Consider the following 65264-nt stretch of genomic DNA (forward strand, 5'->3'; position numbering starts at 1 on the left):
GTGAGTCCTTCGAGTTCTCAGATGAATTATGTTCTACGACCTTCGCCTTCATACTGGGGTGTTTCTTCGGATTATGCTATCATGTGTTCATCCATTCCAAACTCTTCACTTGTTGTGAATAAGGAACAACCCATCGATGGAGTTGGTGTTGCACAACCAACATGCGTTGTCATTCATGAAGAGGATTAGTGGGAGCTTGAGCATCAACACTTAACGAAGGATGACTCCCTTCCATTCGAGCCCCATTCGTTCTTTCTAACTTCTTTAATGAACCTGCCATCCATGATTTCACATGTGTGTCTTCATCCACAGATGCACCCATTATTGATCACTCGCAAGACTCTCCGGATGTTCTCCCATCATTTGACAACGGAGACAATAAGATATTCATTTAAAATAAACTTGATCTTTTATCTGTCTTTTCCAGAAACATAGAGGATTTTTTTGTTCGCTTCTCATCTACCCCTCTATTTGATTCATCTGATCATGAGGATGCCGATGAATTCATTGATTTTTCTGATCATGGTAGTCGTGATCCATTTGTTTCCATATTTGATCACGATCATGACTATATCAAAGTTTATCTTTCGAATCCATCATTTATGATGATCTACCTAATGATGAAGTTGAAACACCCAAGATTGTCAAGGCACTTCATCCCAAGTTTATGGTTATGTCAGGTCCTCGCTCTCTTGGGGTTATTCTCACTCCCAATCAGGAAACTGTTCAATCACATAAAGCTCCTCAACACTCATTTGTACGCATTGAAGATCCATCTCACACACATATCACATCTCCTCCACTCAAATTGCACGATCCCTTCACTCATGCATTAGAGGAATCTTACATTGCAAGAACATGTGTATGATGCAAGTTATCTTTGTTTCTTTTGTTTGCTTGCATGTATCAGTCAAGAGTGTGCTTATACTTCGAAGTTGCACGCAGTGTCACACAACACTATGATAAGTCCACAAACTACTCGTCATGCATTTGCACTCACTTATGTCCTGTGGGGAATGTCAAACACGAATTGTGGTTGTCTTCATTGTTATAGCTCTCTTGCTTGTTGGTTTGCACAACTGGGTTGCTCGCGAATCAAGTCTTCACCAACATGGGTCTACCAATGCGTCGGTGGCTGCATTAGAAATATCACTTCACGTGATTAGACCCATGCACCGTTAGTGTAGGCATAGGAGTAGTGTTTGCTTTCAGTCAGTTTTCTTGCATGCTTGTTTGCCTATTAACTTTCTTTGCTTGTTTGTCTTCTTGATTGTTTGCTTACTTGCTTTGCTTTCACTTTTTCTTCTGCTTTTTCTTTTCTCTGATGTTTGTTAGTTCATTTGTTTCATTCGTAGGTTAGTTTTGCATGAAACCATGTATGACTCTTGAAACGAGCTAGGTGAAGTACAAGAGGGCTTGTACAACTATCACTACCTGGCTATCTGTCATCTTGCCTCTGTACGAAGAAATTGTTACTTTCATTCCATGATACGTCAAAGGAAAATATGTATTGTTCGAAGTGAACCTTGGTGAAAGCACAATTCTTGCACACTAACTAGTGTCACCTTCTCTAGTCAATTGTTTTTGGGTTAAACCTTGTCATCTCAATCAAGTAGAGTAAGGTGAGGGTGAAAAACATAATAGGCATGTCAGAGATATAATAAACTGCTTCTCTATTAGAACAACCTCTTATGTTCTAATAAGTCAGGATCCCTCTTTCAACTCTGAAATGAATAAGTATCATGCATAGTTACAAAAATGAAAAAAAAAAATGAAAAAGTTTGAAAAACTAAAAAATGAATAAGGTGAAAGAAGAGAAAGGCTTCCTATGCAAAGAGGTGATGCAAGTAACTCTGCTGGGGTACTAACCAGGCTCGCTAGCAGCAGAGCCATGCTTGTGTTCCTATGTGACTCCGCCATGGTATTGTCTAGGCTTGCTAGAGTGGAGCAACATCAGAGATGAAATTAAGACTCTGATGACTATACTTCTTGTGCACTCATATACCCCTCAACACAAATCGAAACAACTATGTTGCCTTGGCTTGGAATGTGTGTCAATCGACCAAGATTTTGGCAGATGCTACATCATTCAATCAAGCTAGTGTGAAACCAAGATGATATGAGAACTCAACAATACTTCTGGAGGTGTTAGAATTGGTTTTCACAAACAAGGTCCATTCAGAGAGCTAGAGTTCTACCAGTGTGTCGCCAAGTGTTGTAGCGGCTACAACCACCCTCCAAATTTTTTCCTTAGATTTGTTTCGGAGACTCCCTACCAAATTTTCACAGCAGGTTGTCTTGCTTCATCAAGTTCACAAGCTTCAGTGTTTAGCTTGCACAAAGGTAGCCTATCGATCACAGCTTGATGCATTCCCCTCACAAGCTGATCACCCAGACTTGGTCTAGCTGCAAGCTGAGCAGCTCCCCCAAGAAATTGTGTAATTCTGGAGGGAAACCAGCCTTCCCTCCAAAAATTGCACAATCTTGTCAGGAAGTCTGTTGGGCTCCAGAATTGTGCAATTCTGCCAGTCAACCCTCAGAGAGAAAATTGTGCAATTGTCCCCAGCAAGGCTGCTCAACCCAAAATTTAAGCAAATCTGGGCAGCAGTCGGCTTCTCTGCCCAGAAATTGTGCGAATATCCTCAGCAATTAGCCCAGCTCCCAGGCGAGATGTGCATTTCCTTTAAGCAGTCAAACAGCCTCTTGCAAGTGCAACTGATTTGACCAGTTCCCTCCAAGACCGAGCAAAACAGACTTGCATGCATGGGTTGTGTTGGGTGTGGAGCCTAATTATCTTCTTTATTTAGAGGTATCGCCACATTGGACCCTAGTTCGTAATGTGGCGACAACACCACCTATAAAATGGACACTACCAGGGGGTCCGGGGGTGGCAACGGTGATTATTTGGAGCCCCCCCTAGAGGGGGATTTGGGGCAGCTCCCCCAAAGCTAAAAACAGATGTAAAATTTCCTTGTAAAATGATGTAATTTCATAGAAAATCTGGGTTGTTCATTAGGCAGAGATCTGATAGTAGAAGTTATGTTTAATTTATGTTTTTTTTTTTTCCGTAGAAGGCAACCCCTCACTATATATAAGGGAATTGTATTGCGTTTATGTAGATTAGTATTCTGAGCGAGAAAGAGAGAGGAGATTGTGTAAGAGTGAAGAGGAAATTACAGTGGATCTGTTGTAGGTTGTATTTCTTCATTTTTCTAGATAATATAAAAGGACTGGCTGTTTCTCCGTGGACATAGCCCAAATTGGGTGAACCACGTATATCTATGTCTCTCTTGTTTTATGCATTTTTTGTGTTTATATTTCTGCAATATATTTTATGTGTTCCATTTCTCTGTAATATATAATTTTCTAACAGGCTTCTTCTCTTGAGACAACATGCAAAGGCATCCCTTGTTTCAGGGATCTATGTTTAGTAGTTGGAGGTTACATGAAAGAATCATTTCATAAACCTCCCACCGAGTGTCACTTTCCCTAGATTTGTGGCATGTGCATCACAACCTTGATGTTATCAAAACTCATCAACCAGACATTGTAGAGCTCATTCCTCACATCAACCTTGTAGTTGTGACATCCCTCATCACATCCAGGAGTAGTTGGAACATTCAGCTCAGTTTTTTTTGGGCAAGCCCTCTTCCCATGCCTTGTGTTGCATTTCTATCTCTTTTCGTGATTTCGCCTATGTGAGTACCGTTTTCTTGATTTCTGTGAGCACCTATTGTTGTTTACATGTATACTAGCTTTTCCTAACACTATTTCAGTTTTTGTTGCTATCTCACTGTTTTCGCATGCACAAACCTATTTTGCACAAACGGTCATCGATTCAGCAAATCGCCTCACCCACATGCATGTTCATATGTTTACTGAATCTTTCATTCATGTTTGCATGCACTGTCAATCACTTCTGCTATCACTTAGTGTCACCATGCATTCAATGTCACATATGCTTTCAATTTCCCATCGACGAGTTTGGGCAGCCTTGGCCCAGACTCTGCCTCACCAAGAGCCTAACCAAGACAGCCTTACGTAATCCTGAGAGGGAAGGCTCTGTCTTCCTCTCATGAAATCCACCATTCTGCCAAGTGACTATCCTCCAAGATTGTTTTGTGTATTTCTAAGGGACAGTGGTTGCTGGCCCAAAAAGTTGCGCAATGTAGTCACTAAGCCTACAACGATTGGCAGCTAAAATTTCACATTGCACAATTCCAGTAGTCAACAACCATAATGGACTGTGCATTGGATAGTTCTAGAAGTCAATCAGTCTCCCAATAGCCCATACTATGCCTTGCGTAGTCTTGGCAGTCAGTCTCTTGACCTCTTGGATGAAATTGCGCAACCTTCATGATCAGTCACAAAGGTATGTTGAAATTCAATTCTCAAGTTCATTTTGGTTTTCGACTGACATATTGCTTTCCATGAGTGTTGCCATGTCTCTAGGTATTGTAGGTGTTCATCTGCCTCTCGACAGTGTAGGTACAATGGTTTCCAAGAGAGCAGAGTCGAAGACACGGTTCAAAGCACACCTGGAGATGCAGTCGATCAAATTTCTATGAGCTTGCCTATTCACGAAGATATCAAGTTGTTTGTAGACAGGGACATCAAGATATGACAACAAAAACATCACAGTGAGCAACATCATGAATAGTAGCTGAAGGAAGCATACTCAATGCAACAAATGCGACAAATGCAACAAACTCAATGAATGCAACGAACGCAACGAACTCAATAAATGCAAGAAACACAACAAATGCAATGAATGAAATGAATGCAACGAACGCAAGAGGAAGGTTATTAACAACATAGAGGTGGAACAAAGTTGCAAGTTCAAATAGATCCACTAATGATGAAAGCAACTTTGAGACTCAAGCTATCAGGTGATGGTGTGACATGAAGATCGCATGAAGATAGAGAATGGAACAAAGAAGAAGTTGCATGTGCTTAAGTAACAACTCAATGAAGAACATGAAGCTGCACAGACAGACGAATGAGTTGCAGCAGGAACAACAGTGGGCGCAACATGCACTCACGGATGAAACTGCGCCTGTACAAGTTAAAAATCCATCTCAGCAGCTGGCATGGAGAAGACATGGTAAGCAATGTTGTTGATTGCATGCAAGGGTTTCAACAGTCATGTATGTCATTGCACGCATGCATGCAATCCAACCCATTCAACACGCTCACCAAGGCGAAGACAAGAACAAAGTCCAACTGGAGCTGAACATGTACTTCGGTAAGTAGATGCACATGACCACCAACACACGCTTGAAGATCAACATAGAAACTATGCATTAGTGTGTTTTCGGTTTAGCTGCACCTAAGAAAGCCATGTGCATGTTATTATATGAGTTGGATGAAGGAGTCAAACCAATGCACCAGTTGCAATGGAGGCAAGAGTGTTACACTAAAAAATGTCACCATGACTATTTACAGTTAGTATGACTCAATCAACAGTCATGCTACCCTCTTAGGCAAGTCTTATGCCTCTGCTTGTCATGTCAAACTCCAAAATGAGAGAAAGTCTTTGTAAATGCATGTTTAGAGAAGGATTGCTCTTGTTTGTCTTGTTTGTCACTAGAGAGTCTTAGGCTCCTAGGGAGGTTGATTTGTGTCCGCACTATCGACTCTTTCCGCCTGACAAATTGGCGACTATAGTTCCTTGTCTTGTGTCAAGCTCGTTAAAAAATGAATCAAGGTTTTTAGAATAAAGTTTTTGTTAGGTAGATTGTAGAGAGTAGTTATGAGCATAGTTCCTTATCTTGTGTCAAGCTCGTTTAAAAAATGAAACAAGGGTTTTGAGGATAGTTCTTTTCCTGTGTCAACCTCACTAAAAAATGAAACATCTCCCACAAGTCTTTCCAAGATCTTGAAAGTAAAGCTTCATTCCATCCACCTCATTGAATGCAATGAAGCTTGGGGGGCATGTACCTCGTTTTGCGTCATTATGCTGGGGGCATGTGAACTTATAACAAGCATAGTTTTTCGTTTCAAGCTTGTGTAAACATGAAACCGAATCTGAGCATAGTTCTTTTCCTGTGTCAAGCTCGTTAAAAAATGAAACAAATCCTCCTCTAAATTGAGTCGAGAGTTTGACTAGACCTCATAGATGTTAAGTTGTATATTTAGGTTAGTTATTTTAGTTTTTGCATAATTTTCTTACAGTTTTAGGTCGAGTCTTTCAAATGATCTCGTACTTGAACCTTCATTTCATCCACCTTAGTTGAATGAAATGAAGCTGGGGGGCATGCGCTCTAGCAGTTATGCTTAGGGGGCATCAAGCACAGTTTTCTCTCTGTTTCAAGCTTGTGCAAAAATGAAACTGCTTTGAAGCACAGTTTTTATCTGTTTCAAGCTTTTGTAAAAATGAAACCTATCTCGAGTCAATTTCAGTTATTTTCAAGACTCATTAAACTCATGAAAATATCGAGATTATTTTGCTATCTTTCATTCTCGTAAAACAAATGAAAATGCCGAGTTCTTTCCGTCTTTTCCTGCTCGTAAATTAAATTGAAAGTCGGCCATATGAGTACATTTTTATCATTTTTTTCAAACTCATTAAAATTTACGAAAAAGTGAAACCTCAGAGTCATCTTTTAAGCCCTTTTCTGACTCCTAAAACATGAAAAGATTGTCGAGCATTTCTTTTACACTCGTTAAAACGGAATTAAAAGACGGTCCCCTTATAGCTCTTTTCTGACCGTAAAATCAGGAAAAGATTGCCGGGTTTTTGTCGTTTCAAACTCGATACGGAAATAAAACGACGTGTCCTTGATCGCTTTTTATTTTTCAGGTCAGTGGCACTAATTATGAAAGTACTCCTTGGTCGCAAGATCAAGCGGTTCCCCCAGGTATTATTTTATACTTTTTCGGGCTTGAGGGACACAAATCTACGAAAAAGTTCAACTTGGAGTCTTCTTAAGTTTTTCAGACTCTCTAAAATTGAAAAACACCGAGTTTCTCCTATACTGGGCTCGTTAAACATTTCACAGTAAAGGACCTGTTCCATTACAAACAGGAACGAACCACTCCTTCCTAGGGTTCGAATCAAAACTAGGTTGGACTCATCCGAAGGATGAGCTTATAATCAAGCATATGTTATCCTCCTCAAGCTTGTTAAAAATAAAGAGGTACTTGCCAGAAATGGTGGGGGAAAAGAGAGAAGAATGAACCTGTTTGTTACCTTTTGTCTCAAAAGAAACTTTATTACCACTCTTGAACACGACACTTTTCATTCACCTGGGTTGGGAAATCTTTTACCTCACAGTTGATCAAACCACTTTGAAAGTCTTTAACCGGGTTCCGGGGATTAACTTTGAGTTATTCGTCACCAAGCCATCTGTCGTGTCGTTATGTGTTCAAGAGGTCTGCAAGCAAAACTTTCATCTACAAAATACTTGTCATCCATTTGACCATCCCTGAGTCAGTCCTTACAGCAACATTTCTTCAAATTGAACAATGATTTCGTGTTGCGGGCTTGCCTGCAACGGGTCGCTTTCTATCGACATCAGCACATTATCTAGAGAGATGACTTAGAAATCGTCAGTACCTTGAAGTCTGCATGCATCAATGGCATGTTTCTCGCCTTTGACGTCAGTTTACATCATTGACTTTCGATCGAAGGATTCCGTGAAATGTTCGACATCAACTCATTCATTCACATCTCATGGATTGTACTGGGTACTTTGAGAACCATTGACATTACTGGTGGTCTCTCTCACACTTGTTAACAGTTTACATCATCGACTAGTAATCAAGTGGTTTCTACCATGTTCGACATCAACCCATTTATTCGCATGGCTAGAATCGTACCAATTCGGGAAGCAGAAATGAAGACCCTGGATCTAGTTTCCACCATCCAGGCTGTGAGGAGTTTTGTATTCATTATCTAAGTAGACTAATCATAAACAGATGGCTGCGCCCATACTGTGTCTACAAAAGTCTATGATTGTGATGTACTGCAAGATCATTCCTGTATCAGAGTAGTTAGTCTGTTAGTTAAAGTTTTGATCTGAGTATGGGAATGCCTACCTCAGTGATGATATAATCTTATACATGTATTTTGTGTTGAAAATTGCAGGTTCTGACCAGGCTCTCCACGGGATAATCCTTGAAATGATAAAGCGCTTCACCCTTCTTAGATATTACAAACCCTAATCTATTCCAGGCTTCGCACTTTAGGGGGCAATCTGTTACACTAAAAAATGTCACCATGACTATTTACAGTTAGTATGACTCAATCAACAGTCATGCTACCCTCTTAGGCAAGTCTTATGCCTCTGCTTGTCATGTCAAACTCCAAAATGAGAGAAAGTATTTGTAAATGCATGTTTAGAGAAGGATTGCTCTTGTTTGTCTTGTTTGTCACTAGAGAGTCTTAGGCTCCTAGGGAGGTTGATTTGTGTCCGCACTATCGACTCTTTCCGCCTGACAAAGAGTTCGCTTCAACAAGATGTCACCATGAGGTGCATGCACACCATCACAAACAACCAAGCTTGGCATCATCTCACAACCTTCACCATCACAAGCATGCCAAAGAGTTGGTCTCATCACAACTTACCAAGTGTCAGTGATGTCTTGCATGGCTTGCTCAAGCCATGTTGTCTCACGTTAGCACATGTGCATTGTAATGTAATGTCATGTCAAGTGTCAATAGTTGGATGTAACAGTCATAGAGTAGATGAAGAGTCATGAGGGTACATGAACTATCACATAGGGGAATATTAAGGGTCACCCCACTCTTTGCTATAATTAGTCCCTCATAACTCATTGTATGGCCTTTTGGTAAGCCAAGCTTCTAATAAGACTATCTTGAAGAAAACTTGGACAGTATTGTAATGTACCTTGGGTTCTCCACTACATGGAGCTAGTACATCTCTTTGGAGGAGCAGACGATTATGGTTGTAACGCTTCACTGTTGGGGCTAGTAGGTTTACATGGATGTATTGTATGGTTGGACTTACACTTATTTATATAATAAGAGCTAGCACATTTTCATGCATATGTTGTTATTGTAGTTGGACAGCTTCGATTGCTTGGCAATATATGTTGTTTAACTTATGTATTTGTGTATGAACTGCATTGTATGCAATTATGTGAATCTTGTTGCAGATTTGTTGTTGGTTTAACCATCACTTTGGATTGTCAACGAATCTACTTTCCATCTTTTGATGCATCTTTTCTCGTTTGTTCCCTTCTCAGCTGAGTATTGTTGTAGGTTTCCAAGGGGCACACTTATCTCACCCCCTATGTGTTAGAACCTCTCATTCACCTTCCTTGAATAACTGCAGTGGTCACACCCTTGCTACTAATAGAGTTATCTTACTTGCCTCTGTGTGACATCGTGGTCAAGACATTACGTTACGACCCACTGCTAGGACACCTACACCAAATGGTCTGAGGTCTAATTGGGGCTTTTTACTGGGGAGATCCCCTTGACATGTTGGCGGGTCCAACACCGTCGACATTTCTGGTGCTAGAAGGAGGGACGGATGACAAGTGATGTCCTCTCATCTAGTTTTGAACCTCTACATACCTTTCATGGATTCTTGCACTCCTCTTCCCCCACGATCTTTTTCGAATCATGAAGATCTCTCCATCACAGGGGAGTTTTTTTATCTCTTTTCCACTTTCAATATGATGGTAAAGGTGAAGTGGCCTAGGCTCACTACTTACATGACTTTCTTTCCATGCTTCATGAGGAAGATGGGTGTTCTGATGAATAGGCCAGCTTGTTGCTTGCACACACACTTCGGGAGACTCCATGTAGATGGTTGCTTAACCTATTCACTAACAGCGTGCACTCACATGAGCACTTCTGTGATCTCATTGAAGACACTTTCTATCATTTTGATCCAGACCATCTTGAGTGAAAACTATTACAGCAATGGAAGGGTCTGCATGAATTAGTTATTGATTTTTGGCAGTGATTCCGTGACTTGCAGTTTCAAGCTCCAAGGAGCCAGATGAAATTTGCTTCTCTTTGGGACTAGTTCGAGTATTGCCTTAAGATATCTACCTGTCCTAAGAAGAAGCTTGAGATCAAGCCTCACTCAACATTCTTCATTGATGGAGTTGTGCAATCTCATGTGGATGTAGGAACTGTCTCAACTGACTATCCGCCTCCCTCTCATTCAACAACTCCACCACTGCTTAGTGAGGTTGAATATCATGCTCACACAAGTGTTCAGTTTTCACATTCTGCCAACACCACTTCACTCAATTTTCACGTAGATTTGGTTTTGTGTCCTTCAATTTCTCATATGCATTATGTTCTACAACCTTCGTCTTCATACTTGGGTGTTCCTCTGGATGATGTTGTCTTGTGCTCGTCCATTTCAGACTCTTCACTTGTTGTGAATGAGGAACAACCCATCGACAGAATTGGTGTTGCACAACCAACATGCATTGTCATTCATGAAGAGTATGAGTGGGAGCTTGAGCATCAACACTCGGTCAAGGATGACTCCCTTCCGTCTGAGCCCCTTCCATTCTTTCCTAACATCTTTGATGAACTTACCATCCATGACTTTACATGTGTGTCTTCATCCATGGATGCACCCATTGTTGATCACTTGCAAGACTCGCCGGATGTTCGCCCATCATTCAACAATGGAGAGGATAAGCTATTCATTGAAAATACGCTTGATCTTTCATTTGTCTTTTCTGGAAACATAGAGGATGAGTTTGTTCGCTTCTCATCTACCCCTCTGTTTAACTCATTTAATCATGAGGATGCTAATGAATTCATTGATTTTCTGATCGTGGTGGGCATGATCCATTTGTTTCCATATTTGATCATGATCATGACTCTATCACGATTGATCTTTCGAAGCCACCAATTTATGATGATCTACCTAATGATGAAGTTGAAACACCCAAGACTGTTGAGGCACTTCAGCCCAAGTTGATGGTTATGTCAGGTCCTCGCTCTCTTGGGGTTAGTCTTACTCCTGATCAAGAAACTATTCAATCACCCAAGACTCCTCATTACTCATCTATATGCATTGAAGATCCATCTCACACACAGATCACATCTTCTCCATTGAAACTACACGATCCCATCGCTCATGCATTGGAGGAATCATACATTGCAAGCACATGTGTACGATGCAAGTTATCTTTGTTTCTTTAATTCTCTTGCATGTCTCTATCAAGAGTATGCTTGTGCTTCAAAGTTGTACGCATTGTCACACATCACTATGATATGTCCACGAACTGCTCATCATGCACTTGCACTCACTTATGTCCTGTGGGCACTGTCAAACACGAAGTGTGGTTGTCTTCATTATTATATCTTTCTTTCTTGCTGGTTCGCACAACTGGGTTGCTCGCGGATGAGGTCTTCACCAACATGTGTCTACCAATGCATTGGTGGCTGCATTGGAAATATCACTTCACATGATCAGGCCCATGCACCGGTAGTGTAGGAGTAGGAGTAGTATTTTCTTTCAGTTAGTTTGCTTGCATGCTTATTTGCCTATTCGCTTTGTTTGCTTCTTTGTCTACTTTCTTGTTTTCTTACCTACTTTTCCTTCACTTTCTCTTCTTCTTTTGCTTTGTTTTGATGTTTGTTAGTTCATTTGTTTCGTTCGTAGGTTAGTTTTGCATGAAACCATGTATGAATCTTGAAACGAGCTGGGTGAAGTACAAGAGGGCTTGTACAACTATCACTACTTAGTTATCTGTCATATTGCCTCTATATGAATAACTTGTTACATTCAATGCACGATATGGTACTGTTCGAAGTGAACCTTGGTGAAAGCACAATGCTTGCACACTAACTAGTGTCACCTTCTCTAGTCGGTTGTTTTTGGGTTAACACTTGTCAGCTCAATCAAGTAGAGTAAGGTGAGGGGGAAAACCTTAACATGCACGTCAGAGATATAAAAAACTACTTCTCTACTGGAACAACCTCTTCTGCTCTCAATAGTTCAGGATCCCTCTTCCACCTCTAAAATGAATAAGTGCTATGCAAAGTTACAAAAATGAAAAAAATGAAAAAGTTTGAAAAAATGAAAAATGAATAAGGTGAAAGAAGAGAAAGGCTTCTTGCATAGAGAGGTGATGCAAGTAACTTCATTGGGGTACTAACCAGGCTTGCTAGCAGTGAAGCCATGCTTGTTTTCATATGTGACTCTGTCGGGGTATTGTCCAGGCCTGCTGGTAGTGGATCAACACCAGAGATGAAACTAAGACTCTGATGACTATACTGCTTGTGGACCCATATACCCCTCAACCCAAATCGAAACAACTGTGTTTCCTTAGCTTGGAATGTGTGTCAATTGACCAAGAGTTTGGCAGATGCTACATATTTCAATCAAACTAGTATGCAACCAAGATGTTCTGAGAACTGAACAATACTTCCAGAGGTGTTAGACTTTATTTTCATGAACAAGGTCCATTCAGAGAGTTGGAGTTCTACCATTGTGTCGCCAAGTGTTGTAGTTGCTACAACCACCGTCCAAAATTTTTCCTTAGCTTCATTTTGGAGCCTCCCTACAAATTTTTCACAACAGGTTGTCTTGCTTCGTCAAGTTCACAAGCTTCATTGTTTTGCTTGCACAAAGGCAGCCTGTTGATCACATCTCGATGAATTCCCCTCACAGGATGATCACCGAGACTTGGTCCAACTACAGGCTAAGTAGCTCCCCCAAGAAATTGCACAATTCTGGAGGGCACCCAGCCTTCCCTCCAGAAATTGCACAATCCTGTCTGGCAACCTAGTGGGCTCCAGAATTGTGCAATTCTGCTAGTCAACCCTCAGAGAGAAAATTTTGCAATTTTCCCCAGCAAGGCTGCTCAGCCCAAAATTTGCACAAATATGGGCAACAATGAGCTGTTCTGCCCATAAATTGTGCAAATCTCTTGGGCAGTCAGCCCACCTCCCAGCTTAAAATGCGCATTTACTTCAAGCATTTGAACAACCTCTTGAATGTGCAACTGAGTTAACTGGTTCCCTACAGGACCAAGCAAAACAAACTTGCATGCATGGGCTACTTCTCCCAAGGCAACATGCAAAGGCATCTCTTGTTTCAGGGATCTATGTTTAGCAGTTGGAGGTTACATGCAAGGATCATTTCAGAAACCTCCCACCAAGTGTCACTTTCCCTAGATTTGTGGCATGTGCGTCACAACCTTGATGTTATCAAAACTCATCAACTGGACATCGTAGATCTCATTCCTCACATCAATATTTCATCTCTGACATCCCACATCACATCTAGGAGTAGTCAGCACATTCAGCTTAGTTGTTTTTGGGTAAGCCCTCTTCCCATGCCTTGTGTTGCATTTCTATCACTTTTTGTGTTTTCTCTTGTGTGAGTATTGTTTGCTTGATTTTATTGAGCGCTTATTGGCATTTACATGTGTACTAGATTGTCCTAGCACTATTTCAGTTTTCGTTGTTATCTCACTGTTGTCACATGCATGAAATTGTTATGCACGAATGCTCACTGATTCGGTGAATTACTTCATCCACATGCATGTTGATTTGTTTACTGAATCTTTCATTCATGTTTGCATGCACTGTCAATCACTTCTTCTATCACTTAATGTTGCCATGCATTCACTGTTACATCTACTTTCAATTTCCCGCCGGCGAGTCTAGACAGCCTTGGCCTAGACTCTGCCTCACGAAGATAGTCTTGCGCAATCCTGAGAGGGAAGTCTCTGTCTTCCTCTCAGGAAACACACATTTATGCCCAATGACTATCCTTTGAGACTGTTTTGCATATTTCTGACGGACAGTCACTGCTGGCCCAAAAAATTGTGCAATGCAGTCACTGAGCGTATAGCTATTGCCAGCTGAGATTGCGCATTGCGCAATTCCACTAGTTGACAGCCAGACTGGACTATGCATTGTACAATTCCAACAGCTAGTCAGTCTCCCAGCAGCCTAGATTGTGCCTTGCGCAGTCTTGGTAGTCAGTCTCCCAACCTCCCGACCAAAATTTTACAAACTTCATGATCAGTCACACAAGTATGTTGCAAGTCAGTTCTCAAGTACATTTTGGTTTTCACCGGACAAATTTCTTTCCATGAGTGTTTCCATGTCTCTAGGTATTGCAGGTGTTCATCTGCCTCTCAGGAGTGCAGGTACAATGGTTTCCAAGGGAGAAAGGTTGAAGACACCGTTCAAAGCACACCTGGAGATGCAGTCAATCAAATGTCTATGAGCTTGCCTACTCACAAAGATATCAAGTTGTTCATAGACAAGGACATCAAGATATGATAGCAGTAGCTTCATAGCGAGCAACATCATGAACAACAACTAAAGGTAGCATATCAAATGCAACGAATGCAGCAAATGCAACAAATGCAATGAATGCAATGAATGCAAGAGGAAGGTTGTTGACAACACAGAGGTAGAACAAAGTTGTAGGTTCAAATAGATCAATTAATGATGAAAGCAACTTTAGAGACTCAAGCTATAAGGTGATAGTGTGACATGAAGATCGCGCAAAGACAGAGAATGGAACAAAGAAGTAGTTGCATGGGCTGAAGTAGCAACTCAATGAAGAACATGAAGTTGAACAGATAGATGAATGAGTTGCAGCAGCAACAGCAGCAACAGTGGGCGCAACATGCACTCACCAAAAAACTGTGCCCATACAAGTTAAAGATCCATCCCAGCAGCTGGCATGGAGCAGACATGGTGAGCAGTATTTTTGATCATGTGTGAGGGATTCAACAACATGCATGTTGTTTTGCGAATGCATGCAATCCAACCCATTCAGCACACTCATCAAGGCGAAGACAAGAAGTAAGTCCATCTAGAGCTGAACATGTACTTCAACAAGTTGATGGGCATGACCACCATCACACACTTGAAGATCAACATGAATACTATGTGTTAGTGTGTTGTCAGTTTAGCCATAGCTAAGAATACCATGCACATGTTACAAGAGTTGGATGAAGGAGCCGAACCAATGCACCAATTACAACAAAGGAAAGAGCTCACTTCAACAAGCTATCACCATGAGGTGCATACACACCATCACGGATGACCAAGCTTGGCATCAGCTCACCACCTTCACCATCGCAAGCATGCCAAAGAGTTGGTCTCATCACAATGGACCAAGTGTCAGTGATGTCTTGCATGGCTTTCTCAAGCCATGTTGTCTCACATGAGTACATGTGCATTGTAATGTAACGTCATGTCAAGTGTAAGTCAAGTGTCAATAGTTGGATGTAACAGTCATAGAGTAGATGAAGAGTCATGAGGGTAGATGAATTGTCACAAAGGGAAATGTCAAGGGTCATCCCACCATTTGCTATAAATAGTCCCTCATAACTCATTGTATGGGCTTTTGGTTAGCCAAGCTTCTGATAAGACTATCTTGAAGAAAGCTTGGACAATATTGTAATGCACCTTGGTTTCCCCACCGCATGGAGCTAGTACATCTCTTTGGAGAAGCAGGTAGATGTGGTTGTAACACTTCGCCATTGGGGCTAGCAGGTTTATATGGTGTATTGAATGATTGGTACTTACACTTCTTTATATAATAAGAGCCAACATGTTTTCATGCATATGTTTTTATTATAGTTGGACTGCTATAATAAGAGCCAACACGTTTTCATTGGCTCTTATTGTTCACGTTTTCACAAGTTACTGGAAGAAAGGATGAAAGAAAAAGAAAAATTCGCACTCCATCGGAACTATATTAAGACATGGTTCGACAAGAAGTCTGCAGGGAATGTAACTTTGATGTGAGTGACTTGGTCTTGAAATGGGACAATCGCTATGAAGACAAAGGCAAGCATACAACATTCCAGTCCCTGTGGATTGGTTTGTATAATGTGCAAGAGAAGCTTGGCCCACACATGTATCATCTGCAATCACTTGACGGGAGAATTGACAACCTTCCTGTCTATAGCCATGATCTCAAACACTACTTTTAGTAAGTTAGGGTTGTGCCCTGCACCATGTACATAGTCTATTTACTTCTTGTTTCCTTTTTGCTTTGATTTACTAGTTTTGTTTTGCTTTGTTTTGTTTGTTTCGTATCATGCTATTTTTGGTTTTGGTCAATAAGTGTTGCCCTCTACTGAGTTCTGGATTTTGAATGAGTATGTGGCTGAGATCTAAAGAGTCTTGTGACACTGCAGCACTTGGTCAGTCCTGTGTTTGTCTTCTATGTGCTTGGTTATAACTTTAGTTCAATGAAGTCTTGCTGGAAAATATGAGCCGTATGCAAGGGGAGGTCTGGTCAAACCATGAACCTGTGTCCACACTAGTAAACCCCATGCCTATACTCATCCTTCTGCTTTGTGTGTTCAAGCTCGTCCAACTACTAGAAATAGAGAAGGGGAAAATCTAAATGAGAAAAGATATGTGAGATGTCTTACATGATTTTCTAAAGGAACAACCTCTTCTGCTCTCTATAAGTTGGGATCTCTCTTCCACCCCAAAAATAAATAAGTGTCTATTCACAATTCTCTTTTAAAAAATATAAAGGCGAAAGAAGAGAAAGGTTTCTTGTGGAAAGAGGTGAAGCATGCAACTCCACCAAGGTATTAACCAGGCTCGTTGGCAGTGGAGCAATGTTTGTGTTCCTGTGTAACTCCATCGGCGTATTGTCCAGGACTTTTGGCAGCGAAGAAACAACAAGGATGAAAACTTATACTTTGGAAATTTTAAAATCGCGAGCCAAACTACCCTTCCCAATTTTGAAACACTGTGATCAAGCTACAACTTGTTGTTATGTTTGACTGAGTTGGAAAAAGGTGAACCATGTCTGTCCATGGGGTAAGTGGGAAGCTAAAGTAACCCGCACAACAATTCAATAATCTTTGGTAGACCAAGGCCTTGTGTTGTCAATGGACCAAAAAAGAGAAGCTGGTATGTTGTCTTCTTGGTTCAAGGAGTCTTGTCATCGAGTCATGTTGAGTGTGTGTTTGCAAGGTCATGCATGCACGAGTTCACTCATTCACACACTTAGTCATTTTTTCTGAAGATCTGTTGACCAACCCACCCTCCATCAATCGAACCTCCATTGAGCTCCACTGCACAGTCTCAGCCCTCAGCGATCATGTACTGTTTCCTAGAATTGTGCAGAGCTTGAGGCTACCTCCGAGACAGCCTGCACTACACAATCCTGGAATCGACCTGATTGACTGTCGCCCAAAACAGTGTAAAAGTTTCCCAAGAAGCCATCTCAATCTACATCATCCACAAGCCAATCTATCAAGCCTCCTACTACACAACCAGAAAGTTTGACCAGGAAATGACCTTAGGCTTCACTCCCCCAAAAACATTGCACAGAAGTTGTCAACATGCCCGCCTCTGCTAACTAAAGAAATTTCCTAAACATGAGGGATAGGTAGCCACTGCCTGTGACTACAGTGTCCCTGAAAATCACGTAGTTCTGTCAACCAGTCCCTCTGTCAGTCAGCCTGCTACTCCTCTTGAAAACTACATAGTTCTCCTGGGATGTCCTCCAGGTACCTGACACCTCGCTCAGTCTAGACACTGCGCATACATGCCTTACAAGTCAGCCTCCCAGTTATGCGTAGTTTTGGCTAGCAAGCTCCCATAACCCACTGCCAGCCTTCCTGGAGAATTTTTGCAATTTTTACTGCTAGTGTCCACCTTGCTGCCCACACTGCCTCCCTAGAAAAATTGTGCAGTTATGCCTCCCAACTGAGCCAGATCCCGCAGAAGGTCACTTCTGTTTCGGACTGCTCATCCCAGCTTCCGAGTGACCTTTGCGCAATTCTCCTTAACAATGCCCCAAAGCGCGCATCTCGGCCTAAAATGTTTTCTGCGCAATTACAGAGCCTTGTCCTCTCTCCTGGTCACCTGCACCTGAAAATGAAAGATTTATGGATTTGATGTCATCCCGTCATTAGTGATTGCAGATACAGGTACATGGATGAGACATGGTGCAACGGTGAATGGGATGAACAAGGAATGCATGCTAGGAGACGTGTTCATGAACGGATGAATAAATGAAGCATGCTAAGTAGCAGTGAAGGGGATACATGCACCTACAACATCAAGAGAAGACCAAGACCATTGAAGACTCCGCACACCTTGCCATGCAGAGGTGAAGTTATGATATAAAAGAGCACAGTCATCACTTAGCAACACTACAACTCAACATGGAAACCACCATCAGCGTGAACATACTAGCACTTTCGTGTTGATTCATGTCATGAGTCATCTCGGCCACATCACTATTGTGGGCCATACTGTTGTAATCAATGTAATGTAACATGGAAGTCCAAGAAACCCACACGTAAAGTTGAAGAGTCATGTAAGTCAAACAATCATGAGGGAAGTCGAATAGTTACAAGGGTTAGTTTCACCCTTGGCTATATATACCCCTCATTTGTACATGCAAATGTCATTTTCACCTTGGATACTCCCACATAGCCTTAAGAATCTGTAGCCTTTTCTTTGAGGAGCGAGCAGTGGCTCCAACGCCCGCTATCGGGGTTAGTGATGTATGGTGTACCGATGTGTCTTGGAACTTTTTCTTAATTCAGAAGCCTATTAACAAGCCATCATGTTTTCATACATGTATTGTATTCATTTGTAAGACTACTCTTTGGACGCTTGTAATGCATGTTTCTTTAACTTGTATTAAGACGGTTGAACTATTTTGGTTGTTTTAGTACATATGATATTGGAAATCTGTTGTATCAATTTTTAACGTTGTGTTGTCGTGTGGATTATTCCACCAAACACTCGACATAATCATTCTCGTAAACTTGTTATAACGAACATCGCACTCGTGTGAACTATTCTGCTGGGTGTTGTACGTGCTATCTATTCACCCAGTGTTTATGACTACTGCATCCATGTGGACTACTCCGCCAGAAGCTATGCAAGTCCTGTTGTGTTGTGTGTCTCTAATAGAGTTGGAACTATTCCCTTCCGACTTGAAACTCACTCTCACCCTCTCCCTCTACAGTGAAATAACCTTGACACTAGTAACACTAAGCACTCACCAAGAATGCAAACCTCGTTGTTCGAAGACAAAGTAAACCTCTCATGTGCTGACAAGCAAGAGCTAAGGAAAATCTTTAAGATAATGGCAACTGGACCATCATACCGGATGGGACTCCTACACCAAATGTTGTGAGGTCTAGTTGGGATTTCATACTGGGGAGATCCCCTGAATGTTGGTGGGTCTAGCACTGTAAAAACAGAAAGGCATTGCATGTGATAGATATTAGATAATTTAGTCGTGTTATCTATCCACCTTCTGGTAGATATTTAAGTAGGGTCTATGGGATAATAATCCCTTTGCCATTGAGTAAAATTCGAAAAATCACTTCCTAAAATTGTTTCAAACTCCATTGAAAAGTTGGCATAAAAATGTTATGTCTTAGATAAGTTATTGGGGAGTAAAGAATGGAAACACTATACAAAATGAACAATCATATCAAAAACATTATTACATTTAGATGTAATAAGAAATTGTGGTGGTATAAAGAATAAGAAGGTAGAAGACAAATAAATTATTATAATGAGGTAATCATCCATAATCTAGAATATCAAAAGTATCTTGGTGTTTACCGCTGCTAAAATAAGAACAAACTTTAGTGAGATGCATAGTGAAAGAGGCCATTGAACACTAAAATACCACGGGTTGAAAGAAGTTCTCATCTTTGTGAAACTTAGAAGGTGTTAAACATGAAACCTCTTTCTCTAAGATTATTGTATACACATATCAAATAATAATTTTAAAATATTTATTACAATACCTACATTTGGTTTAAAAGCTAAAATTTATTTTTTTAAATTACATATTTTTAATTATTAAATACGCTCAATATGTGTATCTCTGTGTTTTATTAATCATTAAGTCTTGGCCAAATTATTAGGGAATAATTGAAAAGATTATTATACTAAAGGAGCAACCATAGTAAAAATATTATTACTTTTAAATTTAATATGAAATTGTGGTGGTATAAAGAATTAGCAATGTAATACAAATAATATATTATGATGAGGTGATCAACCATAATCTAGAGCATCAAAAGTATGTTGGGTTTCCAACATTATTAAAATACTAACAAATTGTAATGAGCTACATAGTTAGAGAGATCATTGGAACATTAAAATCTCATGGGTTGAAAACACTCATCTAAAAAACTATTAAATATTGAACTTTCAACCAATCATTATGACACTAAAAAACTATTAAATATTAAATTTTCAACCCATCATTATGACACTAAAAAACTATTAAATATTAAACTTTTAACCCATAATTATGACACTGAAAAACTATTAAATATTAAACTCTTTCTCTAAAATTAGTGTATATAATGGCATCACATCATAATTTAAAAAAAATATTATAATATCTACCTTGTAATTTAATTAATAAAATTTATAAAAAAAAATTATTCTTAATCATTAAATACCCTCAATAAATATATATATATATATATATATTTCTCGAAAAAGAAAGATAATACAGTTAATGAATTTTATAACCCTGAAAAAATATATATATATAACCATGGATCATAATAAATTGCTATCTGTTTGCTTAATTTGGAAATAAATCATAACCAAGGTGGTGCTAATAGTTAAAATTGAAACATTGATAAAAGGAATATATTGTAAGAGCAATAATGATGATAAAAGGAATATATATTAAAGAGGTTACTCGGGAGTGAATGTCAAACTCTCTGTACGGTAAGTGGAAAACCATTGATAATGATGAAGAATCAGTCCATCTCGTCCGGACGACATATGGTCCTCATTCATTCGTGATTGTTTATTTGCTCCTTGCCATCTGGTTAAAGGTATTCATTGCGGTTCCCAATTCTGCTTCCCTTTATTCCCTTCAACAAGTATTACGTGTTCCAGTGGTAAAGTATATACCCGTGAGATTCATATTCGGACCAGGTTATGTCTCAGTATTTTTCACATTCCTTTTCACTTTTTCGAAATCTTATCTGAAATTTTAGTTGTTTTGTTAGTGTTTACGCTAACTTAAAGTGGAATAAAACTTTTAATTGATCTTATCTATTAAGAGAAATAGCTTTTTCAATTTAGATCAGATTTGATTTTTTATTTATGTTATGATTTATGACCTAAAAAATTATTAATTATTGAACTTTCAACGCATCAGTATGACACTAAAAAACTATTAAATATTAAATTTTCAACTCATCATTATAACACTAAAAAACTATTAAATATTAAACTTTCAACTCATCATTATGACTTTTTTAAATGTTGAACTTTCATCCCATCATTATGACACTAAAAAACTATTAAATATTAAACTTTCAACTCATCATTATAACACTAAAAAAACTATTAAATATTAAACTTTCAACCAATCATTATGACACTGAAAAACTATTAAATATTAAACTCTTTCTCTAAAATTAGTGTATATAATCGCATCACATCATAATTTTAAAAAAATTATTATCTTTTCTGAAATCTTATCTGAAATTTTAATTTTTTTGTTAGTGTTTACGCTAAGTGGAGTAAATCTTTTAATTGATCTTATCTATTAACAGAAATAGCTTTTTCAATTTAGATCAGATTTTTTATTTATGTTATAAAGATGAACTATAGTAGTTGGATTTATCGATCCCAAAAAAATATTGATGTAATTGATCTGAAAAAGTTATTTCTCTAAACATTATGAATAGCAAGATAAATTTAATATTTTTGGAAAAATAAACTGAAAGACATCTAAACATAATTTATCTTCACACAATTTTAGTAATAAAATCCTATTAGTAAGCAAATCTTTCTTGCATCCCACACTAACCTGAACTAACTTTCACCTCTAACCTAAACTAAACTGTATGTATTCAATCTGGCTCCCAAAACTGGAAAAGAAAATAACCCATTCGTTCGTTCTCGCATATTGCCTACCATTTTCTCTTTCCACTTTGTGTGGACGAAATCCCAAACGAGCAAAATGAAAATAATAATAACTCAACTACAACAGTCCAACATGATATGTAGGCAGTCAAATCGTCCAACGATAAGACGGGATAGTGACGCTAATCCCCCATTAAAATCGGCAACTCTTATTTCAAAGATCATAGAAAAATAAATGCTGTCTGACATGTAAGGCAGATAGCTTTTGCCTTCTCAGTGACAGCACGCGAATTGAGATAACAGCCTGGAAAGAGAGGGCGAAAGCTATCTGCCTTGCATATCAGGGAACATTTACTTTTCTATAGTGTGTGAAATAGGAGTTATTTTCAAAGACACGGAAGACAATGCCATTTGTCATTAAAATCAGCGGGACCCGGGCATAACTGATGACTCATGAGGTAGTCTTATCACAAGAGGAACCGACACACATTTGAACTTAGGATCCTACAGGGTGTGTATACAGGAAGTCAAGTCTTTGAACTGCAGGTCTCCTAGTACGATTAGGGTTTGGTATATTTGTATACAGTGCAAACTAGCTGATATCCTACTGCGAGAACTATGTATAAGTTGCCATTCATTTGGTTTTGTTCATGGTTGTCACTGGTCCTCTGGAAGCTTCATGAGTGCCTATGTACTGAACCGTTTCTACGTTAATCATCCCTTCTGGCAAAGTGCATAGGAAATCTATCATCACCCAGCGGAACGCAGCGAAGATAGGAAAATGTTGATTGCACATTTCATTTTCGGGATCTTCGGTGCGTATACACGCTTCGTCGACTTTAATGTCTTGGTTGCATGAAGTTTTTTGCAGGTTTCTTGATGTATAATTTCTTGTTTCATGACAGGGAATATCACTGCACTGACACTCTTCTTAGTTCCCCTGTGAGTTTTCCCCACCCTATGTTTTCTTTTAATGAGAAAGTTTATCGATGCTCATATAATTCCAAACAGTTTCTCGTTTCTGATGTGACTGGCACTGCAGAATTACGTTCTGGAAGATAATTAAGCAGAAATCGACGGAAGAGTTCTCTGGATTTCCTTATATTTCCACACTTTTGAATTGTTTGCTCTCTGCATGGTATGGCCTGCCGTTTGTCTCGCCTAATAACCTTCTTGTGAGCACCGTTAATGGAACTGGAGCCGTCCTGGAACTCTGCTACGTGATTGTGTTCCTCTTCTATATTCGAAACAAGAAATATAGGGTAAGTAATATAGGGTAAGTTTACTACTGATCTATAAATTACATTTGAGTATGGTGATCCCCATTTCAATGGTGGTGGATGAAACAGGTGAAGATATTTGGTCTTCTGGTCGCTGTGCTCATTTTCTTTGCAATGGTCGCCCTGGTATCACTCTTGGCATTGCACGGGCATGCAAGAATGTTATTTTGCGGCTTCGCTGCCGCCATATTCTCCATCTGCATGTACGCGTCTCCACTGTCAATTATGGTAAATCTCTCTACTTCGTTCTCGGGAAAATGAAAATAATTTTTATAAAAGATGTCGAGTATCTCTGGAAAAATAAAGATGGTATGTGATTCAGTCTCATCAGAAATATATCACCTTGATCAATCTAAAACAGGATAAAACGAGGATCTATTAGAACCTGGAGCGAAAAAACTCTGATTGCAAAAAGTTGGAAGCTTAATTTCTGACTAACTACGATATTCCAGTACTACTGTTGATGTGTACTTATCTTTTTCTGCGCATTCCTCGGTAGCTTCAACGTCCCATTATGATGATGTTCTCTCTCCTTCTGCGCATTAGCATTAGTTCTTCTGGTTGGAATTTCACACTCACTTTATTGGAAATTGATAAGTGAACTAATGATCACCCTAGGATATATCCAAGGATATATCCAAGACCACTCAAGAGGCAATGAAAGTTGTTATCTTTTTCTGCGCATTCCTCGGTAGCTTCAACGTCCCATTATGATGATGTTCTCTCTCCTTCTGCGCATTAGCCTTAGTTCTTCTGGTTGGAATTTCACACTCACTTTATTGGAAATTGATAAGTGAACTAATGATCACCCTAGGATATATCCAACCACTCAAGAGGCAATGAAAGTTGTTATCTTTTTCTGCGCATTCCTCGGTAGCTTCAACGTCCCATTATGATGATGTTCTCTCTCCTTCTGCGCATTAGCATTAGTTCTTCTGGTTGGAATTTCACACTCACTTTATTGGAAATTGATAAGTGAACTAATGATCACCCTAGGATATATCCAAGACCACTCAAGCAATGAAAGTTGTTATCTTTTTCTGCGCATTCCTCGGTAGCTTCAACGTCCCATTATGATGATGTTCTCTCTCCTTCTGCGCATTAGCATTAGTTCTTCTGGTTGGAATTTCACACTCACTTTATTGGAAATTGATAAGTGAACTAATGATCACCCTAGGATATATCCAAGACCACTCAAGAGGCAATGAAAGTTGTTTTGAAGTTTATTAATATATGTGGATTTTGGTGGGATAGAAAACTTAAATTTGGTATTAAACTTTTGGCCTAGGTTGAGTTCTTACTTAATATATGTGGATTTGGGTGGGACCTTATTGGAAATTGATAAGTGAACTAATGATCACCCTAGGATATATCCAAGACCACTCGAGAGGCAATGAAAGTTGTTTTGAAGTTTATTAATATATGTGGATTTTGGTGGGATAGAAAACTTAAATTTGGTATTAAACTTTTGGCCTAGGTTGAGTTCTTACTTAATATATGTGGATTTGGGTGGGACCGAAAACTTAAATTTGGTATTAAACTTCTAGGCTAGGTTGATTTCTTAATTGAGTTTGAGGAAGTATTCGATTTCACACTCACTTTATTGAGAATATATTATTTGAATTAATAACAATTTTTATGAGTAAATTTTGCATATATCAATTGAGTGTTGGATTTTTACACTCAATTGATTAAGAAATCCAAAAATATTAAATTTTCACCCTCGCATTTAGATTTTTACACTCACCTGGTTAAGAAATCCAAAAAAAAATAGTTTTTCACCACTTTTACTTCTTTTAGTTTTAGATACACCAAACACTAAATTATACCACTTCTACTTCTACTAGTTTTAGATACACCAACCACTAAATTATGATGGTGTTGACTCCTCTATCAGCATACACTAACCGCTAAATTATGATGATGTTGACTCCGCTTCAGTTGTTACACTTTATCTTCTTCGTATGAGTTCTTCTAACATCGCCATCGCCCGCCATCGCTAGATCTGTATATGGCAAACGTTTCACTATGATGTTGTATATGTGATCTGAATCAGATCCATCAAAGACTGGCAAAGAACCATGACTGTATCAGGTCAGGACGAATCTTTAAAAATTCCAAAAACAGTGATCAAAAACACCCTGAACCAGTGGCAGTGGCAGCCAACGTGGAACGATGAGAACCTCGGTCAAAACGCGCTAACCGAGGCCCATGGAGACTGCGCAGAAGGTCAAAGTAGCCCTTGGGAGCCTCGGATCGGGAAAAGGAGGTGATTTTTGATGTGCGCGCTAGGGTGGGCGAACAGTGCCGAAATGGGGGAAGCCTAACCACTTGGACACATGGCGAACCGGAGAACTGTGGGCGGGAAAGGCAAAAAGTGTTAATCGTACAAGGCGGGACCCGCGCTCTGGAAACCGGCAGTATTGATTGGTGCGCCCTCAAATGGTAAACGGTTTTCGAGAAAGCAGAGTGATCCCACTTAATGATCAACGTGTAGCGGCGGAAGTGAGAGAAAACCGTCGTTGATCACGCGTTATCGGTCGAGCAAGTCAACTGCATGGGACGTGCTTACGACGTTGGATTTGGGGGACCCAGATTAGACGGCTGAGATTGCGCCCGATGGAGGAAGCAGAATCGATGAAGGACTAAGCCACGTTTGTAAAGATTTAAGGTCCGTTTGACCGCCACAGTGGAGGAAGAACGCATCCATGACGTAACTGAAGAAATGAACCGACGAGCAGGCTGGCGCTGTTTAGATGGGGACATGTGGCCACTCCCTGGGTGTTCATGCTGACACCGAACAGGGAACTCCAAACGCAGTTGTAGAAGGTGAATCGACAGAGGCGAAAGAGGAACCGAATGAGCATGGGGACGAATGGCTAAAAGCCATGAACAGAGACAGTCGAATCAAGTGGGATTGGAAGTGGAAGTAGACACAGAGAGAGTCGAGAGACGACAAAGGTGGAACAGTGAACCCTGAGAGGACTGAACACAGAGAACAGCAAACAGAGCAAAAGAGACAGAGGGCCGAGCTGACCAGTGGCAGCATCGAGCACCAGAGCTTGAAGATTCAAGCCATCCCATAGAGGAATCTGTTCGGACTGAGCATCATATTTGGCTTTGTCCATTGTAGACCTAAAGGTCACAGAGCTGGTAGGCGGAAAAAGAGTCTGTGCACTCCAGTGGCCTGGGAAATCTAGGAATCACCTTGCCAAGCAAACCTGCTTCAGGAAAACTCCCATCGAGTCTCTGCATTGTAATTCTCTGCTCAAAGACCCAATTAAACAAGGCCACCATTGAAAGCTGGACTGGAGACATAGCCCTGGAGAATAGGGTGAACTTCTTATTAAAATTGCTTGTGTCTTTGTGGTTGCTTACTGTATTTCTCTGTTGTATTTCCATTTAAATGTCTGTGTATTGGCACTCTTATTGATTCGTTGCTTAAATAACACAAAACACACACCGGCACATGAGTCTGTAATACCTTTTGTTTAATAAACCTTAAATTGGTGTCACTCATAGGGTGATTATCAGATCAAGTGGTATCAGAGCAGTAGGTTGTAAGGTTAGACAAGCTTGTGTTGGTTTAGCTATAAATGTTTACTAGATCAAAGCTCAAATTAGGAGAAGGAGAGTTGGTGGAAACTAACCTTGAAATTGGGAGAGTCCATCCTCGGAAGACAATGTCAGAGAAAGGTTCTATGGGCCCTCAATTCATAGAAAGTTTCTTAGCTATAAAGTCTATGGTAGAAGAAATGTATAGGGACTTTAGAAAGCATAAGGATGAAGATTCATCGGGTTCTAAACAAGATAAAGAAAAAGATGAGTCTCATTCCCATGACCACTCAAAAGGAAAGGGGAAAGAGGAAAGCTTTCTCACACCTCCTAATAGCCCTGTGCATAATAAGAAAGCATCTTTGATTAAGTTAGATGTTAAATTTTATTTGCCTATATATGATGGAGAGCTAAATGCTGAAAAGTTGGACAATTGGATTAGACAAATTGATATATATTGCAGGGTACGAAACATAGACTCGGACAAGAGTAAGATTCAGTTGGCAAGCCTACGCCTGGGAGGCACTGCCTTGGTTTGGTGGGAAGGCAAAACCTAAGCTAATATGAAGAAGCATGGTAAGACCATCTCTGTCTGGAGTGAATTTGTTGCTGCAATCAAAAAGCAGTTCTATCCATTGGCCTACATGCAACAAGCCATAATGAGTTGGCAAACTCTTCGGTAGTTGAAAGGGAAAAGTGTACAAGGGTATACTCAAGAGTTTATAAAGAGAGCATTGATGTTGGGTATCTCATTAGACTCACCAGAAACTCTTTTGAAGTACATTGGTGGTCTACACAGCTACATGAGGCATACCATCCTCATGTTTAATCCCACTAGTATAGATGAGGTATCTGTACAAGCTACTCATCTAGAAGCTAGAGAAAAGAATGGAAATCCAGAAGTTGGGGGACCATCCCAACCCACTGTAAGCAAGAGCAAGGAGAAAAGAAAGCAGAAGTGGAAAGCAAGGAAGGCTAACACTGCACAGAAAAGCAAAGCTTCATGCACTCACTGTAAAAAGGATGGGCATGATGATGAACACTGTTGGATTCTACATCCAAAGCTGAGACCTAAGAAGTCCGAGGGCAAGAAGAAGAAGACTGTTGCAACTATTCAGAAAGATTTGGGGTCAAACTCGGGAGATGAAACAATCATTGCAGCCACAGGTATAAAAGGTAAGAATTCTGAAGTATCTACTAGTAATTCTGCTCAATTTGTTATTGATGAAGAACATGAGAGAAAAAGGCATGAGCTTTTCCATATTCGAGTTGTTTCCAAAAATCAAAAGATTGATACTTTGTTTGATAGTGGCTCACGAATAAATCTAATTTCTGAAGCAATTGTAAAGAAATTGGGATTGGCAACTACACCTCATAAGAAACCATATCCATTAGGATGGTTGAATGATAAAGCACAACTACAAGTGACTAGACAGTGCAAACTCAAGTTTTCTTTTGGGTCAGCATTTGTAGATGAGGTTGAGTTAAATGTAATTCCTTTGGATATATGTGGAATTGTTTTAGGAAGTTCTTACTTGTATGATAGAAAGTCTATTTTCTATAGAGTTGAGAACAAGTATCTACTTGTTAAAGGTGGAATCGAATACTTTGTAAGAGCTCACAAGTTCAAGAATAATTATACTCTCATAAACTCAGGACAAATGAAAAGAATGATAAATTCATGCAAACAGTTCCTACTAATGGTTGTAAAGGAAAAGAAACCTGATAAAACCAATGTATTTGAGGGTTGTAATGCTGATCAACAAGCTGATATAGAAAAGACTGTTTCAGAATATGATGTCTTGTTCCAAGAACCTAAATGTCTGCCACCCAAAAAGGGAATAGTACATGATATTACTTTGCAGCAAGATGTTCCATTGCTTAACATTGGGATGTACAGGTTGTCTGCTTTACAGAATGCTGAAATCAAGAAGCAGGTGCAGGAGTTGCTCGAGAAAGGGTTCATCAGGCCTAGCACATCACCATGTGGGTCACCAATCGTTTTGGTGAGAAAGAAAGATGGCTCGTGGAGAATGTGCATTGACTACCGAGCACTAAATAAGATAACAATAAAAAATCGTTATCCCCTTCCTCACATAGATGATCTTTTAGATCAATTGAAGGAAGTTGTTTATTTCACCAAGCTGGATTTGCACAATGGATACCATCAAGTCAGAGTTGCAGAGCAAGATGCATGGAAGACTGTTTTCAAAACAAAGCAGGGATTGTATGAATGGCTGGTTATGCCTTTTGGCCTAACTAATGCTCCTACTACTTTCATGAGATTAATGAATGATGTACTCAAACCTTTTCATGATGATTTTGTTATTGTGTATCTGGATGACATTCTGATTTTTAGTAAAATGTGGGAAGAACATTTAAGACATGTTAAGCGGACATTAGATGTTTTGAAAAGAGAAAAACTTTATGTTAAACTCTCCAAATGTGAATTTGGCAAAATATCTTTAAATTATTTGGGTCACATAGTAGGGGGAGGTGAATTGAAAATAGATCCCTCTAAAGTGGCAGTGATTGTAAACTGGCCTAAACCCAAGTCTACTACAGAAGTGAGAAGCTTCTTAGGAGCAGCACAATATTGGAGGAAGTTCATTTCAAATTTTTCCTCAATTGCAGCTCCCTTACATGCATTGACAGGATTGAATAAGGTGTTTCAGTGGGGAGGCAAACAACAGAAAGCCTTCGACACCTTGAAAGAAAAGATTAGTACAGCACCGGTACTAGCACTGCCAGATCTCCAAAGACCATTTGAGATCCAAACTGATGCCAGTGATTGTGCCATGGGAACAGTGTCGACACAGCACGGTAAAACCATATGTTATCATTCTGAGACTTTTAATCCTGCAGTAGTTAACTATCCTACATATGATAAAGAATTGTATGCATTAGTTCAGAGTGTAAAAAAATGGAAACATTACTTAATGGGCAAAGAAACAGTAATACATACTGATCATCAACCACTTCAATACCTACACTCCCAAACTAAGTTGCAACAATCAAGACATTACAGATAGATGGGTTTTTACAACAGTTTCATTTAGTCATCAGATATAAAAAGAGCATACATAACAAGGTTGCAGACATGTTATCTAGACCCATTATAAATGCATCTACCATACTTAAGCATAATTCTATGCTGCATGAAAGCTACATAGAATAGTATGCTCAGTACATGGACTTTAAAGATATATATGCAACTTTGAGTCAAGGCAAAAGAATAAAAGAATTGGACTATCACATGAAGGACCGACTCTTATATCATTGTGGGAAACTCTGCATTCCACAAACTGAGAGAGTAAAGATAATTAGGGAAGCACACACTTCTCTGATATCAGGTCACTTTGGGGTAAGTAAAACAGTTGCACAGCTACAAAGGTTCTGCTATTGGCCTAGAATGAGTGAGACAGTTTCTAGATATGTAAAAGGATGTGCTATGTGTGCTAAAAGCAAGCCCAGCGACAAAAAACTAGGCTTATACACTCCATTGCCAGTTCCTTCTCACCCTTGGGAAAACATTTCCATGGATTTTGTTGGAGGACTGCCTAAATCTAGGAAAAGTCATGATTATATATATGTTGTTGTGGATAGGTTCAGCAAAATGTGTATTTTGATACCCTGTAGTAAACAGATTACAACTGAACAAATTGCAAAATTGTTCTTTGAACATGTATGGGTTCATTTTGGATTACTCACTTCTATTGTATCTGATCGAGACACCCGGTCTGTGGGGGAGTTTTGGTCAAGTATGTGGGAACTAATGGACACTAAGTTAAAGAAAAGCACAGCTTTTCATCCACAAACAGATGGCCAGACAGAAGTAGTTAACAGGACGGTGATCCAATTACTGAGAGGATATTGCAGCAAACACCCTAAGCTTTGGGATGAACACTTGTGTTATGTGCAGCATGCTTACAATAGAGCCAAACACTCTTCTACACAGAGATCTCCTTTTGAGACCTGTTTTGGTTTCATACCAAGGTATTCTTTGGATTTTGTCTTTGGTAAAGATACCATGGTTGATAGACACAGTGATGTGGACAAGGCAACTAGGTTCATTGAACAGATCCAAGAGATCCACTAGGCAGTACAGGAATAGTTGGAAAAGATCCAGGCCAAGTACAAGGCTAGGCACGATAAGCATCAAATGGAGCATAGTTTTCAAGTTGGAGACCAAGTGTCGTTGTATATCAGCAAGGACAGGATGCAAGGTGAAGGTAAAAAGCTAAAACCTATCAGGTATGGACCCTTCAGGATACTTGAGAAGATTGGTGAAAATGCTTTTCGCCTTGATCTACCAGCTTATATGCACATCTACTCAGTGATACACACAAATTGCTTGAGGTTGTTTGAACCTTCAATGATTGAGGACCCTGAAGAGCAGAGTCAATTACCTTCTGTTGATGACCTGCTACCTGAATATCTTAATGAATTACGGGAAGACACAATGCTGGACAGGAAGGTAAGGACGACGCGCAGTGGACAAGTGGAATACCTCAGGATTGGGGTCAAAGGTTCGAAGCTAAGCAGTGCGAAGTGGATTGAGATTGGACAAGTGAGAAAGAAGTACCCTCACTTAGTCAATGCTTGAAAACCAAATTTTGGTAGTCCAAAAGCTCTTTCAGTGGGAAGGTCGTGATCCGAATCGGATCCATCAAACACTGGCAAAGAACCATGACTGTATCAGGTTGGGACGAATCCCTAAAAATTCCAAAAACAACGATCAAAAACACCCTGAACCAGTGGTAGTGGCAGCTAGCGTGGAACGACAAAGCCTTCAGTCAAAGCGCACTGACTGAGGCCCATGGAGACTGCGCAGGAGGTCAAAGTAGCCCCTGGGAGCCCTGGATCGGGAAAAGGAGGTGATTTTTGATGCGCTAATCGCGCATCGCTAGGCGAACAGGGCTGAAATGGGGGAAGCCCGAGCACTTAGACGCATGGCGAACCGGAGAACCGCGGCCGGGAAAGGCAAAAAGCACTAATCGTACAAGGTGGGACCCGTGCTCTGGAAACCGACGGTATTGATTGGGGCGCCCTCAAATGGTAAACTGTTTTGGAGAAATCGGAGCGATCCCACTTAACGATTGTCGTGTGGCAGCAGAGGTGAAAGAAAACCGTCGTTGATCGCGTGTTATAGGTCGAGCAGGTCAACCGCGCGGGACGTGCATACGACATTGGATCTGGGGGACCCAGATCGCATGGCTGAGATTGTGCCCAATGGAGGAAGCAGAATCGACGAAGGATTAAGCCGCGTTTGTAAAGATTTGAGGTTCGTTTGACCACCACGGTGGAGGAAGAACACATCCACGACATAACTGAAGAAATGAACTGACGAGCAGGCTGGTGCTATTTAGATGGGGACACGTGGCCACTCCCTAGGCGTTCATGCTGACACCGAACAGGGAACTCCAAGCGCAGCAGCAAAAGGTGAATCAACAAAGGCGGAAGAGGAACCGAATGGGCATGGGGACGAATGGCTAAAAGCCATGAACAGAGATAGTCGAATCAAGTGGGAGTGGAAGTGGAAGTAGACACAGAGAGAGTCAAGAGACGATAGAGGTGGAACAATAAACCCTGGGAGGACTGAACACAGAGAATAGCAAACATAGCAGAAGAGACATAGGGCCGAGCTAACCAGTGGCAGCATCGAACACCAAAGCTTGAAGATTCAAGCCATCCCATAGAGGAATCTATCCGGACTAAGCATCATATTTGGCTCTGTCCATTGTAGACCTGAAGGTCACAGAGTTGGTAGGAGGAAGAAGAGTCTGTGCACTCCAGTGGCCTGGGAAATCCAAGAATCACCCTGCCAAGCAAACCTGCTTCAGGAGAACTCCCATCGAGTCCCTGCATTGTAATTCTCTGCTCAAAGACCCAATAAAACAAGGCCACCACTGAAAGCTAAACCAGATACGTAGCCCTGGAGAATAGGGTGAACTCCTTATTAAAATTGCTTGTGTCTTCGTGGTTGCTTACTGTATTTCTCTGTTGTCTTTCCATTTAAATGTCTGTGTATTGACAATCTGATCGATCTGTTGCTTAAATAACACAAAACACACACCGGCACATGAATCTGTAATACCTTTTGTTTAATAAACCTTAAATTGGTGTCAATCATAAAGTGATAATCAGATCAATATAGCAAAAAAAACAGTGTATTTCTTGTGAACCTGTCCTATATGTTTTGGTTTTTCTATAAATATTTTAGTTCTCTTTAAATAATAAACACAACGAACTAATCCATATCAATCAAAATTAATTACAACAGACTTTACCACTTTTAGAAAGACTTTAATCACCTAACAAAGTCGCAATCATCGTGTATTAATTAAAAATAAGCGAACCGTTACGAAGAGGTTAATCATTCAAATTTCCACTCCACTCAATTATGGAGTCGCCCCATTCCATCCCAAACCGTTATGAAGAGGTTAGTTATTCAAATTTCCACTATTCCCAATAATGGATCCACCTCTTTCCTTTCCTTTAGCAACCATTAGACATTTACAGGCATACTTTCTGCGTTTAACCTTGTTTTCCGGAGGAAAGAAATTAAAACCCGGCACCGCCCCATGCGCCAACTTTCCCTGCAAATGCCAACATTCCTTTTTTCCCCTAAAAGATATTTTCCCTTATTCTTCGCTCATATGGTACGGGAATGTAATTCGGCGGTAACGGTTTTCCTTTGTGATCTTGTACTGACAACATGCAACTGTTTTAATTCCTTCGGATAAAAACTTGTCTGGTATAGAGTGAAAGACACGCATTGAGCGATGGGTTCTCCGGCTTTCTTTCGCTATATGCCCTGCATAGTTCCCTTTATTTAAAAATCATTATTCGAAGAAAAAAAGTAATGGTTCGACAGGGAAGTTTTCTGATTGTTTAGGTAGAGACACAGTAAAGGGCACCTTAGGAGACTGTAAAGGGGATTGTAACTGTTTATTATTTTATTTACATTACATAAAGTTGTGCTAAAGTAATATTAGTGAATATTATAGCATATTTTTGGACTTATAAAAATTAATGGAAATTATAGATAATTATTTGATTAATGGAAATTAGAGATAATTATTTGATGTTTTTTTTAATTATATGTGAATTGGTAACTACGAGCCTTAATTTATGGGAGACCTAGGATCAATTCTCGTAACTGTCAACACCAAGAGTACATCCAACCACTTGTAAGTAGATATACTAAGATCCTATGGTCCTATGGTTTTAGCAAAGCGAGACTCTCGTGCGGCCAAGGGGGATAGGGAACCTGTTTCTCGAGCTCTCGTGCGGCCAAGGGGGGTAGGGAATCTATTTCTCGAGCATCTGGGGATAGGGAATCTTTCTCGAGCTCTCGTGCGGCCAAGGGGGGTAGGGGAATCTGCTTCTCGAGCATCCACCACAGCAGGCCAGTGTACTCAATATGAGATGGGGGTGGGGAATCTGCTTCTCGAGCATCCACCATAGCAGGCCAGTGTACTCAATATGGGATTTGAACTACCGTTGCTTTGCCAAGTAGACTTACCGTCAAACCACACATCAATGTACGATAATTATTTCATGTTACTTGGTTTATATATTTTTTGGTTATGGACTATGTCTTACAATTATTTCTGTTTAGCTAAGAGTCTAATGTAAGTAAACTGGTTAATGGCCTAAGACTTAAAAACATCTCTCAAGAGTGAAAGTCTAAGCCTTACTTAAGGAAACAATTTAATAACCCAAAATCTAGAAACATCTGTCAGCAATAAAAACCTTCCCCTTTAAAAACCACCCATAATAATTCTAAGTGACATGGATTTCTGTAAATAAGAGTCAACCTGCATTCTGCCGCTAGTTTGATAACTGAATTGTGATATATTACCCCATATTAAAAAAAAAGAGATTTCAAAATATTACAAAAATCTGCCTAAAATCTTTTATACCACTAATTTGTTTTTCCAAACCATTATCTCCTCTCTGGCATATTTGTTTTTCCAAACCATTATCTCCTCTCTGGCATTGTGATTTATGGTGATACCACAAGGTCGCAGGAGACTTAAAAATGGAGAGCTGGAAAAATGAAATAATGTTTTATATTTAAAGTTACCTGAAGTTTTGGAACTTCGATGATGTGCAGAGGTTGGTGATTAAGACGAAGAGCGTAAAGTATATGCCGTTCTTCCTGTCTCTCTTTGTCTTCCTATGCGGCACCTCCTGGTTCATATTCGGCCTCTTGGGAAACGATCCATTCGTTTATGTAAGTACAAAAACGCTTACCTTCCAGTAACATCGACTTTTTATTAGATATTTTGGATAACTATTTGGTATTTTTGTTGGTTATCTCGAATAACCTAGTTGCTTAGATATATAAATTATCTGGTATTTTTGTTGGTTATCTTGAATAACATAGTTGCTGTTTCATGAATGAATAATATTGGATTACAAGATTTGGGGACTAAATTTCCTGACTTAACGGTTGGACTATTTCCTAAAGCCTATTTTTTACCTTTGTTAATTACGCTATTACTATATAACTCTGTGTTGATGTTTGGAGATAATTACTCCAGGTTATATTCTGTTAGCATAGACTTTTAGGGGCTTTATATACAATCTAAATTTAAAACGTGTTAGTCATGCTAGTACTTCAATTTACAAAGTGTAAGTAAAACTAGATTAACATATATATTCTTAGCGTTTTTGAGCCTATTTAATTATGTAGTTTGAAACAATTGAATGAATGCAATTTACTGAACAATAGCACTCCAAACAACTGGCAGCTGGCCATCTTCCCCTAACATTATTCTGTATTAAAAAATAGATCTGTTAATTCTAAATGGATTTATGGATCCACAGGTACCAAATGGGGTTGGAAGTCTGCTGGGAGCAATGCAGTTGATTCTGTACGCTGTTTACAAAGAATGGAGGAAGAAGAGCGGTAAGACATCGTCTCCTCCTGTAGAGGAGGACGGAAAGGCAAGGGTTGAACACATGACCGCATTGGAAATGGGATCTTATGGGCAGACAAAGGCCGATGGACCTCGCCATTAATGGTCTTCAATTTCACGAGCAAACAAATCAAAATTATGGCACCAAGTCGTGAGGCTGAGGGAACACCTTAGCTGCTCTATGTCGACTTGAGATTTTGATGGTGCATTTGTGCTGTTGCGTTTAAAGTTACAATAACCTGCTGAGTGCGGAATTCCTGAATGGGAATATGTGTGGATCTATGGGCGTGCTGTATGCTTAATTTCTGAAAGTGGCTTGAGAGATCTCAGTGTTCTTAGTCTCTGTGGCTTTGAGAGATCTCATTGTTCTTATTGACTGTGGCTTCAAAGATCTTCAAATCTTGATAATGTAATTATGTAACCAAACTTAAATAATGTGGTAAAGGCATCCTTTAACCAAGGTATGATGTTTCAATCAGATGAAATTCACACTGATGGACTATGGTGTCAATTGAAGTACTGAAAATTCATGTTTTCTTAGTATGTCTGGTTAAAGATATTTTATATGTATGGGATTTTATCAATTCATTTTTTTCGGGGATCTATGATGAAGGTTTTCAGTTACACCAAATTTGGCAGATGTTGGTAAATGTTCCAAACCAGTAACTAAGATCCCCAGGTGAAAATTACGAATTTCATAGAGGTATAGTACTTCAAACTCAACTCGAATATCACTGCACTGACACTCTTCTTAGTTCCCCTGTGAGTTTTCCCCACCCTATGTTTTCTTTTAATGAGAAAGTTTATTGATGCTCATATAATTCCAAACAGTTTCTCGTTTCTGATGTGACTGGCACTGCAGAATTACGTTCTGGAAGATAATTAAGCAGAAATCGACGGAAGAGTTCTCTGGATTTCCTTATATTTCCACACTTTTGAATTGTTTGCTCTCTGCATGGTATGGCCTGCCGTTTGTCTCGCCTAATAACCTTCTTGTGAGCACCGTTAATGGAACTGGAGCCGTCCTGCAACTCTGCCACGTGATTGTGTTCCTCTTCTATATTCGAAACAAGAAATATAGGGTAAGTTTACTACTGATTTATAAATTGCATTTGAGTATGGTGATCCCCATTTGAATGGTGGTGGATGAAACAGGTGAAGATATTTGGCCTTCTGGTCGCTGTGCTCATTTTCTTTGCAATGGTCGCCCTGGTATCACTCTTGGCATTGCACGGGCATGCAAGAAAGTTATTTTGCGGCTTCGCTGCCGCCATATTCTCCATCTGCATGTACGCGTCTCCACTGTCAATTATGGTAAATCTCTCTACTTCGTTCTCGGGAAAATGAAAATAATTTTTATAAAAGATGTCGAGGATCTTTGGAAAAATAAAGATGGTATGTGATTCAGTCTCGTCAGAAATATATCAATGATCAATCTAAAACAGGATAAAGCGAGGATCTATTAGAACCTAGAGCGAAAAAACTCTGATTGCAAAAAGTTGGAAGCTTAATTTCGGACTAACTACGATATTCCATTACTACTGTTGATGTGTACTTATCTTTTTCTGCGCATTCCTCGGTAGTTTCAACGTTCCATTATGATGATGTTCTCTCTCCTTCTGCGCATTAGCATTAGTTCTTCTGGTTGGAATTTCACACTCACTTTATTGAAAATTGATAAGTGAACTAATGATCACCCTAGGATCTATCCAAGACCACTCAAAAGGCAATGAAAGTTGTTTTGAAGAGCACTCAAAAGGCAATGAAAGTTGTTTTGAAGTTTATTAATATATGTGGATTTTGGTGGGACAGGAAACTTAAAGTTGGTATTAAACTTTTAGCCTAGGTTGAGTTCTTACTTAATATATGTGGATTTTGGTGGGACAGAAAACTTAAATTTGGTATTAAACTTCTAGCCTAGGTTGAATATATTATTGAATTAATAACCATTTTTATGAGTAAATTTTGCATATATCAATTGAGTGTTGGATTTTTACACTCAACTGATCATGAAATTCACAAATATTAGATTTTCACCCTCGCATTTAGATTTTTACACTCACCTGGTTAAGAAATCCAAAAAAATTAGATTTTCACCATCGCATCATTGAGATCATGTACACTAACAACTACTTTTACTTCTCTTAGTTTTAGATACACCAAACACTAAATTATACCACTTCTACTTCTACTAGTTTTAGATACACCAACCACTAAATTATGATGGTGTTGACTCCTCTATCAGCATACACCAACCGCTAAATTATGATGATGTTGACTCCGCTTGAGTTGTTGTACTTTATCTTCTTCGTAAGAGTTCTTCTAACATCGCCATTGCCCGCCATCGCTAGATCTGTATATGGCAACCGTTTCGCCATGATGCTGTATATGGCAAGAAGGCAGTGTATTTCTTGTGAACCTGTCCTATATGTTTTGGTTTTTCTATAAATATTTTAGTTCTCTTTAAATAATAAGAACAATGAACTAATCCATATCAATCAAAATTAATTATAACAAACCCATATCAATCAAAATTAATTATAACAAACTTTACCACTTTTAGAAAGACTTTAATCACCCTACAAAGTCGCAGTTGTCTATAATGCGACTTTTTGGAAGCCTTTTCGGTGGGTTTTTCCGGTCAAGTATTTTCGGTGGGTTTTTTGGGTCAAAATCCGGCAGCAATTTATTGGAATCGCAAGTTTGATAGCTAGTTTCTGCACAATCAAAGCGTCCCAGGGGTTTTCCAGGATGCTGAATCCAAATATGCAGTTAAAAAACCATTTTTACTGCAACAAATCAAGATTTAACCTCAATTTCTTGCAGCGGATTCCATCACCAAAATTTCCAAAAGATCACATTATAAACAACTCCATTAAAAATAAGCAAAACCGTTACGAAGACGTTAATCATTCAAATTTCCAATTTCCACTCTACTCAAGTATATAGTCGCCCCATTCCATCCCAAACCGTTATGAAGAGGTTAGTTATTCAAATTTCCACTATTCCCAATAATGGATGCACCTCTTTCCATTCCTTTAGCACCCATTAGACATTTACAGCCATACTTTCTGCGTTTAACCTTGTTTTCCGGAGGAAAGAAAGTAAAACATGGCACGGCCCCATGCGCCAACTTTCCCTGCAAATGCCAGCATTCCTTTATTCCTCTAAAAGATATTTTCACTTATTCTTCGCTCATATGGTACGGGAATGTAATTCGGTGGTAACGGTCTTCCTTTGTGATCTTGTACTGACCACATGGAACCGTTTTAATTCCTTCGAATAAAAACTTGTCTGGTATAAAGTGAAAGACACGCGTTGAGCGATGGGTCGTTTCTCCGGCTTTCTTTCGCTATATGCCCTGCATAGTTCCCTTTCTTTAAAAATCATTATTCCAAGAAAGAAAGTAATGGTTCGATAGGGAAGTTTTCTGATTGTAAATTGTTTAGCTAAAGAGACACAGTGAAGGGCACCTTAGGACATTGTAAAGGGGATTGTAACTGTATTATTTTATTTAATAAAGTTGTGGTAAAGTAACATTAGTGAATATTATTATTACATATTTTTGGAATATTATAAAAATTAATGGAAATTAGAGATAATTATTTGATGTATTTTTTTTTTAGTTATATGGTGAATCGGTAACTGCAAGTCCTCATCTATGGGAGACCTAGATCAATCCTCGTAGCTGCCACTATAACACCAAGAGAACATCCAACTACTTGCAAGTCGATATACTAAGATCCTATGGTCCTATGGTTTTAGCAAAGCGAGACTCGTGTGGCCAAGGGGGGTGGGGAATCTGCTTCTCGAGCATCCACCACTGGAGGCCAGTGTACTCAATGAGATTTGAACTACGGCTGCTTTCCCCAAGTAGACTTACTATGGTTTTAGCAAAGCAAGACTCTCGTGCGGCCAAGGAGGGGTGGGGAATCTGCTTCTCGAGCATCCACCACAGCAGGCCAGTGTACTCAATGAGATTTGAACTACGGTTGCTTTCCCCAAGTAAACTTACCGTCAAACCACACATCACTGTACAATAATTATTTGATGTTACTTGGTTTATATATTTTTTGGTTAGGGACTATGTCTTACAACTATTTCTATTTAGCTAAGAGTTTGATGTAAGTAAACCGGTTAATGGCATAGGATCTAGAAACATCTCTCAAGAGTGAAAGTTTGAACCTTACTTAAGAAAACAAGTTAATAGCCCAAAATCCAGAAACATCCGGCAGCAATAAAAACCTTCCCTTTTAAAGATCACCACATAGTAATTGTAAATGACATGGATTTCCATAAATAAGAATCAACCTGCATTCTGCTGCTAGTTTAATAACTGACTTGTGATATATTACTCCATATTAAAAAAAGGAGATTCCAACATATTACAAAAATCTGCCCAAAATCTTTTATACCACTAATTTGTTTTTCCAAACCATTATCTCCTCTCTGGCATATTTGTTTTTCCGAACCATTATCTCCTGTCTGGCATTGTGATTTATGGTGATACCACAAGGTCCAGGAGACTTAAAAATGGAGAGCTGGAAAAATGAATGTCGTTCTTCCTATCTCTCTTTGTCTTCCTATGCGGCACCTCCTGGTTCATATTCGGCCTTTTGGGAAACGATCCATTCATTTATGTAAGTTCAAAAACGCTTACCTTTCAGTGACATCGACTTTTTATTAGATATTTTGGATAAACTATTTGGTGTTCTTGTTGGTTATCTCGAATAATCTAGTTGCTTAGATATATAAATTATTTGGTATTTTTGTTGGTTATCTTGAATAACATAGTTGCTGTTTCATGAATGGATAATATTAGATTACAAGATTTGGGGACTAAATTTTCTAGCTTAACGGTTGGACTATTTCCTAAAGCCTATTTTTTACCTTTGTTAATTACGCTATTACCATATAACTCTGTGTGGATGGTTGGAGATAATTACTCCAGGTTGCTTTATATACAATCTAAATTTAAAACGTGTTAGTCATGCTAGTATTTTCATTTACAAAGTGTAAGTAAAACTAGATTAACATATATATTTTTAGCGTTTTTGAGCCTATTTAATTATGTAACTCGAAACAATTGAATGAATGCAATTTACTGAACAACAGCACTCCAAACCACTGGTAGCTGGCCATCTTCCCCTAACATTATGCTGTATTAAAAAATAGATCTGTTAATTCTAAATGGATTTATGGATCCACAGGTACCAAATGGGGTTGGAAGTCTACTGGGAGTAATGCAGTTGATTCTGTAGGCTGTTTACAAAGAATGGAGGAAGAAGAGCGCTAAGACATCGTCTCCTCCTGTACAGGAGGACAGACAGGCAAGGGTTGAACACATGACCACATTGGAAATGGGATCTTATGGTCATACAAAGGCTGATGGACCTCGCCATTAATGGCCTTGAATTTCACGAGCAAACAAATCAAAACTATGGCACCAAGTCGTGAGGCTGAGGGAACACCTTAGCTGCTCTATGTCGACTTGAGATTTTGATGGTGCATTTGTGTTGTTGCGTTTAAAGTTACAATAACCTGCTAAGTGTTGAAATGTTAATTTCAAACTGCAGCGTTATTTATTTCTGAAAACCGCCTAAGGATTCCCCACACCGCCGGTCACGGAAAGGTGGTATTTCTCGAGGGGACAGTGATCACAATCAACAGCTGCCATGTGCCCTGAGTGGTTTTCCCAAAACAACTTTCCCCGGTGGGTAAAGTTCGGTAAAAAAGGACCTCCGGGTAATTGCGATAGCCGTCCGATTGACATCAAAGTTTGATGTACAGGCCTGCACCAGGAGACATTTATTACTTGACGTGACGTGAAAGTTTATTGACAACCATCGTTTTTCAGTAAAGTAATTAATGTAATTTATTACGGTCGTAGAATGTAGGTGAATTTTTAATTTTATTATTTTGTTAATTCATGGGAGTAGTTTTGTTATGACAAAAAGGTAAAACGTATTTTTTATGCCTTTTTTGTATTGTTGAATATGTAATGAAAACCCAATACGCTGCAGTGTGAATGAAAAAAAGAGGGCAATACACAGCAGCGTGAATGTATTTTTTTTTGTTGAGGATGAAACTCAATATGCAGCAGCGCGCGAATGAAGAAAAATAATTTTACACACAGCAGTGTAAAATTTGCAAGCAAAAAGACAGAGTATTTTTTTTTGTAATGCACAGCAGTGCAAAAACAGTGTGTTAATTTTTAAGCAGGGACAGAGTGAAATTTTTTTTTGGAACTACATCTGAAGAGTTCTTGGTGTAATCCCTCTGTTGGAGGAAGAATTTTGTAACAATCACTATTGTTAATGAATGAAAAGTTTTTTTTGGTGTGTGAAAAACTCTGTTTCCTGTGTTAAAAATAGAGCATTATTCTCTGTTCATTTTTGTTTGGAATTATCTAAAATTCCCAACATGGTATAAGGTGTCAAAGAAGCTGAAGGAAGGATTTCTTGCTGCAGCAGCTTCTCCAGCAGAGTGAAGACTCAGTCAAGAAAGAATCCAAGGTATTTCTCAAGTTAGTTTTTTGTGTTACTGTTGAGGATAGTCAGCTATTTTAAATACACAGTCAAGTATTTTGAAGCATAGTTAAGAGTGCAAGAATGGCTGGAGCCAGCACTAGCATGGGTATCTGTAATACTCAGCTCCCACAATTTAATGGGAAAAACTATGACTATTGGGCAATAACTATGAGAGCTTTGCTTGCTTCCCAAGACTTATGGGAATTTGTTGAGGATGGTTTTGAAGAACCAGCAGATGAAAATGAGTTTAATAATTTAACTCAGGCAGAGAAAGATCTGTTGAAGAGCAATAAGAAAAAGGATTCTAAAGCCCTCTACTTTTTGTATCAAGCAATGCATGAGAGTGTGTTTCCAAGGATAGCAGCAGCTAAGAGATCCAAAGAAGCATGAGAAACTTTCAAGATAGCCTATCAAGACACGGAGAAAGTGAAGACAACAAAACTACAGTTGCTAAGAAGAGATTTTGAGAATCTCTGCATGAAGGAGTCAGATAATATTGACTCATTCTTCACACATGTGATTGGTCTGGTCACACAGATAAGGTCTCATGGAGAGATTCTTGAAGAAAGGAGGATTGTGAAGAAACTATTGAGGATCCTACCCTCAAGGTTCGATGTGATTGTCACCACCATAGAAGAGACAGACGATCTCACAAACTTATCAATTGATGAACTACATGCATCACTGATAACACATGAGCAGAGATTGAGTAGAAATGAAAACTCATCTCTAGAACATGCCTTTAAGACCCAGATGTTCTTTGGAAGAGGAAGAGGTCAAGGCAGAGGAAACAAGAGAGGAAGAGGCAGAAGCCAAAACAGAGGTGGAAGAAACAGTCCAACAAATGCTCAAGGAAGAGGCAGCAATCCAAATCAGAACCAAGGCCAAGGAAGCAGCCAACCAAGTGGACAACATCATGCTCAAGGACAAAAGTATGATAAATCCAATGTCCAATGTCACTATTGTAAAAAATATGGGCATTACGCAAATGAATGTAGGAAGAAGCAGCATGATATGAGTAACAGAACTAGTGCAAATTTCACTAGAGAAAATATCAGCCAAGATAATTTGTTTTTAGCCTATAATATGACTAAAGCAAAGAGTGAAGATGTATGGTTTCTAGACTCCGGTTGTAGTAAGCATATGACATGAAACATAGCCCTGTTTTCTATGTTAGATCAGAGTGTGAAGTCACAAGTGACACTAGGGACTGATAATAAATTTTCTGTTGTGGGAAAAGGAGAAGTAAATGTCTTAACAAAGAAAGGTGAAAAGAAAACCATAGCAGATGTTTATTATGTTCCTGGAATGAAATGTAACCTCCTAAGTATTGGACAACTTATTCAAAAGGGGTACAATGTTTTCTTTGTGGATGATGTATGCATCATCATGGATAAAACACCCAACAAATAATGTATCGCTGAAGTGAAGATGAGAAGGAACATGATGTTTCCTCTCAAAATGAAAGCAATTTTAAAAAATGGAGAAGAAATAGCAGCAGTGACACAAGAGGCTTTCCAAAGCGAACCAAAGGATGAAAATTGGTTGTAGCACTTGAGATTTGGACATCTCAACTTTGGAGGTCTTAACTTGTTGAATAGAAAAGGAATGGTAACAGGATTACCATTGATAGAGAAACCAGATAGCCTTTGTGAAGGTTGTATCTTGGGGAAACAACACAGAGAAAGTTTTCCATCTGGGAAAAGCATAAGGGAAAAAGCACCTTTAGAGATTGTCCACTCAGATTTATGTGGACCGATGCAAACTCCATCACTTGCAAACAACACTATATACTAACATTTATTGATGATTTTACTAGAAAAACTTGGGTTTATTTCCTGAAGAACAAAAGTGAAGTGTTTGAAAAAAATTTCAATTTCAAAGCACTTGTAGAAAACCAAAGCGGGGCTGCATATCAAAGTTCTAAGAACTGATAGAGGAGGTGAGTATATCTCCAAAGAATTTCTACGTTTTTGTAGAGAAAATGGAATTCATAAGAAGTTTACCACTAGGTACACTCCGCAGCAAAATGGAGTTGCCGAAAGGAAAAATAGGACAATCATGGATATGGCGAGGAGTATGTTAAAGGCAAATCATTTGCCAAATGATTATTGGGTTGAAGTTGTACACTGTGCAGCGTACATTTTGAATAGATGCCCTACAAAAGCAGTCATGAACAGAGTGCCGGAATAAGCATAGAGTGGGACAAAGCAAGGAGTCACCCATATGAAAGTTTTTGGATGAGTGGCTTATGCACACATTCCAGATCAACTAAGGAAGAAGTTGGACAGCAAAGGGGAGAAATGTATTTTCATTGGATACAGTGAGGAATCCAAAACTTATAGGTTGTATAACCCATCCACTAAGAAGCTTATTGTGAGTAGAGATGTTCAGTTCATTGAGGAGGAAGCTTGGGATGGAAGCATAGAGAAAACAGTGAATGTTAAAAACTCTTTGTCACATGATGAAGATGATGAGGAGATGGCTGAAATACATCCCCAAATAGCAGCACCAACACAAGGGCAGCAAGAGACACCCTTGAGGAGAAATGAAAGTGCTTCTCCAAGCACACCACAAGGAGGAAATTCAAGTGCTTCTTCAAGCACTTATACACCAAATGAAAGAGGTAAGAAGTTCAGAAATTTAAGTGACATTTATGAACAAGAGGTAGCAAATGAAGGTATGAACTCTTTGTTTGCTTTATATTGTCATGTTGATAACCCTGTTCATTTCGAAGAAGCAATTAAGGTTAGGAAATGGATAGAAGCTATGGATGAGGAGATCAAAGCCATAGAAAGAAACAAGACATGGGATTTAGTTGAACTACCAAAAGGAAAGGAAGTCATTGGAGTTAAATGGGTCTACAAGACCAAGAGTAATGCTGAAGGAAAAATAGAAAGACACAAGGCAAGACTGGTTGTCAAAGGATATAAGCAGTAGTATGGGAGAGACTATGAGGAAACTTTTGCACCGGTTGCTAGAATGGAAACAATGAGAGCAGTGTTGTCCATAGCAGCACAAAACAAGTGGAAAGTTTACCAAATGGATGTGAAGTCAGCATTCCTAAATGGAGTGTTAATGGAAGAGGTTTACATTGAGCAACCTCTAGGCTATGAAAAGAAAGGCCAAGAGCACAAAGTGTGCAGATTGAAGAAAGCTCTTTATGGGCTGAAGCAAGCACCAAGAGCATGGTACAGTAGGATAGATTCCTATCTACTGGAAAATGGATTTGAAAAATGTGAGGGAGAACCCACCCTTTACATCAAAGAAAAGGATGGTAAATTACTAATTGTTGTGTTATTTGTTGATGATGTTATTTTCACAGGTAATGATCATTACCTTATTGAAAATTTCAAAATAGTCATGAAAGAAGAATTTGAAATGACTGACATGGGTTTGTTGAGATACTTCTTAGGAATAGAAGTAGAACAAAATGGAAATGGGATTTTTATCTCACAAGCAAAATATGCTAATGAAGTGTTGGAAAGATTTAATATGCAGGAGAGAAAAGCAGCAATCACTCCCACAGTGATGGGATTAAAACTCAGCAAAGAGGACAACAGCAAGGATTTTGATCCTAGTTTGTACAAAAACATAGTTGGCAGCCTCATGTATTTGACTGCAACTAGGCCGGATATAATGCATGCTGTTAGTTTAATTTCCAGATTCATGGAGAGGCCAAAAGAAGCACATTGGCAGGTAGCAAAAAGGATTCTGAGGTATGTTAAAGGTACTAAAAGGTTTGGCATTTTATATACTGCTTCAAAATGTTCAGATTTAATTGGATACACTGATAGTGATTGGGCTGGAAGTGTAGATGATCGGAAAATCACATCCGGTTATGTTTTTCACATGGGTTCAGGAGCCATTTCATGGGCTTCTAAAAAACAGCCTATTGTAGCATTATCTACAGCAGAAGCAGAATATGTGGCAGCTACAGCAGCAACATGTCAAGCAATTTGGATGAGAAGGATGTTAAGGAGCTTATGCCAAGAGCAAGCAAAAGGAACTGTGATTTTTTGTGACAATAGCTCAGCTATTGCATTATCCAAGAATGTTGTGTTTCATAAGAGAATGAAACACATTGACACAAAGTTTCATTACATCAAGGAATTGGTAAACAATGGAGAAATTCATTTAGTACACTGCAGAACTCAAGAGTAGGTTGCAGTTATTTTGACCAAACCATTGGGGCAGAAAAGTTTTGAGTTTTTGAGGAAATGTCTGTGTATGACTGATAACCCAGCAGTTGAAATTAAAGGGGAGTGTTGAAATGTTAATTTCAAATTGCAGCGTTATTTATTTTTGAAAACTGCCTGAGGATTCCCCGCACCGCCGTTCACGGAAAGGTGGTATTTCTTGAGGGGGCAGCGATCACAATCAACAATTGCCACGTGCCCTGAGTGGTTTTCCCAAAACAACTTTCCCCGGCGGGTAAAGTTCGGTAAAAAGGGACCTTCGGGTAATTGCGATAGCCGTTTGATTGACATCAAAGTTTGATGTACATGCCTACACCAGGAGACATTTATTACTTGACGTGACGTGAAAGTTTATTGACAGCCATCGTTTTTCAGTAAAGTAATTAATGTAATTTATTACGGTCGTAAAATGTAGGTGAAGTTTTAATTTTATTATTTTGTTAATTCACGGGAGTATTTTTGTTATGGCAAAAAAGTAAAACGTATTTTTTATGCCTTTTTTGTATTGTTGAATATGTAATGAAAACCCAATACGCTGCAGTGCGAATGAAAAAAGAGAGCAATACGCAGCAGCGTGAATGTATTTTTTTTTGTTGAGGATGAAACTCAATATGCAGCAGCGCGCGAATGAAGAAAAATAATTTTACACATAGCAGTGTAAAATTTGCAAGCAAAAAGACAGAGTATTTTTTTTTGTAATGCACAACAGTGCAAAAATAGTGTGTTAATTTTTAAGCAGGGACAGAGTGAAGTTTTTTTTTGGAACTGCATCTGAAGAGTTCTTGGTGTAATCCCTCTATTGGAGGAAGAATTTTGTAACAGTCATGAATGAAAAGTTTTTTTTGGTGTGTGAAAAACTCTGTTTCCTGTGTTAAAAACAAAGCATTATTCTCTGTTCATTTTTGTTTGGAATTATCAGAAATTTCCAACACTGAGTGCGGAATTCCTGAATGGGGAATATGTGTGGATATATGGGTGTGCTGTATGCTTAATTTTTGAAATTGGCTTGAGAGATCTCAGTGTTCTTAGTTTCCGTGGCTCAGTGTTCTTAGTTTTTGTGGCTTTAAGAGATCTCATTGTTCTTATTGTCTATGGCTTCAAAGATCTTCAAATCTTGATAATGTAATTATGTAACCAAACTTAAATAATGTGGTAATTACGTAACCAAACTTAAATAATGTGGTAAAGGCATCCTTTAACCAAGGTATGATGTTTCAATCAGATGAAATTCACACTGTTGGACGATGGTGTCAATTGCAGACTGAAAATTCGTGTTCTCTTAGTATGTCCACTTAAAGATAATTTATATGTATGGGATTTTATCAATTCATTTTTTTCGGGGATCTATGATGAAGAGGTTTTCAGTTACACCAAAACCCGCAGGTGTTGGTAAATGTTCCAAGCTAGTAACTAGGATCCCCAGGGTGGAAATTACGGATTTCATAGAGGTGCGGTGATTCTTCCGACACCCCCCTTAAACGCAACTCGGAGGAATCGAAATTACAGATTTCATAGAGGTGCGGTGATTCTTTGGACACACCCCTCAAATGCAAATGGGAGGAATGGAACCTGGGTCCAAGCTCTGATACCATGAAGAGGTTTTCCGTTACACCAAAAACCACAGGTGTTGATAAATGATCCAAACTGGTAACTAAGATCCCCAGGATGGAGAAGATAGATGGTTTGAAATCTGGAGCGCTTGAAGCGAAAAAAGGAGTGTAGGGTTTCTGGAGCGAGGCGCCGCAGAGGCCAGGGCTTCCTCCGTCGACGCCGCTGCCACCATCCGCGACTCGAGAATAGCTGGGCAGAGGTGCGGGTTATCGGTTCTGGTCTTTAGTTTTTATTCTGTGTGGGGGCGAGGTGGCTGCCCTTGCCGCCTCTGCCCCTGTTTCTCGCCTCTGCTCTGTTTTGGTACTTTTCCTATGCAGCGACAGTTGGTTTTGTTTTGGTACTCGCGGGCTATCTTGTTGGAGCGTTGAGGGAACAGGGATGTGGAGGTTCTGACTCTGCATTGTTTCGTGCCGCATCAATGGCTGGTTTCACTGGTTTTTTGCTGGCTGTTGTGGATGTTTGGGGCAGTTGTTCTTCCTCTGGTTTCGTCTGCTTCTGGTGGAGAGTTTTGAGGGGGTGGGGAAGGAGTGGCTACCCTGGCGGCTCTCTTCCTCATTTCGTGCCTCTCCTTCTTGTCTGGGCAGCCTGATCTAGAGCATACTGTTCTCTTTTTCCCTCCACAGGAGCATTTATCTGTTAGCGGGGCTATGGTGTCGGATCTTCTTCTGGGTGCTGCACCTTTGCTCTTTTTTGCTTTTTTTGTATTAGGTTTGGGTATCCTCTACAGGTCTGTTGCACAATGGCTCTGTTGTTGCAGATTTGCTAGGGTTCTCAGACCTATTGTTTACTGCCCTGTCTAAGGACTTTCTAGATACTTTCTTTGGGAGAATTGTTTTTTTGGTGGCCCTGTCCACATTACTGCATATGCTTCAAGCATCTACAATATGTAATCTTCTGAATCTTCTGATTAATGAAAATTACGAATTTTCTGCACAGGAAAAAAAAAAAAAAAAAAAAATCCTCAGGGAGGAATTACGGATTCCGACACCCGCCTCAAACGTAACTTGGAGGAATCAAACCTGGGTCCAAGGTCCAAGCTCTGATACCATGAAGAAGTTTTCTGTTACACCAAAAACCGCACACAGGTGTTGGTAAATGTTCCAAACCGGTAACTAAGATCCCCAGGGTGGAAATTACGAATTCCGACACCCCCTCAAATGCAAAACCACAGGTGTTGGTAAACGTTCCAAACCGGTAACTAAGATCCCCAGGGTGGAAATTACAGATTCCGACACCCTCCTCAAACGCAACTCGGAGGAATCGACCCTGGGTCCAAGCTCTGATACTATGAAGAGGTTTTCGGTTACACCAAAAACCTCAAGTGTTGGTAAACATTCCAAACCAGTAACTAAGATCCCCAAGGTGGAAATTACGGATTCCATAGAGGTGCGATAATTCTTCCAACATATGAATGCTAATTTTGTTGGAAATAATACTGAGAGGGGGGGGGGTGACTCAGTATTATCAGATCAATCAAACTTTTTCAATGCTCAGAAACATATACGCTACTTCAGTTAAGTGAACCAGCGTGTACACGCTACTGTGACTAAATAAAACAGCGTATAAGAAGAAAACTCATAATTTAGTCAGCTTATTCTTCAGTTAAGTGCATCAGGACATTATTCACCACATTAACAGTAAACAGGTGCAGTATAACAGAACAGATCAAAAAGTCACACACATGAACACCAAGATATAAGGTGGAAACCCAATGTGGGTGAAAACCACCTGCTGCAAGTTGTCTCTATCTTTCTTTAATATGAAACTTCAGTTTACAATCTTTTTGTACTGGTGCAGCCTTATACCAGTACGCAGGCTACAACCTGCAGAAGGCTACAACCTTCTCTCGTTCTCCAAACTTCCTTGAAGGGAGCTCCAACCCCCTTTTGCTCTTGTACTAGCTAAGATACTAGTACGTAGGTGCTGACCTACAATCTTCTTTCTTTCAGGTACCACCTTTCATACATTTTCAGACTGGATATTCCTGAAGCACAACATTACAATCTGTAGACCCCAATTCATTCAATTTTCACAACAGATCATTGAAGCATAAAACAACCAATACTAGCATTATCAAACTTTGAATCACTGAACCACTGAACCCTGTCAATCACCAGATACCAGAACACAGAGCAGTCTACAGAACTCTGCAATAACAGTCAGATCCAACTGCAAACCCAAAAATCAAGCTTCAAGAGATATACGCTACTTCAATGAGCGAAACCCGCGTATACACGCGCTTTTACCTAAGCCAACCTGCGTACAGATCTAAAAATAAATTCTCTCAACTTGCAGCTGTACCAGACATCAGTTAGACCCAGAACATAATATTGCGACAGTATGCAGATCTAGAAATACGCATAATCAACCATATCATAATAGTGCATTTCAAACCATTAGATCCCGATTTATCCTTAGATCTAGTCTTCCATCACCGATGTGATTTCTCCTTAGCTCAGATCAAGCAACCCAGACCCTGCATATCAGATCTCTTTCTCTTTTAGATATTCAAGCCTTGTCGAAAGATGATATTGCCTAATGATCTTCTTCTCCTTATATAGCCTTAGGCCTTGCTCAATACCAAGAGCCAAAACCATAGTAGCACAATACCATCAACTTCAAAACTAGGGATCGACACGCCCGTCGAGACACAATGGTCCGAAACCATAGGCACAACTTCCAAGGACTAACCGCCATGGACCAAAGGTACTTTTCCACATACACGCGCTTTTTCTGAAGCCAACCAGCGTGTACACGCGACTTGGGCTTAACGAACCTGCGTATATGAACTTCCTTGGCATGCTGTACTAGGATCTGTCTTCTGATTAAGTTGCCATCACCTGTACCAACCTCTGAGCACCTGTACCAACCTCTGAGTGAGTTGCCATCAAGGACAACACTTGAATCATAATGCCAACAATCTCCCCCTTTGGACTTGATGGCAACCACCACACCAAGTCACACCACACCAAGTCACTCTCCCCCTTTGACATCAAGGGCAAAGGGCTGTGCTCCCCCTGAGGACATGCTGATACCTCTGCTTGGCTGTGCTGATTCATGCTCCCCCTGACAGTAGGCCAGATCTGCAAAAGATGTTCTTCAACAAGAACCAAGACTTATACACCATAAGGGATCTTCCTATCACCAAAAGACTCAATACATACATCCATACTCCCTACCAAGAGGGGACATATCAGAAACAACCAATTATATTACAGCATTCATCCCAGGCATAGTGGGGAAACCAACATAGGCCGTTACATGACCTTGACACCATAAAAGAGATATCACAAGAGAGATACATGACATAGAGACAACAGATCTAGACCAAGACTTATGAAAGTCACCAGCAGCATATGATAAACATCTTTTTAGATCAGCAACCAGGATTTCTTTCTGAGTTCCTTTTCCTGAAATCAACCAAAACATATGAATGCCAACAATGCTTTATGAGACTTTTAAGCTGCTCCCCCTGAACCTGTGCCTGCTGCACCCCCTGAAACCGTGCCTGAAGAATTCTGACATACCCATTGCTGTTCAGAACTCCAGAGTTTGCCCTTGCTGTTCAGAACTTCATATACGCGATTTCTCCTGCATGAAACAGCGTATGAACGCGGATATACTCTCTGCAACAAGCGTACACCATACACGCGACTTTCCCACCATAAATCCGCGTGTATACGCGTATATACCTTTCGTAACTTGCGTATACCAACTTTTCTGTAGAACAGACAAGCTTCAACAGCAGGATGAAGCATCAACTACTCCCAGCTTTTGTCTGAGATATTCAAAAGTTTCCCTGGGCAGTGGTTTTGTGAGAATATCAGCAACTTGTTCCTTAGAAGTAACATACTCCAACTTGACCTTCTGCTCAAGCACTTGTTCCCGGAGAAAATGGTACTTGATTGGTATGTGCTTGGTCTTTGAGTGCATGACTGGATTCTTTGAAATGCTGATTGCACTAGTATTATCACATAAGATAGAAACTGGTGGAGTGCAAGTGATTTGAAAGTCCTGCAAGGTCTGCATCATCCAAAGAAGTTGTGTGCAACAAGATGCTGCAGCCACATATTCTGCTTCAGCTGTAGATAAGGCAATCGAACTCTGTTTCTTGCTGAACCAAGATACTAATCTGGAACCCATGAAGAAAGCACCACCACTTGTGCTTTTCCTATCATCCACACTTCCAGCCCAATCTGCATCTGTGTAAGCATGAAGAGTGAGATCTGTATCTCTAGGATACCATAAGCCATAGTTTTGGGTCCCTTGAAGATATTTGAAGATTCTTTTGACTGCCTGAAGATGAGTTTCCTTTGGGTTGGCTTGAAATCTTCCAACAATTCCTACTGCATGTGTAATATCTGGTCGGGTACCTGTCAAATAAAGCAAACTCCCAATCATGGATCTATAAGTGGGTTGGTGAACTGCTGCTGATTCATCATTTGCACTGAGGCTGCATCCTGTAACCATGGGTGTACATACTGGCTTTGACTCTTCCATGCCATACTTCTTCAAGATCTGCTTGAGGTATTTGGTTTGAGACAAGAAGATACCTCCTTCATTTTGTTGGATTTGCAATCCAAGAAAATATGTCAATTCTCCAAGAAGTGACATTTCGAATTCTTTCTGCATAACCGAGGCAAAGTTTTGACTCATAGTCTCTTCATTGCTGCCAAAAATAATATCATCTACATAAACAACAAGAATTAGCAATTTGTTATTTTCAACTTTTATATAGAGATTGCTATCTGCTGATCCTTTTGAAAAGCCTTGTTGGTGAAGATATTTGTCCAACCGATAGTACCAAGCCCTTGGAGCTTGTTTGAGTCCATAGAGAGCCTTTTTCAATCTGCATACAAGGTTTGGATCATTCCCAAGAATGAAACCATCTGGCTGCTCAATATATACTTCTTCTTCTAAGTCTCCATTCAGAAAGGCTGATTTCACGTCCATTTGAAATACCTTGAAGTTTTGAAAGCTTGAGAGAGCAAGGAACATTCGGATGGCCTCAAGTCTTGCCACAGGAGCAAAGGTCTCTTCAAAATCTATTCCTTCTTGCTGTGCATACCCTTTACAAACAAGTCTGGCCTTGTTTCTAATTACTTCTCCATTTTCATTTAATTTATTCTTGAAGACCCATTTTGTTCCTATTACATTCTTATCTTTTGGTCTAGGAACTAATTCCCAAGTGTTGTTCTTTTCGATTTGCTCAAGTTCTTCATCCATTGCTTTGACCCAACATTCATCTTTGCATGCCTCTTTCACATTTTGTGGTTCAGTGGAGGAGAGTAATGCCAAGTAGCTTGAAGCTTCTGCAAGTGTCCTTCTTGTTTGTACTCCTGCTTCTTTCTGCCCCACAATCTGAGTTTCTGGATGATTCTTTTGAACATATCTGGATGGAGTCTTCTCTTCTATTCTTGTCTGCTCCTCTGGTTCTTCTTGAGATTCTTCTTCTTCTTGAGGTTCTTCTTCTTCATCATTTCGCCTTTGAGAGTAGCCTTCATCTTCTTCAATGTCTTCATGATGAACTTGCCTAGGAATATATCCCTTCTCATCAACCACTACATCAATACTGTCAACAATTCTGCCAAGTCTTTTATTGTAGCACTTGTATGCTTTGCTATGTGGAGAATAACCAAGAAGAATGCCCTCATCTGCTCTTGGTTCAAGTTTGCCAAGTTGCTCATCAGTATTCTTAATATAACATTTGCTCCCAAAGATTTTGAAGTGCTTCACGGAAGGAGTTTTACCACTCCAAAGCTCATGAGGTGTTTGAGTGCTGTTTACTCGGACATTTGTTTTGTTAAGAATAATAACAGCAGCATGTGCAGCTTCACCCCAGAAGGTTGCAGGAGTACCTGATTCATCGAGCATAGCACGAGCCATTTGTTGGATAGTTCTGTTCATTCTTTCCACAACCCCATTTTGCTGAGGAGTTCTAGCTGTAGAGAATTCTCTTCTTATCCCATGTTCATCGCAGAAATCGAAAAATTCATTTGAGGTGAACTCCCCACCTCTGTCAGATCTGAGGCACTTAATTTTGTGTCCTGATTCATTTTCAACCAATGCTTTGAAGGATTTGAATTTTTCGAATGCTTCATCTTTGTGCTTCATAAGCCCTAACCAAACAAACCTTGAGAAATCATCAATGAATAATATCAGATATTCTTCTCCTCGAGGTGTCCTTTTCCTAAATGGACCACATACATCTGTATGGACTAGCTCAAGAGGCAAGCTAGCTGATCCTTCCTTCTCTGGAAAGTTAGTTCTGGTTTGCTTTCCAAACTGACAAGATTTGCATATGGTGTTGTCTGGAATTTTGATATCTGGAAGATCGCGAACTGCCTGATATTTGCATGCTTTCCTTATTTGTGAGAAGCTTAGATGTCCCAACCTTCGATGCCATAACCAGTGCTCTTCATCCTTGCTAAGATAGCATTGTTGTTGTCCTTCTTCAAATATGTACAGATTATTTGGAGTTCTTTTGCCTTTGAGAACTGTTTTACCTGTATCAAGATCACGAACAAGACATCCATTCGATCTGAAAATAACCTCGGTTTTTTGATCACACATCTGGCTGACACTTAGTAGATTATGCTTCAATCCATCAACATACAAAACATTTCCAGCCTTGACCTTTTCTTTCAAAGGAGCAATACCTTTTCCTTTTATAGTTGCAGGAGTATCATTTCCAAAAGAAACTTTCTTTCCCTTTTCTAAAGTAGAATAAGATTCAAGTTTTTCTTTATCACCTGTCATATGTTTCGAACATCCACTGTCAATGTACCATAGATTTTCCTGTCCTTCTGCATAAAATGCTATCCCACATCTTTCTGTTTGAGGTTCCTTTATTCTCCATGTTTTGGTGCTTGTGGCTTGTTCCTTTTTCTCCTGAAACCTGCTCCTGCATTCAGAGTCTTTATGACCAAAATTATTGCAAATAGAACATTCAACTTCATTTTCAAGAACCGAAAAGTTGTTATAGGTCCTTTTTGTAATCCCTGTCATACTTCTTTGTTTTTGAGCTTCCCTAGTCATGATTGTTTTATATGCAACACATTGAGCTGCTTTGTGACCAAAGTTATGGCAAGAAAAGCATTGTCCATTGAAGAAGCTTCTGCGGTTATTGAATCTACCAGCCAACTGATTGTAATTTCTATTTTCATCTATTCTTGAACCAAACTGAGAAGATTTTACCTGTGGTTGGTTGTAGCTTTTGTTCACCCTTAAGATGGATTGTCCCTGATAGTTTCTGTTTGTAATTCGTCCCTGCTTTACCTGATTATCTTCATTGTTCTTCTGCTCATTTCTTCTTGCTGCATCAAGATAACTTTTTGAGGTGGATGCTTGAGAGGTTTCTCCATTATAGCCCAAACCTGTCTTGTTTAGAGGAGACCGCTGCACATTGATAATCTCATCCAAAGTTTCAGATCCTTTGACAAACTTAAGATTAATAGCTTTTGTTTTCTCAATTTCTTTTCTGAGACCAACAATTTCACCTTCTAGTTTTTCAAGATGTTTTTCCTTTTCATCAATTTGAAATTGCAAAGTATCAATGATCACATTCTTTTCTTCTATGCATCTCTTGAGTCTAGTAATTTCATTATAGAGATTATCCACATCTACAGCATCCTCATAATCATCATCTTCAAATGCCATTAACAGCTTATATTTATTACCTTGTTCATCTTCATCACTGTTTGATAAGCCATCACTATCTTCATGGGTGTAGTAGCTTTTCTTATTTGCACTTTGTTTCTTGTTCCATCTAGCAGGTTCTTTTCCTTTATCCTTATAAGGACATTTTGCAGCATAATGACCTACTCTTCCACAAGCAAAGCATTTGAAAGGTAGCTTACCTCTGAACCTTCCAGAACCCCTTTGAAGATTTCTGACAAAATTTGATTCTTCTTCCTCTTCTTCTGGAACATGGCTTGCTTCATAGTAATCTTCTTTTCCTGATGCCTTAAAAGCAGCTTCCCTTCTGTCTGATGGACCTCCCTTTCTCATTTCATAAGCAGTTAGAATTCCATGTAGCTGAGACATAGTGAGAACACGGAGATTTTCCTTTTCTTCTATTGCAGATACTTTAGATTCAAACTTGGGGGATAATGATCTTAGAATCTTTTGAACTACTATAGTCTCTTTTATTTCTTCACCCAAATTTTTCATACAATTAACAATCTCATCTACCCGAAGAAAATAATTAGCCACACTTTCATCATTATACATCTTGAGAGTCTCATATTGAATCCTGAGAGTTTGAAGTTTAGCTTGCTTTACCTGTTCATCTCCTTCATAGCTAGTGATCATTTTGTCCCATATCTCTTTTGCTGATTTGAAGTGCATGACCTTCATGAATTCTGTTTGGGATATACTTCCTAATAGAGTACTGACTGCTTTTGCATTTGTTTCATACTGCTTTTTCTCAGCTGGATCTGTAGGAGTAGCTGAAGGAAAAGCATAGCCTGTTTCTACAATGTTCCAAACTTCTGTACCAAGAGATTGAAGATATGCAGTAACTCTTACCTTCCAATAATTGAAATTTGTCCCATCAAAAATCGGTGGCCTGATTGATGCTTCTTTCTCGTAGTTGCTCATGATGAATGATCTACCTTCAAGCGATCAAGCTTCTCTGAAGGACCTGCTCTGATACCAATTGTTGGAAATAATACTGAGAGGGGGGGGTGAATCAGTATTATCAGATCAATCAAACTTTTTCAATGCTCAGAAACATATACGCTACTTCAGTTAAGTGAACCAGCGTGTACACGCTACTGTGACTAAATAAAACAGCGTATAAGAAGAAAACTCATAATTTAGTTAGCTTATTCTTCAGTTAAGTGCATCAGGACATTATTCACCACATTAACAGTAAACAGGTGCAGTATAACAGAACAGATCAAAAAGCCACACACATGAACACCAAGATATAAGGTGGAAACCCAATGTGGGTGAAAACCACCTGCTGCAAGTTGTCTCTATCTTTCTTTAATATGAAACTTCAGTTTACAATCTTTTGTACTGGTGCAGCCTTATACCAGTACGCAGGCTACAACCTGCAGAAGGCTACAACCTTCTCTCGTTCTCCAAACTTCCTTGGAAGGGAGCTCCAACCCCCTTTGCTCTTGTACTAGCCAAGATACTAGTACGTAGGTGCTGACCTACAATCTTCTTTCTTTCAGGTACCACCTTTCATACATTTTCAGACTGGATATTCCTGAAGCACAACATTACAATCTGTAGACCCAATTCATTCAATTTTCACAACAGATCATTGAAGCATAAAACAACCAATACCAATCAAACTTTGAATCACTGAACCACTGAACCCTGTCAATCACCAGTTACCAGAACACAGAGCAGACTACAGAACTCTGCAATAACAGTCAGACCCAACTGTAAACCCAAAATCAAGCTTCAAAAGATATACGCTACTTCAATGAGCAAAACCCGCGTATACACGCGCTTTTACCGAAGCCAACCTGCGTACAGATCTAAAAATAAATTCTCTCAACTTGCAGCTGTACCAGACATCAGTTAGACCCAGAACATAACATTGCGACAGTATGCAGATCTAGAAATACGCATAATCAACCATATCATAATAGTGCATTTCAAACCATTAGATCCCGATCTATCCTTAGATCTAGTCTTCCATCACCGATGTGATTTCTCCTTAGCTCAGATCAAGCAACCCAGACCCTGCATATCAGATCTCTTTCTCTTTTAGATATTCAAGCCTTGTCGAAAGATGATATTGCCTAATGATCTTCTTCTCCTTATATAGCCTTAGGCCTTGCTCAATACCAAGAGCCAAAACCATAGTAACACAATACCATCAACTTCAAAACTAGGGATCGACACGCCCGTCGAGACACAATGGTCCGAAACCATAGGCACAACTTCCAAGGACTAACCACCATGGACCAAAGGTACTTTTCCACATACACGCGCTTTTTCTGAATCCAACTAGCGTGTACACGCGACTTGGGCTTAACGAACCTGCGTATATGAACTTCCTTGGCATGCTGTACTAGGATCTGTCTTCTGATTAAGTTGCCATCACCTGTACCAACCTCTGAGCACCTGTACCAACCTCTGAGTGAGTTGCCATCAAGGACAACACTTGAATCATAATGCCAACAATCTCCCCCTTTGGACTTGATGGCAACCACCACACCAAGTCACTCTCCCCTTTGACATCAAGGGCAAAGGGCTGTGCTCCCCCTGAGGACATGCTGATACCTCTGCTTGGCTGTGCTGATTCATGCTCCCCCTGACAGTAGGCCAGATCTGCAAAAGATGTTCTTCAACAAGAACCAAGACTTATACACCATAAGGGATCTTCCTATCACCAAAAGACTCAATACATACATCCATACTCCCTACCAAGAGGGGACATATCAGAAACAATCAATTATATTACAGCATTCATCCCAGGCATAGTGGGGAAACCAACATAGGCCGTTACATGACCTTGACACCATAAAAGAGATATCACAAGAGAGATACATGACATAGAGACAACAGATCTAGACCAAGACTTATGAAAGTCACCAGCAGCATATGATAAACATCTTTTTAGATCAGCAACCAGGATTTCTTTCTGAGTTCCTTTTCCTGAAATCAACCAAAACATATGAATGCCAACAATGCTTTATGAGACTTTTAAGCTGCTCCCCCTGAACCTGTGCCTGCTGCACCCCTGAAACCGTGCCTGAAGAATTCTGACATACCCATTGCTGTTCAGAACTCCAGAGTTTGCCCTTGCTGTTCAGAACTTCATATACGCGATTTCTCCTGCATGAAACAGCGTATGAACGCGGATATACTTCTCTGCAACAAGCGTACACCATACACGCGACTTTCCCACCATAAATCCGCGTGTATACGCGTATATACCTTTCGTAACTTGCGTATACCAACTTTTCTGTAGAACAGACAAGCTTCAACAGCAGGATGAAGCATCAACTACTCCCAGCTTTTGTCTGAGATATTCAAAAGTTTCCCTGGGCAGTGGTTTTGTGAGAATATCAGCAACTTGTTCCTTAGAAGGAACATACTCCAACTTGACCTTCTGCTCAAGCACTTGTTCCCGGAGAAAATGGTACTTGATTGGTATGTGCTTGGTCTTTGAGTGCATGACTGGATTCTTTGAAATGCTGATTGCACTTGTATTATCACATAAGATAGAAACTGGTGGAGTGCAAGTGATTTGAAAGTCCTGCAAGGTCTGCATCATCCAAAGAAGTTGTGTGCAACAAGATGCCGCAGCCACATATTCTGCTTCAGCTGTAGATAAGGCAATCGAACTCTGTTTCTTGCTGAACCAAGATACTAATCTGGAACCCATGAAGAAAGCACCACCACTTGTGCTTTTCCTATCATCCACACTTCCAGCCCAATCTGCATCTGTGTAAGCATGAAGAGTGAGATCTGTATTTCTAGGATACCATAAGCCATAGTTTTGGGTCCCTTGAAGATATTTGAAGATTCTTTTGACTGCCTGAAGATGAGTTTCCTTTGGGTTGGCTTGAAATCTTCCAACAATTCCTACTGCATGTGTAATATCTGGTCGAGTACCTGTCAAATAGAGCAAACTCCCAATCATGGATCTATAAGTGGGTTGGTGAACTGCTGCTGATTCATCATTTGCACTGAGGCTGCATCCTGTAACCATGGGTGTACATACTGGCTTTGACTCTTCCATGCCATACTTCTTCAAGATCTGCTTGAGGTATTTGGTTTGAGACAAGAAGATACCTCCTTCATTTTGTTGGATTTGCAATCCAAGAAAATATGTCAATTCTCCAAGTAGTGACATTTCGAATTCTTTCTGCATAACCAAGGCAAAGTTTTGACTCATAGTCTCTTCATTGCTGCCAAAGATAATATCATCTACATAAACAACAAGAATTAGCAATTTGTTATTTTCAACTTTTATATAGAGATTGCTATCTGCTGATCCTTTTGAAAAGCCTTGTTGGTGAAGATATTTGTCCAACCGATAGTACCAAGCCCTTGGAGCTTGTTTGAGTCCATAGAGAGCCTTTTTAATCTGCATACAAGGTTTGGATCATTCCCAAGAATGAAACCATCTGGCTGCTCAATATATACTTCTTCTTCTAAGTCTCCATTCAGAAAGGCTGATTTCACATCCATTTGAAATACCTTGAAGTTTTGAAAGCTTGAGAGAGCAAGGAACATTCGGATAGCCTCAAGTCTTGCCACAGGAGCAAAGGTCTCTTCAAAATCTATTCCTTCTTGCTGTGCATACCCTTTACAAACGAGTCTGGCCTTGTTCCTAATTACTTCTCCATTTTCATTTAATTTATTCTTGAAGACCCATTTTGTTCCTATTACATTTTTATCTTTTGGTCTAGGAACTAATTCCCAAGTGTTGTTCTTTTCGATTTGCTCAAGTTCTTCATCCATTGCTTTGACCCAACATTCATCTTTGCATGCCTCTTTCACATTTTGTGGTTCAGTGGAGGAGAGTAATGCCAAGTAGCTTGAAGCTTCTGCAAGTGTCCTTCTTGTTTGTACTCCTGCTTCTTTCTGCCCCACAATCTGAGTTTCTGGATGATTCTTTTGAACATATCTGGATGGAGTCTTCTCTTCTATTCTTGTCTGCTCCTCTGGTTCTTCTTGAGATTCTTCTTCTTCTTGAGGTTCTTCTTCCTCATCATTCTGCCTTTGAGAGTAACCTTCATCTTCTTCAATGTCTTCATGATGAACTTGCCTAGGAATATATCCCTTCTCATCAACCACTACATCAATACTGTCAACAATTCTGCCAAGTCTTTTATTGTAGCACTTGTATGCTTTGCTATGTGGAGAATAACCAAGAAGAATGCCCTCATCTGCTCTTGGTTCAAGTTTGCCAAGTTGCTCATCAGTATTCTTAATATAACATTTGCTCCCAAAGATTTTGAAGTGCTTCACGGAAGGAGTTTTACCACTCCAAAGCTCATGAGGTGTTTGAGTGCTGTTTACTCGGACATTTGTTTTGTTAAGAATAATAACAGCAGCATGTGCAGCTTCACCCCAGAAGGTTGCAGGAGTACCTGATTCATCGAGCATAGCACGAGCCATTTGTTGGATAGTTCTGTTCATTCTTTCCACAACCCCATTTTGCTGAGGAGTTCTAGCTGTAGAGAATTCTCTTCTTATCCCATGTTCATCGCAGAAATCGAAAAATTCATTTGAGGTGAACTCCCCACCTCTGTCAGATCTGAGGCACTTAATTTTGTGTCCTGATTCATTTTCAACCAATGCTTTGAAGGATTTGAATTTTTCGAATGCTTCATCTTTGTGCTTCATAAGCCCTAACCAAACAAACCTTGAGAAATCATCAATGAATAATATCAGATATTCTTCTCCTCGAGGTGTCCTTTTCCTAAATGGACCACATACATCTGTATGGACTAGCTCAAGAGGCAAGCTAGCTGATCCTTCCTTCTCTGGAAAGTTAGTTCTGGTTTGCTTTCCAAACTGACAAGATTTTCATATGGTGTTGTCTGGAATTTTGATATCTGGAAGATCGCGAACTGCCTGATATTTGCATGCTTTCCTTATTTGTGAGAAGCTTAGATGTCCCAACCTTCGATGCCATAACCAGTGCTCTTCATCCTTGCTAAGATAGCATTGTTGTTGTCCTTCTTCAAATATGTACAGATTATTTGGAGTTCTTTTGCCTTTGAGAACTGTTTTACCTGTATCAAGATCACGAACAAGACATCCATTCGATCTGAAAATAACCTCGGTTTTTTGATCACACATCTGGCTGACACTTAGTAAGATTATGCTTCAATCCATCAACATACAAAACATTTCCAGCCTTGACCTTTTCTTTCAAAGGAGCAATACCTTTTCCTTTTATAGTTGCAGGAGTATCATTTCCAAAAGAAACTTTCTTTCCCTTTTCTAAAGTAGAATAAGATTCAAGTTTTTCTTTATCACCTGTCATATGTTTCGAACATCCACTGTCAATGTACCATAGATTTTCCTGTCCTTCTGCATAAAATGCTATCCCACATCTTTCTGTTTGAGGTTCCTTTATTCTCCATGTTTTGGTGCTTGTGGCTTGTTCCTTTTTCTCCTGAAACCTGCTCCTGCATTCAGAGTCTTTATGACCAAAATTATTGCAAATAGAACATTCAACTTCATTTTCAAGAACCGAAAAGTTGTTATAGGTCCTTTTTGTAATCCCTGTCATACTTCTTTGTTTTTGAGCTTCCCTAGTCATGATTGTTTTATATGCAACACATTGAGCTGCTTTGTGACCAAAGTTATGGCAAGAAAAGCATTGTCCATTGAAGAAGCTTCTGCGGTTATTGAATCTACCAGCCAACTGATTGTAATTTCTATTTTCATCTATTCTTGAGCCAAACTGAGAAGATTTTACCTGTGGTTGGTTGTAGCTTTTGTTCACCCTTAAGAGGATTGTCCCTGATAGTTTCTGTTTGTAATTCGTCCCTGCTTACCTGATTATCTTCATTGTTCTTCTGCTCATTTCTTCTTGCTGCATCAAGATAACTTTTTGAGGTGGATGCTTGAGAGGTTTCTCCATTATAGCCCAAACCTGTCTTGTTTAGAGGAGACCGCTGCACATTGATAATCTCATCCAAAGTTTCAGATCCTTTGACAAACTTAAGATTAATAGCTTTTGTTTTCTCAATTCTTTTCTGAGACCAACAATTTCACCTTCTAGTTTTTCAAGATGTTTTTCCTTTTCATCAATTTGAAATTGCAAAGTATCAATGATCACATTCTTTTCTTCTATGCATCTCTTGAGTCTAGTAATTTCATTATAGAGATTATCCACATCTACAGCATCCTCATAATCATCATCTTCAAATGCCATTAACAGCTTATATTTATTACCTTGTTCATCTTCATCACTGTTTGATAAGCCATCACTATCTTCATGGGTGTAGTAGCTTTTTTATTTGCACTTTGTTTCTTGTTCCATCTAGCAGGTTCTTTTCCTTTATCCTTATAAGGACATTTTGCAGCATAATGACCTACTCTTCCACAAGCAAAGCATTTGAAAGGTAGCTTACCTCTGAACCTTCCAGAACCCTTTGAAGATTTCTGACAAAATTTGATTCTTCTTCCTCTTCTTCTGGAACATGGCTTGCTTCATAGTAATCTTCTTTTCCTGATGCCTTAAAAGCAGCTTCCCTTCTGTCTGATGGACCTCCCTTTCTCATTTCATAAGCAGTTAGAATTCCATGTAGCTGAGACATAGTGAGAACACGGAGATTTTCCTTTTTTCTATTGCAGATACTTTAGATTCAAACTTGGGGGATAATGATCTTAGAATCTTTTGAACTACTATAGTCTCTTTTATTTCTTCACCCAAATTTTTCATACAATTAACAATCTCATCTACCCGAAGAAAATAATTAGCCACACTTTCATCATTATACATCTTGAGAGTCTCATATTGAATCCTGAGAGTTTGAAGTTTAGCTTGTTTACCTGTTCATCTCCTTCATAGCTAGTGATCATTTTGTCCCATATCTCTTTTGCTGATTTGAAGTGCATGACCTTCATGAATTCTGTTTGGGATATACTTCCTAATAGAGTACTGACTGCTTTTGCATTTGTTTCATATGCTTTTTCTCAGCTGGATCTGTAGGAGTAGCTGAAGGAAAAGCATAGCCTGTTTCTACAATGTTCCAAACTTCTGTACCAAGAGATTGAAGATATGCAGTAACTCTTACCTTCCAATAATTGAAATTTGTCCCATCAAAAATCGGTGGCCTGATTGATGCTTCTTTCTCGTAGTTGCTCATGATGAATGATCTACCTTCAAGCGATCAAGCTTCTCTGAAGGACCTGCTCTGATACCAATTGTTGGAAATAATACTGAGAGGGGGGGGGGTGAATCAGTATTATCAGATCAATCAAACTTTTTCAATGCTCAGAAACATATACGCTACTTCAGTTAAGTGAACAGCGTGTACACGCTACTGTGACTAAATAAAACAGCGTATAAGAAGAAAACTCATAATTTAGTCAACTTATTCTTCAGTTAAGTGCATCAGGACATTATTCACCACATTAACAGTAAACAGGTGCAGTATAACAGAACAGATCAAAAAGTCACACACATGAACACCAAGATATAAGGTGGAAACCCAATGTGGGTGAAAACCACCTGCTGCAAGTTGTCTCTATCTTTCTTTAATATGAAACTTCAGTTTACAATCTTTTTGTACTGGTGCAGCCTTATACTAGTACGCAGGCTACAACCTGCAGAAGGCTTCAACCTTCTCTCGTTCTCCAAACTTCCTTGAAGGGAGCTCCAACCCCTTTTGCTCTTGTACTAGCCAAGATACTAGTACGTAGGTGCTGACCTACAATCTTCTTTCTTTCAGGTACACCTTTCATACATTTTCAGACTGGATATTCCTGAAGCACAACATTACAATCTGTAGACCACAATTCATTCAATTTTACAACAGATCATTGATGCATAAACAACCATATACTAGATTATCAAACTTTGAATCACTGACCACTGAACTGTCAATCACCAGTTACCAGAACACAGAGCAGACTACAGAACTCTGCAATAACAGTCAGATCCACTGCAAACCCAAAATCAAGCTTCAAGAGATATACGCTACTTCAATGAGCGAAACCGCGTATACACGCGCTTTTACCTAGCCAACCTGCGTACAGATCTAAAAATAAATTTCTCTCAATTTGCAGCTGTACCAGACATCAGTTAGACCCAGAACATAACATTGCGACAGTATGCAGATCTAGAAAATCGCATAATCAACCATATCATAATAGTGCATTTCAAACCATTAGATCCGATTTATCCTTAGATTAGTCTTCCATCACCGATGTGATTTCTCCTTAGCTCAGATCAAGCAACCCAGACCCTGCATATCAGATCTCTTTCTCTTTAGATATTCAAGCCTTGTCGAAAGATGATATTTGCCTAATGATCTTCTTCTCCTTATATAGCCTTAGGCCTTGCTCAATACCAAGAGCCAAAACCATAGTAACACAATACCATCAACTTCAAAACTAGGATCGACACGCCGTCGAGACATAATGGTCCGAAATCATAGGCACAACTTCAAGGACTAACCATGGACCAAGGTACTTTTCCACATACACGCGCTTTTTCTGAATCAACAGCGTGTACACGCGACTGGGCTTAACGAACTTGCGTATATGAACTTCCTTGGATGCTGTACAGGATTGTCTTCTGATTAAGTTGCCATCACCTGTACCAACCTCTGAGCACCTGTACCAACCTCTGAGTGAGTTGCCATCAGGACAACACTTGAATCATAATGCAACAACAT

General features: G+C 39.5%; 2 protein-coding genes across 2 annotated transcripts; both read left to right on the forward strand.

Moving 5' to 3' along the window:
- The first annotated feature begins 22354 nt into the window (after nt 1-22354).
- Nucleotides 22355-36162, forward strand: LOC149184932 (bidirectional sugar transporter SWEET1-like). Its single transcript, XM_089417748.1, has 6 exons — nt 22355-22635; nt 22726-22762; nt 22863-23082; nt 23170-23328; nt 34778-34897; nt 35494-36162. The coding sequence occupies exons 1-6, from the start codon at nt 22602-22604 to the stop codon at nt 35686-35688; spliced, it is 765 nt and encodes a 254-aa protein (XP_089273874.1). The 5' UTR covers nt 22355-22601; the 3' UTR covers nt 35689-36162.
- On the forward strand, nt 36087-41805 carry LOC149184933 (bidirectional sugar transporter SWEET1a-like). Its single transcript, XM_089415484.1, has 5 exons — nt 36087-36152; nt 36295-36347; nt 36448-36667; nt 36741-36899; nt 40796-41805. The coding sequence occupies exons 1-5, from the start codon at nt 36087-36089 to the stop codon at nt 40844-40846; spliced, it is 549 nt and encodes a 182-aa protein (XP_089271610.1). The 3' UTR covers nt 40847-41805.
- Nucleotides 41806-65264: the final 23459 nt, after the last annotated feature.

The sequence above is a fragment of the Pinus tabuliformis genome, chromosome 3_2 (assembly GCF_031772625.1).
Source record: "Pinus tabuliformis cultivar Carrire ecotype Pingquan chromosome 3_2, CPIR1, whole genome shotgun sequence".
Classification (NCBI taxonomy): Eukaryota; Viridiplantae; Streptophyta; class Pinopsida; order Pinales; family Pinaceae; genus Pinus; species Pinus tabuliformis.

Coding starts and splice junctions, on each gene's coding strand:
- LOC149184933 (XM_089415484.1), top strand. CDS start 36,087: ATGGTGTCAATTGAAGTACTGAAAATTCATGTTTTCTTAGTATGTCTG. Junction 36,153..36,294: donor TGGTTAAAGATATTTTATAT/GTATGGGATTTT, acceptor ATAGAGGTATAG/TACTTCAAACTCAACTCGAA. Junction 36,900..40,795: donor CGTCTCCACTGTCAATTATG/GTAAATCTCTCT, acceptor ATGGATCCACAG/GTACCAAATGGGGTTGGAAG.
- LOC149184932 (XM_089417748.1), top strand. CDS start 22,602: ATGTTGATTGCACATTTCATTTTCGGGATCTTCG. Junction 23,083..23,169: donor TTCGAAACAAGAAATATAGG/GTAAGTAATATA, acceptor TGGATGAAACAG/GTGAAGATATTTGGTCTTCT. Junction 34,898..35,493: donor GAAACGATCCATTCGTTTAT/GTAAGTACAAAA, acceptor ATGGATCCACAG/GTACCAAATGGGGTTGGAAG.